We start from the raw sequence: 72,089 nt of genomic DNA on the forward strand, positions 1-72,089 counted from the left end.
TTTGATTTCCAAAAGGAAAATTTTAAAGTACTAAATCAATATTTATGGAATTTTTAATGTCAACAGTTGATAGCACATCATGAAATATGGGCCACTAAATAAAGGTACAAAGGATAAGAGCAAGCTACGATGGATGAAGCCAGGGTTAAAAAGGATGAGACTAAGTTACAAAACAATGAGACAATCAAATACAAATCAAAAGAACAGAGGCTTGGTGGAAAACAAACAGATAGTGGATAGAGAGTAGGTATGCAACCTAGGCAGGTTTATCAGGTTGATAGTTAACCCGAGCTCAACCCAAATTAAGAAACAATCAATCTAAGCGCAATCCAACTTGACCTCTAATCCGAAATATTCAACCCAACCTCAATCCAACCCCATTTCTCTAAACTCGTGTTGAGATCAAATTGGTCAGGTTGCATAATTTAAAATTTATCCATAATGTTATTTACAAAATCTTTAAAATTTTAAGATAACAAAAAAAATAAAAATAAACTTATATACTTTAAAAATATAATACAATTTGATGTCTTTTTTTAAAATCTAAAAAAATAAATATCATTATATAAAATAGTATAAATTATAAATATTATAAAAATGGCATTAAGACTAGGGTTGTGTGAATCTTCACTCTAACCTTATCTAAATTGAACTCGAGTAAGAAAAAATCTAATTTAACCTCAACCTGATTAATAAAAATGATTGCCAAATTCTGTCCGAATCTCTAGCCCAACCCGCCAAAGTTGACCCGTGTGAATGAGAGACTGGTGGAAACCAACGAGTCCCGAGGACAGCAATGAGACTCAAGATGCAGGATTGATGGTGTTTTTTCTTTGTGCGACTCCCTACTGTATCAGGATCCTTCCCTAAATTACTAACAGAGAAAAGAAGAGAAGAGAAGATACCTTTAACATCCGGGTCTTGACAAAGTTTTTGAACCAGTGTGGTCTTCCCACATCCTCCAGGTGCCGATACCACAATCACTGATGTATCATCCTTGAACAGCCGCTTTTTCACTTCTTTCAGAGGCACATCCAGTCCCACCATAAAATCAGGGGGGTCAGGGGCATTGCAAGGATCCAAGTATCCAATCTCACCAGAAACCCGACTACCTCCCGAACCCAAATACCCCATTTGACCAGAAACCCCACCAGTTCCATATCTGAATTGAGATTGCAGATGGGCCAAAATCTCCATGTTGGTCATAAATTGTTGCAGCGGCATATGGAACTGGAAGAAGCGAAGAAGAGACTCGTAAAAGGCAGTAAGCTTATTGGCGTATTTCCAGCGATTGGGCATCCACCAATTGAGCTTAGAGCATTTTTGAATAAGCTTCTCGCCTTCATCAAACAGTTGGATTAAGTTCTCACTTTCCTCCTTTGGACGATCCAACTCTGCGCTCAATTTTTTGATCTGACGGACGGTCGGCCCTATGAGTTTGATAATGGACTTGACTCGTTGTAAGATGTCACCGAACGCAGCTTGCTTCTTTCCTCCATCCACAAAGGGTTTTATCAATTCTCCTATAACTTTGTCCAGCACGACCCCTCCGACAGTTTCCAAAGCCATCAATCTCTAATCTCCAAAATCAGGAGTGTTCTCTCTGCTTGCCCAGAATACGTTGAAAACAAAAAGGGAATCAAGAATTGCGCTCAGCTGAAACGCGGTTTTAGGTTTCCAGAAACAAGACACCCCCAACCATAAAGATTAAAAATCCAAGTTTCCTTTCCTTGTCCTGGGTTTCTCACCACGCAAACAGATATTGAGATGGTGGATCATAGAAGACCCATTTGAAGCTTTGGTTTATTCTCGTTCTCAAGAAATCCAATTCCAAGTTTGGATTCAGGTTTGAAGGATTTGAAGGATTGAGTGAGGTAGACAAACCACTAGAGAATGAAATATTTAATTAAAGCAATAAAATAACACCCACATTTGTAATATATGTAATCTCACTTTGATAATTTTATCTTCTTCGTCTTGTTCACAACAACTACGAAAATTTCGTTAAATATAGGCGATATATATCGTGTATGGGAAGGCATAGAAACAATATCGGTGGGTGATATATTGAGGAGACGATATTTAAAAAAAAAAAAATCATCAAAAACCTTTGATAAAAATTAAAAATTTATTGAAGGGTATTTTTGTCCAAAATATTATATTTTATATTTTGAAATGAGGGAATTCATTCTTTTCTGAATTCGATTTTTAATGTTCATTTTAACCAAATAACACAAGATAGTAAATATTAAATTAGAATTTATGGACCTTTTGTAAAATAATGCTCCCTATGCTCAAAAATTGTATTGATTAATTCTTAAAATTTATATTATTAATCATATTTTTGTCTTGTATTTTGCTTTTTGTTAATAAAATCAGAAAAATTATTTTCTAAAAAGGTAATTTTATAATATGTGAATTGAATCTTTCTTTATATTAACATAATAAGATTATGTGACTTGAAGCATTATCTATATTAATATTAACAAAATCAAAAAATCATTTTTGTAAGATTATGGGAATTGAACCATTCTCTATATTAATGTTAGTACACTCAAAAACTATTTTTTAAAAATAAAAAATTAAATTAAAAAAAAAAAATTGTAAGATTATGTGAATTCATTCAATTTTCTTTTAGTTCATGAGTTAAATCTTTATATTAATATTAGTAAAGTTCGAATATTGTTTCATAGATTAATTTTGCAATCTCATTGAAATAATCAAATTTTGGGTTGTATATTAAATTTTTATTTACTAATGTTAAAATTAGTAAAGAAAATTATTTTATAAACTAATTTTGTTAGGTGAATTTTATTATTATTATTATTATTATTATTATTATTATTATTATCATTATTTTTATTATTTATTTCTATGTATATTTAAATTAATAAAATAACAAATATGTATATTTTGTAATTGCATACATCAAATCAATTTTTGTTTCCTTTTTTTTTTCCTTTTTCTTTTTTATTTTTCCTTTTCTTTGTATGATAAAGTTAGCAAAATCTAAAAAAAATCATTTCATCCATTATAAAAGTTGTGCAAATTAGATAGAAAATTAATTCATTTCATCAATTTTATTATTATTGTTGTTGTTGTTGTTGTAGTAGTTAGTTAGTTAGTTAGTTAACTCTAAAGTTCTCCTAAGCATATTTTAATAATAACAAATTATGGTTAAATGTATTAATAGTCTAAATCAAGTTAAGTTTCAAGTATTAATCCACAAAATCAAAAGAAAAGACAAGAGCACCTTGAGAATCCAAGGAAAACAAAGTTAAGGGTGCATAAAAACCATTTAAGCTTAGGAACTCAATGTAAGATGAATAATTTGGGTGCACTTAGGTTTTTTGCCTATTCATGCATTATTTTCATACTCCGTTTTCTTGAAATGAAGTTTTAAAGATTATATTTTATTTAAACTCGAGTACATATTCAAAAACCTTAGACAAAAATCTCTTAAATTGACCTATAGAGATACTCAAAGATGTTGCCTAAATATTAAAAGGTTTTCAAAAAGAAAAATATAAGTTTTGAGTTGAAAAAGATCCCGATCAAGGAGAGACTTGAATAGACTCAACCAGCAACCCTTTCCCAGTTGAGGTTCAGTTCAAGTTATAAAAAAATTTCTCTCATTTTTAAAGAGTTTGCATTCTCGATCAAGGCAACCCATTTCCTAGTTGAGGTCTAATCGAACCTCAAAAAAGACTAACGGTCACCTGTTATGCATTTATTAGTAAATGGCTAGTCAATCGATCGAACCAAAACTCGACCAATAAAGGCTAGTTTATGCTTTTTTAAAGGTGTCTGAGTTTTCAAATCTATAAATTTAGAGTTTCCTTTCATTTATTGTCATGAGAACACCCGCATTAAACTTTTTACCTACCAGTTACTCTCTTTCAAAGCTCTCTTTTTTTTTTTTTTGTGCATTAATCCTTCACTTACTAATCATCTTGTGCACTATTTGTGTTCACCTTGGCATCTTCTGTATTCAAGCTTTTATTGTGATAGGTTGAGTGTTTTTAAATTCTCATTTATTTAAGTAAGATTGAGTGTTAAGAGCTTCAGGGTGGTATGGAACATGAAGAGATTTGTATGTGCTCCTTATAGGCATTGAATCCAAGTATAAAGACTTGGAAGCTTGGGTTGAAAGCTTCGTTAGTGGAACTCTCACTCGAAAAGAGTTTAAGGAGAGTGGACATAGGCAGGAATTGTTGAACCACTATGAAAATTGAGTTTGTTCTCTCTAATCCTATCTATTTACTTTAAATTGTGTTATTGCTTATCTAATTAAGGGTGTTTTTGAAAAAGATTTTAAAACCCAATTTCCCCCCTCCCCCTGGGTGTTTTGCTTAATCAAATTAGTCTTATTTCACAATTAATATTAAAGTTAAACCTCTTACTAAAGATTTAACAATATAAGAGGATATGGCTAATTGGTCAAGCTCACCCCAATTGAAAGGTTTTACAACTAACCAACCTTCATTCTTTACAGGAACCAATTATCCTTATTGGAAAACAAAATTGACTTAGTTTTTACAAGCTATTAATCTTGACCTTAGTGATATCATTAAAGATGGTCCCAACATTCCTTCAAAACCAGTTAATAAAGTGATGTTCCAAATACTAAGCAAGAATGGGATGAACATGATAGAAGAAAAGTTTAATTGAATTCTAAAGCCATTTATTTTTTACATTGTATCATCGATAAAAATGAATATAATTGTATTTGTCAATATAAATTGGCTAAAGAGATTTAGAAATTACTTGAAGTAACTCATCAAGGAACTAATCAAGTAAAGGAATAAAAAATAAATATACTTGTTCATAGTTATGAGTTATTTGTTATGAAAGATAATGAATCAATTGTTGATATGTTCACTAGGTTCAATGATTACCCTTACCCGGTTAAGGTCTAGTCCAAGTTATAAAAAAAATCTCTCTTTTCCAAAGAGCTTGCATTTTCAATCAAGGCAACCTCTTTCCTAATTGAGGTCTAGTCGAGGCTCGGTCAAACCTCAAAAATGACCAATGGTCACTTACTATACATTTATTACCCAACAGCTAGTCAACCAATCAAACTAGAGCTTGACCAATCGAAGCTAGTTTGTGCTTATTTAAGGTGTCCAAGGTTGCAAATCTATAAATTGAGAGCTTTCTTTCATTTATTATCATGAAAACACTTGCATTAAACTTTTACCTAACAGTTTCTCTTATTCAAAGCTCTCATTCTTTTTGGTGCATTAATCATTCACTTGTTAATCATCTTAGTGCACCCTTTGTGTTCATCTTAGTTTCTTGTATATTTAAGCTTTTATTGTGATAGGTTGAGTGTTGGAGCTCCAAGTTGGTGTGGAACTTGAAGAGATTTTTGCATGCCCCTTGGAGGCATTAAGTTCAAGTGTAAAGACTTGGAAGCTTGGGTTGAAAGATTCAGTTTAGTGGAACTCTCACTCGAAAGGAGTTTAAGGAGAGTGAACATAGGCAATGTTAGGATAGAGTCCTTAAAAGCATGACAAGATGTAACATGTTTAGAATACATTATTCATTTAATGATATTCTAAGTTCACATTTATTTATCCTTAATCCATGCATTATACTTTATGAGCATTTTGGCTTAGCATCTCTTGCATTGTATATAACTTAGGTACATTAAGAGTTGTATGGAAAATCCAATCATGGGTTCCTTACAAGTAGATGATTTGTTCACAACTATTTCATGGACTTAGGCAATCCATTTAAGGATGTAGTGCACCACCTCCTAATTAAAGGAATGATTGGTCTTAGTCGTTGGGATGGGTTTCCCATGGTAAGTACACTAATGCGTATGGTTACACATTGGACAAGACCCATGGTGAATCATGACATAAGGCTATCAGGTAATCATGACTTCACCAAGCTGTTATAGTGTATAGTCTCTTAACCTTAAGAGAATATTGACCTTGTGCAGAAGTTTATAGTGGCTTTGACCCATGAGTGATATCATAAGCTAATCATATATTCTCTATGAATTGGGTCACTATTGATCGAAGCCAATAGCAATAGGTATTCTCAATAAAAGCATCATGATATCTCATAGACTTTAAGACAATGTGTCTAATCCTAAGAACGTGTGATCATGAAATTTGTGGGTCTGCAATAATTCCTTTAATGGAATTTGACATATGTTCTTAGTGAGTTGGAGTACGTCATTTGATCACATAAATGGAGGATATGTAACTCAAATATTGTAGATGTAATCTTGAAAGGTTGATAGATTTCACCTTGTTGGACTATAGACAATCAGTTCATAGCGAGATTGTATATAGTGGATAGCAAGTCATGGATCCGAGCACTTGGTGTCTCGTTGTAATATATATACATAAGGTACTAGATTGTAGTTGACTCTTTGTAGTGAGATGTTAAGTCAACTTTAGAATTGGATTCTGAGGGAGTCGATACATCTTATGGGTCCTAATGATCCCCACTTGAACTCATATTCCTTGATGACATTGTTTATGGGGGTTGGATGGGTTTTCAGTTTATTTTTATGCATAAAGGTGTTTTAGTGATTATGTAAAGTTGCACAGGGGTAAGTGAACATTATCTCCAGATTAGGGTAATTGATTAATTAGAGTTCCATTGGGTTAATTAGTCAATTAGCAATCTTTTAAAGCTAAATTAGGTGAGCCAAGCCCATGGTGGGCTCAAATCACTTAAACCTAGTATAAAGCCTATAAATACCTCTATAGGGGTTAGTGTTTCTATGTCTTACCACTCTCTCCCTGCAATCTAAAGAAATAACCCTAGCCTCCAACCTTGAGATCTCCACCATCTTAGTGCCTAGAGTCAAGGAGGAGTTATCAGGCAGAGAATCATGGTGTTTACAAGATTTACTATGAGTTTGGAGTATTCTACACTTATTAGAATCAATTCAAGAACATTCAAATCAAAGGTATGTGGCATTATTATTTAAATCTATGTTTTCTATGGCATCGATATTGTTTTTTGAATACCAAGTTTTCCACTACAATAGATTTAGGGAGCCTATGATAGATTTTCATGCACCCTAATGATCTAAGGCATGGGAATAGATCAATCCAAGGTTTCCCAACAACTGGTATTAAAACCCTAGGTTAGGTTCTTGCATGTTATATCCATTCTAAGGTGTGCTAACTCTATTTTGTATGGTATTTTTATTCATCTCATGGCCTAAAAGGATTAATGAATGTCATAAAAATTAAATAAATAAAAAAATCAACAGGACAAGACAAGGCAAATATGGAAAAATATCATAAACGTACCACCCTAATTAAATTTTTTTTTTTTTTTTGGATAAGAATAAGAATATGTTTAAATATTTAGGTTGGGATTGGGATGATGATGACCCATCCCAAACCCACCATGTTACCATCCTTATGCAATATTTACATATTTCACCAAAGCATGTACTTAAACATAACAAAGACAAAGGGTTAGCCGCTCCAAGACTGGTCAACCTATCCCCTAACCAAACTTCAAATTTTACTTTGATAGAACCAACATAACAATTTGGCCCTCTTTAATACCAGCCGACTCATTCCTCCATTTTATATTTTTTATAGTTTTTTTGGATAAATTAATTCAACTTTCATGCAAGCAAAAATAAAAGAGAATGTTGGTTATTTAAGTTGGGGGAGTTTCTTTTGGGAATTAAGCCTGGGAGAGTCTTATTATTAGAACTTTACTTTTCAACTCTTTTTTTTGGAAATGATCATCTCATGTTCTACGTTTACGTACTTTCACTTTCAAATTTGGTAGGCAACGGTTTGTACCTTGGATTTTTCCAATACTTAAATCTTATTTGGATTTCTTTTTTCCTTTTCTTTCTCAGATTCCTTTTTTTTTTTTTTTTTTTTGCTCCTTTTGTTCCTATTCTTTCCCAAATTTTATTTCTCTTTCATTTTCTTTATTGAAAGTTTAATAAATATATCATCTAAACACTATTTTGACACCAAATTCCTTTGAACACTACAACTTCTTGTAATGATATTGAAATTGTGGAAATGTAGGATGCATCAAATCCTATTAAAAGTACTACTCTCCACCTTCTATTAATAAGTCATTCCTAATTAGTTACAAGCACCTTCCTAGAACAGGCATCCAATTTTATTTATTCTAACTAATATTATTTATTTTATCTAAATATTAAAAACAAAGAAAAATAATGAACATATGCAAATAAAAAAAAATTTAAAAAAAAAATAGATTGTCCATGAAAATATTGAAGGAAAGGAAATTAAATTTATGATGGATGTACTTTCCTTAAACTTTCTCAACCTTTTTTCAAGGAAAATAAAGAGGAAAATTCTTTAGTATTTTGCTTCCTCTTTTGCTAAACATTTTTTTCTTACTTCATTTCATGGTATCCAAATGTGAGAAAATTATTTTCTCTTTTTTTCACTTTTTAACCTTTTTCAGGAACCAAACATACTCTTAGGACCTTGGATTTTCAACTGTTATTTTTTGGGTTAAAGTGGAGAAATTGATGATATTATTGTTTAATTTCAATGAACAAAACTCTTTTCATGTCCCTTATACCATAATCTTAAACTTAAATTAGGGGGAAAAAATAAACAAAAACATGTGTGATGGTCTACTAATACTAGTAATTGGTGCTTGAGCAAGTGTTTTCATTTTCCACCATCAAAATCAACATAGAGGTTTGACATGTTTTTTTGAATTGATGATTAATATACTTATAATTTCATATTACACTCATGAATAAATTATTTATAATTCATGTTTTATATAGGAATAAGTCGCACGAGTCCAATTTCATTAAGACTCCAACTTGGGCAAGTCGGGTGTCCAACACAAGTCTGATCCAACCTAAGTTGTAACACAAACTATTCAATCGAAACCCAACTCAATCTCATATTTTAAAAGCTTGGATTGAGTTCAAGAATGTGCTTAAATTAGTTTTGTTGATCACATTTATTAGGTTGCTTTGTGACTCAAATTTGAGTTAAGTAAAGTTGAATTATATTAAACCCATCCAAATGTTTCTTTGGAACGTCCTTTAATATATTTATAGGGAAAATTATATAATAGAGTGGACTAATAGTGATAATTACTAAGAAGGGTCACCCATTTTAATAAGTCTTATGAAGGATATGGAGAAAGGGCAAAAATTCCTCCAACAGTCATGTGTAAATAATGGTAAAAAAATGTCAAAAATACCCTTCGACAACCCCAAAAAAAAAGTTGTGGAGACCTCAACGTGAAGTGAAGAATTTGGAAAGTTTCTTCTCTCTATCGTATGTATCCTTGAAAAAACTATAGCAAGAAATCCAGTTATAAAACAACTTCATGCTCTTCCATCAAGCCTATATTTTCCGAAGCATGAGATGAATTATTATCATCCCATTTGAAACCAACATGGATGCCCTCATCATTTATTATCATTCAATTGAGAAATTTTTCATTTATTCTATAGACGGAAGATGCTTTTAGTGATCTTGGATTCAGTTTTTATTTTAAAGACTAGAAATCCCCTTTCATTATTTTTATAACAATATCATTTTCTAAAAAGAAAAAAAAAACTATTTAAGGTAAATGTATTTTCAGATAATTTAGTTTTTTTGTAATGAAATAATTAAAATTTTGCGTAAATATTTTCTTTTCATATTTGTTTTTTTTTTTTTTTTGCCTTGATATTGGTATTTTTTTTGCTATTTATTTTCATATTTTACATCTTTTAATTCATTGAGTGGACAATATTAATACAGTGATATTATATCTTGGATGCCAAGGAGATACAAAACATAGACTTAATATTGTTTTAAATTATAAGAATGATATAAATGTACTACTTTTACAATTATAAATTTTGAAGCCTTTATTTTAAAATTGTCATAGTAAAAACTCTATTTATTAATTAAAAAAATAATGAATTAGATTAAATAAAATAAAAAAAATTTAAAAAATATTTTCTCATTCTTAACATACACAATTTTTTTTGCTTTTATTTTTAAAATTTACATAACTATTACATTTTTTTCAAAGATTCCTTTTCTAAGAATTTTGATTTATCTTAGATTTCAATTAAAATATGCAATAATTTTATAAATTTTGTTTTGAAATTGTAGACATAAAAATTTTAGTGGATTAAATTACCACTAATTTGGCCTTCAAAATAAATAAATATCATAAGTTTCCTAAGAAAAAGGAAACTGATCTCTAGCTATAAAAAAAATAATAATAATAATAAGAAAAATATATTATTATTATTATTATATTGGTAAAACCTCAGAAGAGAAGTTGTTAAAATCAATGAACTAAATCCCTTGAATTAAATAACTAAAATTCGGGAATTCAAAATTCAAATTCCCTACCTTCACCTATAAATAGAAGTGACTTCTTTCAAAATAAATAAATAAATAAATTGAGGGAGGAGAAAAATTTAGAAATCAGAAAAAAAAAAAAAAATTTCAAAAATCAAAAAAATCATAAGGAGAAAATCCAAAGGCAACTTCGTATGGGAAAAGAGGTTTCACAAAAAAAAAAAATAGTTTCATCAAATCTCCCTGCAAGTTCGGTAAACGGTAAAAAGACTACACACGTGTTCTTTGCCATTCAACAAGTTCATTCGGAAAAAAACCATTTAGGCCCTCGATTGATCTTCAAATTTAAGGAAACTAGTTTGTCATCGTTCTTCAAGTTGTAGTGAAAATGAATGAATCAAAGGGAAAAGATTCTTTTATAAAGAATTTTTTTTTTTTTTTGAGATTGTACACCAATATTTTTAATTTAAATAAATATTTTGTTTACATTATTTTTGTTATTGTTTTGCTTACATTGTAGGGTTTTTTACGAAATTTATGCATACAAATTTGTGGCACATCTGGTTGGACCTCTCATCTCTATTGTTAGAAAAGTAATCATTACTACATTGATAGCATCCAAAAAAATTCAAGTGGTGCATGTCAACAAGGACAATGACAAGATCGTCATTACGCAATCGACACACAACACCACTATGGGCCCCATGACTCGTAGCAAAGCAAAATCAATATCTTCACCTTCAACAAAACAAACAAGTGAGTCTACTTGTTTGTTAAAACCGTAAGGACACGTGATGAGCACCAACCATGCATCATTTTGGCTTCTCCGGGGTAAAGAATAGTCCTTATAGCAAGGAAAAACTCCCTTTAGCACTAAAGGACTTTCGGGATAAGTCTCCTTGCTATGTTACTGATACCAACTCCAGCACCAGCTTACACTCCAAATCACCAATTGGAACATCAAAGGAGAAAAATTACTTCAATCGTTCCAACTCTTTTACTTCTCCCTTCTTAATGACTATGTCGGTAATGGCAACTAGCACTACATCTATAGAAGAACAATTAGCATAGATGGCTCGCGTCATCGCCAAACTCACCAAGACAATTGAGGAGAAGGATATGCAGATAGTCTCCCTCATAAACAACATTGAGGCACAAGTACAAAATATAGGTGAGTCAAGTCAAGGACTCAACCACCTTCCGAATGTTGCATCTCCTCCCGATGATGCACCACATGCATCTAAGGCAATGCAAGTCAAGGGACAAACAACAAAATCTACCTCAGTGGCGTCATTATCTGTCCAACAACTTCAAGACATGATAACTAACACTATTAGAGCGCAATACGATGGAGCCTCACATAGTCTACGTATGCCTGTGGGCTATCAACCTCCAAAGTTTCAATCATTTAACGGAAAGGGAAATCCAAAACAACATGTTCCCATTTCGTCGAAACTTGTAACAATGCAGGTACAAATGGTGACTTGTTAGTCAAATAATTTGTTCGTTCTCTTCGAGAGAATGCTTTCAATTGGTACATAGACCTTGCACTTGAGTGTATTGATAGTTAGGACCAAATGGAACACGAATTCCTCAATCGTTTCTATAACACCCGACGAATTGTAAGCATGATGGAGTTTACTAATACTAAGCAATGGTCAGACGAGCCGGTCATAGACTACATCAATCGTTGGTGTTCCTTAAGCCTAGACTGCAAAGATAGATTATCCGAGGTGTCAGCTGTGGAGATGTGCATACAAGGAATGCATTAGGTTTTTCTATACATCCTCCAAGGGATACGACCGCACACCTTTGAAGAGTTAGCTACTCAAGCACATGACATGGAGCTTAGCATAGCCAACCATGGTACTAAGAAGGATTTTATCATTGATCGGCAAAGAGAGAGACACGATAAGAAAACAAATGATAAAACCTCAATAAAACCCATCCAGGAGTCAATGATGGTAAATATGTCTCCTATCAAAATCTCAGCAAGAGATAAAAAGAATGAAGTAAAAGAGGTCAGACTAACTCAGGAAAATGAAAGGCGTTGGTTCACCTTGAAGGAATTAGAGGAAAAGAAGTATCATTTTCCTAACTTTGATGTGTCTAACATGTTGGAAGATCTACTCCAAAAAAAGGTTATTGAGCTACCTAAGTGCAAGCGTCCAAAATAAATGGGTCGTGTTAAAAGTCCAAACTATGCCATTACCATCGAATCATTAGTCACCCTATGGAGAAATATTTCATCTTAAAATATCTCATAATGAAACTTACAAAATAAGGAATAATTCATTTGGATTTAGATGAAGTAGTAGAGTCAAATCATGCTACAGTCACATTTGGGTCCTTCAATCCCGTTCCGTTACACGTTCCACCTAAGACACTAGGGGCATGCGTCAGTACTGTCCAACATGAGTTACCTAAGTCAAAGCAAACACAAATGTCACGGCAGAACACCCTTCTTCACATTTACTCTGATAATGAATCAATGTCGTATAGTGAAGAAGGTTGGACAATGGTGACACAAAGAAGACCTTGCAAGATGCAAGAATCTCATCCATACCCAAGTCTTCCTTAGAAGGAACAACGTAAGCAAAATATTCATCGACATGCAAAGAAGAAAGAAGAAAAGAAACCTAAAAGAAAACAAACAATTATACAAGTTGATGACCTCTTAGGACAGAAGCTTATCACCCCTGTCACCTTAGGAGAATACTTCACTCCAGATTTCTTCAATAGAGGGATGATAACATCAACTCATATGGTCTCTTGTCATGAAACTTCAATAGAAAATAGGCCAAGTGAAGATGAAAAAAATGCTCTTGATGTAGAGTCAAGCAAAACCAAGGAAGATGATAAGGTAATAGCAAACCTACAATGTTTACCCCCGTTCTTCAATATCCATGAAATGCTACAACTTCTTGAGGAAACACGAATTGCATTGATCCAGGCACTTGAGAATCCATCACTCTATGCCACAAAAATAAAGGAGACAAAATGATTTAAAGACAAAGGTCACAATTTTGCGACATGTTGTGCAGCTATCACTTTCACTAAAGACAATGAAGAGAGCATGACATTAAATTTTACCATAATTGTTCTCAAACCTCGACACTCCAATGATGATTCTTAAAGCATGAGCCTAAACTGCATATTGTTCCTATCCTACAAGAGCTTAAACTGTAGTAACAAAAAAAATGTCAAACTCATGTCAAAAAAAAAATCTTTCTTGACAAACTTCTTAAATCGTGAACAAACTCTTTGTATTAAAGAGGTCAAATCTAAACTAAAATCTCCAACTTCTCTAAATACAAGTGTTCTTTTCTTTCAACATAAGACATTCTCAAAAGGGAGATGTAACCTAGAAGCTAAATCCAAAAATGAAGCTTTAAAAGCCAAAATCAAATTCCAAACATTCTTCAACAAGTTGTGGAAGAACATCAAACACAAACAAAAGTGTCATTCATCCACCTTCAAAGCTAAAGAAGACAAAGTTGGGTTTTTCTAAACACTTAGGGAAATTATTGATAAGTTTGATTGAGATCAAATCATCATTAATCTTCGCTTAAATTTTGCTCCAAGAACATGTGTTTACCACCCTTGGATTAAAATCAAGTCCAAGCTTGACATATTCTTCAACAAGCTCATGGAAGAATATCAAACACAATACAAAAGTGTCATTCATCCACTTTTAAGGCTGAAGAAAATCAAGATGAATTCAAAGGACTTCTTAGAAGAAGATGAAAGAGAAGGTGAAACAATCACTACTTGAAAACTTCATCTATTATTAACAATAAGTTTAATGTTTGCATGTGAAGATATACATCTTTAAGCATTGATATCTTTACATTATTTTCTTGTGCATCTGAAGCTAGAGCTAGATTATATAAGTCTATGACCTTCACTCCTAAGCAAATATATCGTATAAATAATTGTAGTTTAGAATCTTTTCAAAAATATGTAGATCAATATGTTGCTTGTATTGCTAGTATAAAAGCTTGTTTAATCATAAATAAAGAAAATTTCCAAAAAAATAGTTCTCTATAACCAAAAAATAAGTATAATCCGTTGTAGTATTTTGTGCAATTCTGAAAATTGTTCAAAATCAGGTGGTTGAGGAGAATCTTCTAGGTCTGGCCTCAATTAGCTAGACTAATTTATTTTCTCTGGATAGTTGCTCTGAGGAAAATGCCCTCCTCATGTTAATCAGAGCCACACCATGGTTATTGAATTGGTGTTTAGAATAATTGTTAGCATTTTATATTTGTTTATAGTAAGTTCTTGGTGCATGTTAATACTTTGTGTTATAGCATGTTTAGAATTAGAAGCATTATAGTAAAAATAGATATTACTAAGACATGTGTGATAGTAGTGATAATTGTATGGATAATTTTTGTAGCAATATACAATAGATGTCTAACTAGTATACTCAAATAGAATTCTTGGATCTAGACATAAATGCACAAAAGAAGAAAATTATTGCATGAAAATTCCATCGAATTCAGAGCAATTTCAAGACTCAAGAAGAAAAATATTGCCATACTTTGCATAACGAAGATTTGCAATTTAACACTATTGTTGATCTACTTATCAACCTAAGCAAGAACAACAAAATAGGGCAAGAAAAAATATATAGAATCATATAGGAATTCTTAAATCATCATAGGAAAACCATTTCAAGTTTGAATTTTGACTTCATCAATGATCAATTGAGTCAAATTGAACTAGAGATCAAAAATCTTCAAAGATTTAGCTATTTGGAAAGTCTTCCTTCAAAACAAGAAATCAAGACTTTAATCAAACAGATTGACATTCTTTAGCCAAAAGCTATAGAACTTGAAATAAAAGAAACCTTACAAAAAATCCAAAAGAATGTGACTATACTTGGAGAATTTCAAGAAATTCTTCAAAAGCAATTAGAGGATCTTAAAGGATTGGTCAATGGAATCTAATTGATAGGCTATGGAAAATGATATAGCATATAAAAAGGCTTTAGATGAAGCGAAGAAGATTCATACCAATCCAATAGGGCTAAGTAAGCTAAATCCTCAAGGACAATTTGATAAGATAACCGTGAGACAACAAAATTTTGAAATAATTAAGTTACTTCGGTTAGCAAAAGAAGTAAGAAATTTGTGAAGAGAAATACAAAATATTTCTACATAGATAAGGCAATTAGAAAGAAAGAATGCAGTATCAAACAGTAATGGAACAAAAGTTGATATTATAGCCAAACTCAGCAATTTGAGTCTTAATAGTTCAACCAAGAATCCCTTAGCTCTTCCAAAAAGAGAAAAGGGGAAGTACTACTAAAATGGCACTTTCTACGATAGTATCTTCAATGGAAAAGAATAGTCATTTAAATAAAATAGTTTCTCGAAAAGAAAGTGAAGAAGTAAAAATTGAAGATGTCATAGACATCAATGCTCAGCTAACAAGTTTTAAGGAAAACAAGTTAGACATGATCAAAGCCATTGATCTCTATAATTCTTGGAATCTTTTCTCAAAAGTAAGGATTTTTAGACATTATAGTGAAAGATTGTTTATTCTTAAAATCAAGACTTTGTTTCATCCACTAAGAACTTGACTATAATCACTTGAATAATATATAGTTTAATTTCATTTAAAAATAACTTAACTAGGGTTAAATTTTTGTTTCATCAACGAACAACTTTTGATCAAGAAGTTTTCGATTGGAATTTCATCTAGACTTAAATACTAAATCGCAAAATCGATGAGAACAAAGTTGGATTTAAGACTTTAACCAATGACAGCTATTTGTGTTCTCATCTTTCACATAAAACAAAGAGAAAAATGGAGAATACAAAGGATGTTAAAAAGGCAAACAAGATGGAAGAACTTTACTCAGATAGAACTTTATGACTTTTGAAATTGGTGAAGCCCTTATTTTCCTTTTCCCAATAATCTCTTTATGGGGATTGACTTCATTTAAAAAAAATAAAAAAAATAAAAAGCAAAAAGGAAAAATTAATGAAAATGGATTAGGTATGAGAAAGATGTGACATTTTTTAAGGAAATAAAAGAAAGTAAAAGTTGTCTCAAATGGTCATGAGGGTCATTTTTGTCATTTTAATCCTTTTAACCAAACATCCCCATAACATTTGTATAACCAAGCATAAATATTCTGACTTCCTCCAAACATTGGCAGAAGAGTATGTATGAAATATATGTAGCTTCTCTTTTGGTATTAATACCCCTAGAGTAAGGCATTCCGGTTCCACAGAATTGGATCCATGCCTTTGAAGTGACATCCAAAACAACAATTTTCCTAGCTATTCACCAACCATATCTCAACTTTCCGAGTGACTTGAAAAGGCATAATTTACAGCTTCCACTTTCAATAAACAAAAGAAAAAAATGATATACATAATGGAATTACTGGGCTTTGCATTTCACCATATCGCTTGTAATGACAAAACTCTCTCTCACAATACCTCTATACCACCACAAATAACTAACAACCTCCTTACCACAAACAATAAGACAATTTGTAATAATCCAATTGCCTAAAATGTAGTTTTAATTGAACCTGGAGCTGTTCCTCCTCACCCACCATTTCTTTCTCGCTTTATCACCACTCCCTTCTTCGTTTCCCAGCTTCTGCAATATCACCTTTGTTTCCCGGAGCCTTGACCCGTAATCCTTCTTCCAAGCTTCAAACATCTGCTTCAACCGTCTGAGTTCCCGGTCTGGGTTGAGGCTTGCCTCAGTTTGACCGGATTTTACTTCCACCAGGAACTTGGCATCGTCCCCAAACACTTGACTCCGCTGCTCGAATTCTTCAGCCATCCGGCTTATGACCGTCAGGCCTGCACTCATTGGTCTCATCCCATTGCTCTCCTGGCCCCTGAAGTTGCTGCCTGTGTCCCAGCTGGAGTCCCTGTCATCGGTTAGATTGACCGACGCATCAGAGTTTCTCCTGGAATCATCCATGGCTAGGCTCTTCTTTGCAATGGAGAGGCTGGATTGTAGAGACCTCATTTGTTTCTGCCACACTTCTTCCATGGACTTCATTTTCAGCTCATATTCGGACCAGCGATTCTCATACTGTTGCAGGCGTTGGTGGAGGATGTCGTTCTCCTCTTCTTTCTCTCTCAGAGCAGCCTCAGCTTTCAGAACTCGGCGCTGTAGTTCAGCAAGGAATGATGACTTTACCAGCACTTCATCTGACTCTTTATCCTGTTGGAAAATTCGCAGTTGTTTGGCATGTCAGATGCTAAGAACATCCACACGGAAACTTTGAAATTCAGGACTAGGGAAGACCCCCCTCTCAAACAAATAAATATCACCATAATATAAAATGTTACTAGATATCTTATATTTAATCAAACAGGCCAGTTTTGGTCTGGTTGAGCATGAAGACAACTTCAAAACAAGCATGATGTTAAATACACCCATCTTTTCTTCCTCCACACGCCCACCTCTTTTTAATTTTTTTTATTGAGACAGGTGTAGAGAGAGAAAAGTTCGGTGCATTTAACAATACCCTAAAACTATTGGGGGATGTCTCATGGTTAAATGGCACAAGTGTCCTGTTTTCTCTCATCTTAGACAAGCCTGAACAAACAAAAAATGTAGAACAATTCCAATAATTCTAATTAATGAAAACTCTGATAATTCTTTTTTTTATAACCGTGGATGTCCGGGCCAGCTTACGCGCACCTCGACTAATCCCACGGGGCCCTGAAGTTAACGATCGGGTAAACTTCCAGTGACCCTGAGGGGACTCGAACTGGTGACCATTGGGGAGCAAACCCAAGGTCTGACCAACTGAGCTACCCCTCAGGGTTTATGAAAACTCTGATAATTCTAATGACATTCAAACTTTGGCACAAAATAAAACTCCAGTTTTTTTCTTCGTTTTTCTTTGCTATAATCTATGAACTATGTGCCATATGAACTTTTAAGTCACATGGAAAATCTCTAAATAAGCATAAATTTGAACTGGGAAAGATTTTTGTTTAAAATGGCTGCCCTAATTAATTGTTTTGACTTTGTCGATTATTTTTTAATTTCCAGATCATATGGTGATTTTGTAACTAGTTGTCTCTTTTATATAGTTAACCCTAAAAACTAGTTACTACAAATTAGGGTAATTTAGTCAATTATCCTACAACAAGTGTACAGCTTACCTATTTATGTATTACAAAAGTTAGTCAACCATCCTAGAACAAATGTACAGCTTACATATTTATATACCATATTTTCATTCATGGCATACAATTTTATGTACTATTTTCTCCTCCAATATATATCATTCCATGAAAAACGTAAGCACATAGAATGGTTGAGGGAAACAATAATTTATATTAGATGTAACAATCAGATAGTACCTTTCTGCCGCCAACAGTGAGTAACCCAAGATCTCCTGAGCACCTTCGGACTAACCAGCCACGAATAACTGCAAAATGCAAGACAATGTCATTTACAATATACCATAAATAGCCAAATATCATGATCTCAGAGCAGGCAAAGTACCTTAGCCTTACTCACACTCTTTGGATTTGGAAAGCAGAGCAAATAGTCCCAAACCTTACGCACTCATTATTTTTTAGATATTTTAAAAAGTAAATTTCTACATATTGTATTGAAGATTTTATTTAGGCATATTGGAAGCTAGGCTCTGGTTGATACCAAGGCCAGATTTCTTGTATGAACTCATATCACAAACATGAAAATGAGCAGAGAACTTCTATGCTTTACACGAATTAGTCCATCTACACGAACAATATAAATTTTTCACCTGATTGTATCACTATGGATGCATCATAAATGCTCATGAATTTTTTCCGGCCGATCCTGCTTCTAATCTGCTTTTGTATAACCACAGCAGCTCTGTGTCTCTGCAGTAAGATTGCAAATTCCTTTCTGGTTTTTTCACCACGAACAACTGCAAAATATAGAATTCATTATCTCAAGCTTTTTAAGAAAGAACTAGATTTCCTCATAAAAATATTGAGAAAAGTTGTTAAGTACAAGACAAAAAAGACAATACATGACTGAAGAGTCGCAATTCCTCCCCTAAGATCCCTGAGATGACAACGAGCTTGGTGACCTCTGAAGCAACTTTGAACACGTAAAATGCCATGGAGAGTGTGGTTTCTTGTATCCTCAAGGACACCAATCTGTATAATGACATGGAATAGGACTCGTGAATATCTGATTTATGTTATTCATTTTGATTGCTGCTAACAACCATGATCATGAACCAAGCTGGAAGAAACTAAAAATGAAATGTGAATATAAGACATTGAATCACCCAACAGATCCAATATATTGGATTTGGAAAGAAAAAACTCCTGATAGACTGATAATCCAAGCAGAAGTTTCATTTTGTAAGTACATTTCAACCCATAAGAACATGATGACTAATACGAAGTATTACTATGGGAATTCCTCTTTTTTTTTTTCTTGTCCTTGAAGCTCTAATAAAAGAGCTAAAGAAAGTAAAAAAAAGAAGGGAAACTCAAATTCTTAATTTTTTATATGAAAGATGACAGAAGAATAAATTTAAAGTGTGAGAAAAATTTAACGAGTATAAACTAACTTTTTATTTTCTCCTTCATTTTTTCTTTCCTTTTTCCTCTCTATTTGTTTCAAGAATAAACTAACTTTTTAGTTTCAAGATCCAAAAAAGAAGTCTCAAAGGACTTAGAGCATTTATTAACAAAGTGACATTGTTTTCCAGCCACAACTCATTAGGGTCAATCACCCTACTGAATGCGAGTTCAGATGATAATCACTTCATCTCACCTGTCCCGTTCGGAAAAACAATTTTGTGTAGCCAACTTGATACATCTCAGGCAGAATATTGAACTGATGAAGGATTGCAACTGAAACACTAAGTGGATCTTGAGATGCAACACCCTCCAGTAGAAGAAAACCATACCTGGTCAATTAACAACCAAACAAGGGAAAATAAAATAAAATAAAAACAGATTCTTAAGAAAAGAATACAAAATTTATAAGTGCAATACAACTAGATAATAAAACCTTGTCATCTATGTGTACCTTCTAGCAAACTTCTGATGAGACATCCGAGTTGGAAAGCCCGACCTCGATATTCTAACTACTTCTAGGACTCCACAACATCTTAGTTGCTGCAGTACAAGTCCTTGGTCATAGTTTCCAGGAGACTGAAAATTGTTGGGCTTAATGCAACGAATGAAATGTGGTGTTGTGGTCTCAAGACGCTGCATCAGTTGGAACAGTTGACCCTAAAAACCAACACAAGAAATGAGTAAGCAACATATCAAGGCACAGAAACCAACTCAATTACTGAGATATTTTTTGATAGTATAACTCTAATTTACAAACTACATGTTCTAGATTTTCCTCATTGCTTATCAAATACTTTGTCATGCTATTGCAGTCATTAGCATCAAATCCATAGTATTAAATATCTAATGATATGTAGATGTCTCCATCCATATCCCCTATGTCTGTATTATCAATAAATAGTTCCAGATTTATAACTATAAAAGATTTTGAAATATCTTTCAATATCAAAACTTGTCTGTAAGTCCAGATTTGTTTATAACCATTGACATATCTTAAACATTGATATTTTATTCCTAGCAAGAGATTGACCCCAGGCAATTTGGAAAAACAACAGTATCTCTGGCATGCACAAGTAACACATACATCTGCCAAGAACTTCTAACCAGTTGTGGGTTTCAAGGCTTTGATATATTGGCATTCCCCAACCGTATCCATACAGAGTAAAGTTAAATTTATCATATTCCAGAACTAGAAAAAGAAAATGTCAGTGATTTAGACAATCTGGATCAGAATCATCATATCTACTTCTACAAAATCTAGAAATAACAACCCTTTTCCTTTTTCTCTTTCAATGTATTTGGTTCTCTTGTGTATCAAAACATGCCTTTCTTTATATCCATTTTCCTCAGGTAAGGCAAATAGAACTATCATTTATTTTGGTTAAAAGATTTGATCATCAAACAAGCCAATATGATGCATCAAATTCATAATTCTTTATATCAAAGACAAATCTAAGAATTTAACTCTTTGATATATATACTCACCCTACAATAGAAGACATGAATGTTAAATGGGAAATGTTCACTTTTTATTACAAGAAAATATACTGTCCTATTGACTGTGCACAGGTGTAGCATCAAGACACTCATGGATAAAATTTCTCAAAATAAAAATAAAGAGAAATAAATGATTACAAGCACAAAAAGACACACATACATACCACTTGTATTCTTGATCAAGAATCAACAACTAATACACAAGTGTCAAAAAAATTATTTAAATTCATAAAAATAAATGACCCATGAAGATTTGTATTGGATTTCCATTTTGCTTTCTTGTTTTCTGTTTCTACTATAAATGGCGAAAAATTTAGAAGAATGAAGTTACTACAAAATCTTAAACACTGAGATGACCTTCAAGCAGAAAAGAAAATCTCAAAATACAGGTGGTTCCAGCACACACCACAAAATTGTGGAATATGATTCCAACTGCAAATTTCTGAAGTTATTGCACCTGCTTAGCCAAATCGTCCAAAGCCTATTTGCCCTACAAAGGTTCTTATCTCATTTGGTTTTGTAATAAACAACGTTTACATTTAAAAAAAGAAAAAAAACAAAAAAAAAAACAAAACAAAAACTAGGATTTCTTTAGATTGAATGTGTTAAATCTATGGAGCAACAACATTGCCAAGAGATGATTATGTCAATTTATTAAAATGAAAGCTGGGAACCCAACTTTTTAATTGTTAGTAATTTTAATTTTAAAATGAAAACCCTGTAGGGCCATAAGGGAAACATCAAAACCATATAAATTGGCAGAAAGACCCTGTATGGCAAATATTGTGCTCACCTATAAAGTTTGGGTACAAAGAAAAGGAACATGTAACCATTAAGGATCTCAAGATGTATGTTGGTGAAACTGAGATGCGAATGTACCTTAAATTTTGTTGCAACACTTAGCTTCTGGGAATCCGCTCCACCTGACTTATATAAAGGGCCAACAACAGGCTTCTCAGATTGAGTAAGCATATTGGATGCAAAGATTTGGGGCAGATGGCATGTGCAAGAAGATAGAAGTTGAATGGAATCCAAGTGTAACAAATCTCTGTTCTTCTCTAGAAACCCAGTGGTATCATACATGACCTGAATGGAGAAAGTGGAACAATCAAAATGTAAGGCAGCCAACCAGATACAAATTTTTTTACAAAAAAATAAAAATAAAAACACGTTATTTTCCCCTTTTTAGTGGAGAAGAAAAGCTAGTAGTATTGGCTGATTGAAACTCAAGACTATTTAGTAAATAGCATGATGGCACCAATTGGCACAGGAATGGATCCAATATTTTTTTTTTGATAGGTAGGAATCAATCTAATATTAGACAACAGCATAATATAAAAGTTCCTCTAAATCAGTAGGCAGTGCCTGTTCAGCCCCATCATATGTTTTATACTGGCATGTACAGATGTCCCCATTAGCATATGAAAAACAAGATCTTACTACCTACCTGACAAACACTTTGGATGCAGCATAAGAGGGGAGAATGATGTAAAAATTATTAAAACTAGAGTAAATACCTCTCCTGCATAATGACAGACACTAAAAGCTTTTCCTCGTTCTCCTCTGAAACAAGAATTAGAATTCAGATGCTGCTTAAGCTTGTTTGCAAAGGTCAAGTCTGTGCCATTAGGGAAGGTGGACTCCTCGTCTAACAGAGACAATAGACCTAATGGTTTCTGCATAAAAGAGAAGGTTAAAGGAAGTACATTACATATATTCCATGCGTCAAAAGGAAATGCCATTAGTTTTACGGTTAAAAGAAAGAATTAAAATTGTTTTTTGATTTCAACATCAAGATCAATGAGGCAGCTTTTTTATATCATTCTCTCACTTTCCACCAGAACCATGTCATATACCATAAGAAGAAGGAAAAGAATGGATACGGATACTTCAAAAACTAGCAAGGTAAAAAGTTGAATTCAAGAAAACTTGATCTCAACTCAGATACAGAAAAAGCTGGGCGAGCCATGCTTATGCCCAGTTCATAGAACAGTCACAGTCCAAACACCTTGACTTGAAATTGTTCATAAATCTGGATGTCAACTGTCCAAAGAACCATTTTAAGGAAAAATTGAGCCTAAATTGAACAAGAAAAAGGCTCAGGCAGCCATGCTAAAGTTCAGTTCAGAGAATAATTACAAACCAAAGACCTTGACTTGAAACAGCAGAACAAGATCACTCCTCAGAAGAGAAAAAGAACTTAGTAAAAGCTTTATTGCGCAAAACCATTAGGCTGTATCTAGCTGAAAGATTTGTAGGAGGGGTTTGGGGAAGAAAGGGATTTCAGAGTTCCTTTTTTTAAAATCACATTGTGTTTCTGACCTTGGAGGAATTTTAAAAGGGCAGGAGGGGGGGGGGACTTGAAATACTTAGATTTGAGAATTTCAAAATAATGTGGGCAATGTTATACCTAAGTCCCCATAACTGCATGTTTAAGAGATGGAGATAACATAATTATCTCCACCGCCAACATTGTCACCAATGCACGATCAAAATAATGCAGCCTCTAGGTTTGTTTAGCTGCAATAGTTCTAATCAGTAAGATAATACAGAAGCAATATGATGTAGTGTGCATAAATGGACACATCAATGACCTTTGTACCTTCTCAAAAAGATTTAGACAGTCTTGATTGTCCTCAAAATCAACTCTATTCCAGTCAATTCCATCTTGGATATATTCCTGAAAAAGAAATTTTGATATCAATATATTAAAACAAGGGTTGTCATATCTAGCAAAAGATAGTTCTTCACTAGATAGGAATAAGGAGATTAAAATGCACCAATCTAACCCAAGTTGGCACAGAAATGAAGAAGTTGACAAATGCCTAATACCATGATCAGATCAGAATTTACAAATGGAAAAACCAATATCAAAGACAGGATCCTATCATGACAAAAGCAACCAATTCTTCTTTTTTTTTTCCCTATATAATTGCATCCTTTTACTGCAATATGTAATGCATTATCTTGTGGCAAATGATTCTGAATTTTGCAAAAGCACTGTAAGGTGTACTCACAGTAGTTAGAAATACACAAATTTTCATAGAGATGGCCAAGTTCGATCCAGATCCACTAGCCTTCCCAAAATAAGTTCATTTTGACAGCAATTTTGCAAATGGCTTAAATTAGGAGTAACCAAATCGAACATGATTGTGAATAGGTGCAATTTAGATCTTTGCAAAAGAGCTGTCACTCATAATTGTAGAAATACAGAAATTTTGCATAGAACACTAAAATCGAACTGAATCCACCAGAAATGAATAGATCGGGTTAAAATGTCTTATATGACAGGTTATTGAGGTTTCCCAAATCCTTTTCCTTTTATGTATTAGTCTTCTTTCAAACTTTTAGTCTAGATGACTTAAAAACTAAAGAACCAACTTAATGAGTTTGGTTAAGGTGAACTTTTTCCTTTTTGTGAATTAGACAGCTTTCAAAACTTCATCTTGTAGATTCAAGAAGGAAAACAGAAAGAGGAAAAAACATGAGGAAAGACAATGTTTCACAATATCTCTAGTTTTCTTGAGTTGGTTTAGACTGTTCACTGTGGCTTAGATTTAGCATTAGAGTTAAAAGTTCTTATTGTTTTTCTTTGTAAAGAATTATAAACTAGCTAATTCCTCACTTCTATATCAACATTACAAACTTGATATCGCTGATGCTACATAAACAGAAATTGAACTTTTAAATAGCATTCAAATTAGCTTTTTTTTTCAAAATAAAATAAAGTAAAATATTAGTACATTTGCATTAAGATGGAATACCACAGGGTTCAAAGAGGTATATTTGAATTTTAGGTATTTTCTTCATTCATAGTTCTATCTACATTTTCTGTTTATAGCCAACCTCTGTGAGAGCTAAGAACAGAACTGAAAACCTGTATCCAAATATAGAAAATGATACCCGGACACTCCAATTTCACCCAACATACCCATGTCAACACAAAACAACAATAGTGTGGGAGAGGGATACTTGTAGATACTCCTATTTTGCTCCAGATTTGATTATTTTGAGTTTTTTTTTTTTTTTAAAATATGGATTAAAAAATGTGCTCTTTTAGTCAAGTACCATTAAGATCAGGGATATGTTATTTCTTGATTTTGACTAACTTCTCATTGATTCTTTCCTTTTATTATGTCATACCTAAGCACCATTCAAGATCCCTTTTTTTAGTCAAGCTCCCATATGCTAAAATTTGAAAGATGAAAGATGAAACACCTAGACACGCTCCTGTACCTGAACCTATGTAACATAGAGTAAAGAGAAGTCATAAGGGCACTTGCTTATTTTGTTATTTAGGTTCTTTGTGGACTAATACTTCATGGTCTTTAACAATAAGAATTTGAATAGCATAGGGGAGAAAACCTAACATCTGGAGGATAAGTGCTGGTTTTCTTTCCTAATATTTACATAAGTGGAGGGTAGCACCAAACAAGGATTAAAATGTCACGAATCGGTGATATATCACCAAAATATCGTGTATTGGATAATCTCCTCCGAAATCTCGAGCGTCCAATATTTCCTTAGTTTCACCTTTTTCGCCGATTTTTTGGCCATATATCAATATTTTTTTTTTATAACCGTAGATGTCTGGGCCAGCTAACGTGCACCTCGACTAATCCCACAAGGCCCTAAAGTTAACGACCGGGTAAACCTCCAATGGCCATATATCAATATTTTGTCGATTATCACCGATTTATCAGCAATTTTTATGCCACATCATCAATTTATTTTGAATTTTGACTTTCAAAATCTAGAATTGGGCTCTCAAAATGGAGCCCAAACATGCTATAGTAACTCCCCTTGCTTTGGGCCTAGCCCAAAGTGCTCACTGTGGCTCAATAGCTTGTAAGAGCTCTTTGACTTCAGTACCGGTGTTATATGTTGCTTCCTAGCCGATGTGGGACTGCATTAAAGGATGAAATGAAAAATAACTTGCATTTGTAGAGGGATGGGATTGAACCCATGAACTTAGGTATAAGAGTTAACAACTATGCCACTAAGCCAGCTTTGTTCTTAGTAATAATGTGTACATCTATTTCTATATATTTAAATTATAAATGAACATTATATATAAGACTCATAAATGTAAATATCCTATAATTATATATATATACATATTAAAATTCTATATACATAAATTAATATATATATATATTTATATATTATAAATTAATTTAAATTAATTAATTTTAATTATCATGTATTTTATATAATAATTACATAAAAAATAAATATAAATTTATAAATAAAATTATCAACATTTTAAGATTCAAAAATACTTATACATGTATCATTATTTCTTTTATTTTATTGAACACATTCAAATTAGATAAATCTCTACAAAATGTACTTTTAAATTCTATATATTATTATTGGATATCACAAACTATTTCATACATGTATTAATTTTTTTAACAAAGCAATCTCAAAATGTCCATTATTACTTACATTATTTTTTAGAATTTCTCTCTATATTTTCATGAGTTTTGATTAATTTTTGTCTAACCAATATTTTATGTAGAATATCCACTGATATTTCCCTATATAGTCATAAAATTGAGTTACTGACATATCTATAAAAACCGATATTTTCATCCTTGGCACCTACTGAAGGAAGGATAACAAAGGATAAAATGAAGGGGGATTGTTTAACATGGTTCAACCATGTCCGATGAAATTGATTCAGCAATAAAGGATTATCTCATTGAAGTTGAAGGCACGACAAGGACAAGAGAAAACAAAAGTTTAGGCCATGTTTGATAACTGTCTTTTAAAACAGTTTTTTGTTCTCCAAAGCAAAAAAAAAAAAAAAAACAGAAAAACACGTGGCAACCAAAAAACAATTTTCTGTTCTTTAAAAAAAAAAGGTGTTTTCAGATAACATCTTTTGGTTGTTTTCACTTGTTTTATGAAGGCTATTTTAAAATATAATTATGAAAACATGGAGAATAATTAAAATTTTTAAACATAAACATATTTAAAAACATAAAAAATAGGTTAAGAACATTTTAAGTTCCCAAACAGACTTTTGTTCTACAAAACATCAAAGAACAACTTTCAAAAATTGTTATTGAAACTTATTTTCAAAAACACTTCTCAAACAAAGCCTTAGCTTTATATGGCTTTAGGGAGGTTTTTGAGTTTGTGCTCTACAAGAAGATCATCACATTGACTACATGTTGCATTCAAATTACCTAGCATGGCCATGGATCAGGAACAAGCTTGGCATGGGGGTGTCATTCATAAGAAAGGAATTTCGATTGTAATGTCGGTGCACCAAGCTTGAGTCACTAGGGGCATTCTAGTTCACAATTATTTTACAAGAACAAACTGGATCAAAAGAGTAGAAAAACATGATGGTCTTTATTCAATGGAGGATATAGCTATAGGTAGAGCTGTATGGCAAGAAAGGAATCATGTGGCTAACTCCAAGTAGCTCAGATATAAGGCTTCATTATTGATAAATAAATACAGGATGTTTCTTGTGAGAGAACTTGTCATAGTTTGACAAAACATTACACGTTCAAGAGCAGACATTATGGCACACAAGCAAACAAGCCAGAACTAGATTCATACTACCAAGAACCTAAAGTTAACCAAATTGACATTTACATCTGGAACTTTACTACTTAGAAAGCAAATTGATCCAAAATCTTGTGCTCTTCAATATGCCTTATGATACCTGTAGTTTTCTGGTAATCATCACTATTGATAGACAATATTAAACACTCCCCACAACCATTGTTGTCTTCAGGTTGCTCTTTATGACAACATGTCATACTTGTTTTCTCATAACCAGCACTATTGATAGACAATATTAAACATTCCCCACAACTTCTGTTGTCGTCAGGTTATCATCCAACTGGAGGTTGTTCTTGGAAAGCTAATGGATTAAATATCTTGAGCTCTCCATAAGAGCATGTAATACTTTAGCAAATTTTTATAGATTGCCATTAGGCAATGTCTTCAGCATTCCAATGGCAATCCTAACTGGAGGACAGGTTATTCATCAATTCTGAAATTTCGAGACCGACAAGTTCTCTTTAATAATTAATAATTAGTTCTTAACTCCTCTTACCCAAACATCAGACTTACTCATCATTAGTTATCCTTATTTGTATTTCAGCTGATATAGAAGACGATTCACTCCTATGCAAGGATTGCATAGATGAAGTGAGATGGGCATTAGGATGTAAAAGATTTGATTATTCACACATATTTTAGTCTTAAGAGTGTTTTGAAGCAGGATGGATGAAATTTCTTCAAGAACAGATGCAAGTTGTATACTTACTAAAAATTTCCTGATTGTTTTTGCTTATAGCTGTGCAGCAGTGATGTTAGAATTTTCTTGCTTACCATATCTTATGTTTAATACTTGTCATGGCTCCAACAGTGTCAGCTTTAGGGCTGGTATAAGGTCATTACTTTATGGTAAATGCTATAAAATCTTTTCCCTAATAATTCTTTGGCAACCATCAATAAGTTGCTTTGTTTACATTTTTTAGTGGGTTCAGGCTCATTAAGTGGTTTAATAGAAACACCAAGGTTTCTCATGGAGATACATCAGCCATTTGGTCCTACAACAGGAATTTTAACTATAGAGCTTATGCTATTCTTGTTTACTCTATAGGACCATCCCAAAAGGTTATTTGAATAGAAACCTGATTAATCATAAATAACTGGGTTAAGAGGTTCATTTGGGTTGGTCTGGAATACATGGGTTGGGTTCTTTGTGTACCCTTGGTTCTCAGCCAAGCCAAATTACCTTCTACCCATGCATAAAATTTAAATAACTTATCAACTTTCTATTCAGAACTGAAGTAATCGGATCATCTAGAATCTGTTATATGTGAGTTTATATCACTATATTTGTTTATATTGATAAGAGAAGGAATATTGGACAGTTACCTCTTGCTCTAACTTGAATAAATGACGGTTAAAGTGCTGCTGCAACCTCTCATTTGCATAATTTATGCAGAACTGCTCAAAGCTATTTCTCTGGAAAAACAGAATATGTAACATGAATATTTATAAATTTAGGGGGACAATGGGGAATGGGGGGAATGAAAAATTATTTACAGCAGAAACTAAATAATATCATACATCGAATGATTCAAATCCATAGATATCAAGAATGCTAATGGATCTGCCAGTACGCCGTTTTCCTACAGCAAGTGACTTGTTGATTTGTTCGACCAGCCAGTCAAATAAACAAGCATAAATTGATTTCGCCAAAGCATCTCTTGTGTCAATGGCCTGGAAGACGAAAACAAGATTTGATAATAATCATAGGGGAAAATGTCTTACAAATATCCGTGGAATTTTATCCAAGTTACTCCAAATTCAAAAATTAGACACACGGAAAGAAAACTTAAAATTTTTATGAACTAAAATTAACTGCAGCGCAAGATTGGCAGGATTAGGATCCAAAGAAGAATTTTAGAATCCTTCTCTCTCTCTCTCTCTCTCTCTCTCTGTGGATAAGCAAATTAAAATATTATATAAAGAAGCACCTAACATAAATGGAGGCATAACCCAAATATGCAAAAATATAAAAATCCCACCATGAGGCACCAAAAAGAGAAGAATAAATACAAAAAGCCAACACAGCTTACTCACCCTCAAACAATCAATGAAAGCTAAATATGATGACTACTGTCACAACCAGCTCAAATGGGAAAGGCCTAAGTCTGTGACACAAAGCTCCTCCTTTCCATTTTCCACTGAATAAAAATGTTTTGAGGAAGCAGCATTTTGTATTCATCTCTTTCCACACATACACCAGAATACATACAAAGAAGCCATCCCCAACATTTTTTATCAAACCTGTAAGCAAATCCTATTTCTGATGTAGATAGAACCCAACTCCTGAAAAGCATAAGCCTCAGTTCTGGAGCATAAGCCTCATACTCCACTATTGAAATGAGAAATGTGAAGATTAGGAATACATGTTTATTTTTAAACGCTTTTGACGTAAGTTTTTGCCAACATTTAATCTATGTCTATAAGGATTAGGTACATGTATCACATCCAAACATGTGTCTGGATGTCAAATAAGTATACAGCTGAAATGGAAGTCCATACTCCCTTTTCCAAAACCTTCAGGTAATACACATTATCTATGTAAAACATGATCAACATGCATACTTAACTTGTTTTGAATATTCGTGTAAATGACAAACAAATTAAGGAAATACCCTAAGTGCCACAAACAGAGTCATCACTTTTTTTAATAGGCAAAAGTATAATATTATTAACGTCACCTAATCAAACAAGGGTTCAACAAAATACATAGGGAGTATACAAAGGTGCCAAATTGGCAAACAGATGTAGAGATTAACAAAAAACAACTCTCTCACATCAACAATACCTCAACCAATCAACAAAATCTAGAATGGACATAGAGACACCTTTCTAAAGACTTTCTAACCTAAAGCCAAGGAGAGCACATGAAAGAGTTATTGAGAGCTTGATCCAATTGTTCTTTATTGACAAAATCTCTACAATTTCTCTCCTTCCAAATGGTCTAGAATATGCATAAAGAGCTGCTCTTCACACCTTCATGCGCCTCTTCCCCCCAAAAGTCTCATCAACTTAATAACATTTCTCTAACAGTAGCAGGCATCACCCACTCAACTTTAAACAATGAGAATTTTTTTTTTCTTTTTTTTTGATAGATAAATAGGGAAATATATTAGAAAGGGCTGCCAAAAAAGCAGCCCAAGGTATACAAAAAGTATACAGCTACCACCAGCCTCCACCACAGTAAAACCAAGTTCATCACAATGAGAATAATAAGTTCCACAATATTCTCATTTCAGCACAATGAAGAAAGACATGATCAACTGATTCCTCCTCTACTTTACAAATATTGCATCTATCAATCAAAGTTCATCCTTTTCTTTAACGATCTAAAATCAAAATTCTCTCCCAAGCTGCTTCCCATACAAAGAATCCTACTTTTATTGGCACCCATGAATCATGTCTTCATCAATACAACATACCTAAACATGTAATGGATACTACGCATGTCTAAGATTCAGTCCATGCCTTTTCAAATGTTATGTTTTTGTTTGACAAAGGTACTTGCACGTATCCATGTAGCATGGAACCTAATGGACCTTCCTCTTTCTAGGAATTGAACAAAACAACTTGGTACAACTGTCTTTATATTGGGTACAATATTTGACATAAGCCTAAGTGATGCAAGTTAAGAGACATGAAAGCATACGCTCAGAGGTTAACCCTCAAATGGTGATCTTAACAGCTGAAGAGTTTTACCTTAAAGACAGACTCAAGGGTCAGGGCTACCAAATAATACAAGCTCTCAAGCTCCATTCAGTATTGGCTTACTAAATAATTTGAGAATCATGCTCCAATATTATCTCATATCACATAAATAATTTGAAATTGGATCCAACAAATGATGTTCACCTAATACCTTTATGATCAGCCTCATAAGGTTATTGGACAATCAATTTCATGCAATCTTTAAATAAAGAATAAGTTTCTTAAACTAATTATTAAAATAATTCAATCACATAAAATATGGAGTGGAAGGATATCAAAAAGAAGGATGCATAATGTGAAGGCTCAACAGACAGATTTGGTCCCCCATATTTTTTTGTTTTAGAGATTATTTACAATCTAAAATATGGAAACCAGGTTTCTTCATAAAATCAATCTTTACCTGCGATAGAGTTAGCTTTTGAATAATATTATCATTTCCAACTCTCATCTTGCGAGTAGATAAAGCTTGCTTTAGATCCCCAACATCACATCCAATCAACTTAGCAACATTGGTCAGACCTGAAAATTGATAATGTAACTTAAAGGATATCATCCAGAGTTCAAGAAAAGATAAATATAAAAATGAAATTAACAAAATAATAGATTGTTTTATATTTCAAAAGTACACTGTAACATATCATGTGAATGAGTAAAATGCAATTAGATAACATATATTAGCATTATCATCAAAAAGGAAGGATAGAAAAGAAAGCAAAAAGTAAATGGAAAAACAATTGCTCCAGAAGGAAAAATTTTAAGCCCAAAAGTGTCAATTACTCACGACCATGATGAAATCTTATCAGCACTTTTGAGAGCTGCATCCAGAGCTCTCAGTTTTTGTTAAAATCCACAAATTCTTTCATTTCAAACTATCGAAAATTTTTAAAATATTAACTGGAAACAAGATGTATCCCTTTTCAGCATCTTGCTTTAACCCACCAACAGATCAACGTATAAAGGATTGATGATTGGAAAACCCAGCATACAGACAATTGATTGATATATCTTCGATTTTCTGTGCAAAAAAAATGTCAATGAACCAGAAACTAGCTATCTATTGCAAGTTAGCAACCACATTGATTTGGAGTTGAAAATTTTCCCCAGTGAAGACAACCATCACAAAAAGATGCCATTGTTAGAACTTCAGATGTCCAGATGACTTTAACTGCACAGTACATAGTCTCTGTCTGATATGAACTAAATAGAGAATTGACAGGAGAAAGCTCATCAGATGAATTAGCAGCTATTTCTGCCAATCTAGTTGACATGACAGGATTTAGAGAACCACAAATACACCACATTCGATATATTACAACTCAAGACAAGTCTTCAACTAAAGTATTTTATTTCAATGCAATCACATAACAGAGTGGAAAAAACTTCCAGAGGAGTTCAAATGCAGCAAAGGCACAACCAAAGCCTCACCCCATCATTATAGCATGCTAAGTTCTAGATTTTCCCTAAATAAAATATATTCTTCCATAAACTTGATCAGTGGCATGTAGTCATTGCCAAAGATAGTCCCTCTCTAACTCATTACTTATTAATGATCCTTATATAGAATCCAGTTGATCCCCAAAACTTCAACCCATTTTCCTGAAGCAGATGATAGTACACCACCTTTCAAGATTCTCTTCCATAACCCATAGCAAAGGGATGAAACTGCTTATCGGGAACACCATCAGCTTTCCAATACTTCATAGCAGTTACTAATTACCACAAACTTCTATATACTCAGATTTCCTCCCCACATCTTTAGTGTGTATCCTTTCTTTCTCTTTTTTAGTAATGTTTCATCAATAAACAAAAAATATAAGAGACTCCAAATCATTTTTGGTCCATCACCAATTCTCCAAAGTTTAATCAGACAGCAGTTCATTAATAATCAATCAATCAGGTGCAAAGGCATTTTTCCAAGGCTTCCTTATCTTCAGCATTTTCCATTTTGCAAATTGGTAGCAGTCATAAATAATCTCAAACCTTCAGGGATCACATTTCAATTCATAAAGCCCACCATTACTAGTGATGTTTCTGGTTCTGCCATATTATCAGTTACAAAGGCTGAATCAATAGACCTCCATCATCACTCAGAAGACATAAGGTATTAGAACACCATCCTAATTCTGCACCCCATTTGATATAATGTAATAGCAGAAGATAAAAAATTATAAATTAAAATTAAAAAATTATAATAAAAATCACATGCCAGTAACATAAGATGGGTTTTAGCTTTGAGCCAGAGAATGAGTACAATTTAGATCAAAAAATTTAGAAAACAGAATGAAAGAACCAAAAATGATGGCACACATTTAGAAACACTGGAAGCAAAACTGCATCTATTTCTACACCAGATATAGAAGATCAACCAGATCACTCAGACAAACATTATTGAGACAATTGAATCATCTGTCCATAGACTTAAACGCAAAAGTTCAGAGTGATCAATGACCTCAAACTGTTCAATCTATGATTATATTTTGCATAGAAAGTAAGAAATGCTGCCAACTGTTAAACAAACAAACAATCTAACAACTATAAGAAGTACCATGCATCTTTGACACACTTGTGAAGTTGGCTTTTTTCAGTTATATCAGATTGTTATCTTAGTTATTATACTGGAAGTGGTCCTTTTAGTTACTACTTTCAAACCAGCATGAATGGCTTGCAAACACAAAAGGGCAAATAATGAACATTAACACCTAAAAATGGGATAACTTCCATCATTATTGGATGATTCAATTAACCTCTAGAAGATTGCTACCTTCATCTGCCACAGCTTCAACATGGTTTTCATTATCAGTCACAGTAAACGAGACATTTCCCATCCACAAAACTGCAGCAAGCATGGCAAATACACTCTCTTGGTCCTCTTTGCTGACATGAACAATATCCAAAGCTTCCTGAAAAAAAATTAAAATCAAGTACATGCACACATCACCACCCTTTATCCATATCATAGAGAAGAAAATAGGTACAAAAATGATTAATATTGGGTTTAGTCATCAAGAAGGGAAAAAATACCACAACAATGCGAAATTGCTCAGCATCATCAACCCCAGTAATTGAGTAGCAATTGCTCTGCTTCAAATACTTATACTCATATGCACTCTTCAAATCCAATTTCTCTGTGTTTCAAAAGATATAAAATTAAAATGAAAATATGGACAAGGAATGTATTATGACAAGCAAAACATAACATGAGAATATAAAAATAAATTCCAATAGGAGATTATCTCAAGACAACTAACATGGCAAAAGTTTATATGACTACTGTGTTTGTATCCAGTACAAATGTGAGATTTCCTTTCTATTGCATATAGGATGGAAAAATTAAATGTCTAGAAATTGATGATACGACATGCTATAGTTATTAAAAAAGATCATCTCAAAACATGCATTCTTTTTTCCAATGAAGGATGGAAGCTCCACATGTACAATGTTGATATGAAGTTTTTCCTGCAGGGGAGTGTCTTTAAGTTCCAAATAATGGGAACTACAGAGATAAAAAATTCCTTGCGCTCTTTGTATGAAAAGAAATTTTGGAGCAAAACAAAATCGAGCCTTCAATATAACTTCTTCTACTTGGATGCAAATAACAAATTTTATATGGATTTAGAGAATGTTGATAGCCACATTTCTGTTGAATTTCTTATCAAGGAGATGCTCTATCAAGTGGGAGGAATTAGAGCGTTGCCTAGATAATGACAGAACTCACATGCTACTACCCAAATAATTGGCACATTACCCACTCTGCCCCAACCACCAGCAGTATCAACTATCAACCCAGCACACCACAACATTAAATAATGAAAGGGATTATACAAACAGAAAGAAAAAAAAACATGAATTTTAGTGCAACATGCAAAACTACAAGATTGGTGTTTTGGCATCAGTCTCCACATACAAAACTTTAGCCAATTGATCATTTATTTCTTGCATTGCCAAATGACTTTTTTTGTGATAGGTATTTTTTTTTTTCTGTTTTCTTTTTTTGATCATATTGGGACTCAAGCTAGGCCTCAATGGGCTTTGCATTACCCAATGATTTTGAGCCTATGGAATAAGCTATTTGGCAATGCCAGGATAGATTGGATTTCACCCAAGAGTATGATAGATTTTGGGCTTCTTTTCTTCAACTTTTGAGGGCACTGCTTTGAATTATTTCAGAATTCAATCAGAATATGGTTTGTAAGTCAAAGAGTTGTAAGATGCTCTCGCTATGGACTCTCCACCTCCATTGGGGTTGATTAACTTAAACTTTAATGGATATGCTCTAGATAACCTAAGCCAATTGAGAATTGGAGATGTGAATAGGGATCACAATGATACAGCGCTGAGAGCTTTCTCTAAATTGGCAGGAATAGCAACGGCAACTAAGACAAAGATCTTAGCTCTTTTGCAAGCCAATGCTTTGGATCTTTCTAATTTTTTGGTGGAGAGAGACATTGTATGGTGATCTCATCGATGGCTGAGTTGGGGAGAGGTCCTTCGAGATATAATATGTGGCTCCTTCAAATCTTGGATTGTTCCTTCTCTTGGTCCCCTCATTCAACAAACAAGATTGTTGATCATTTAACTAAACACGGAGCTAAGTGGATAGTTTATTTAGTAGGATATTTTTAGCCCCTAGAGATTGTATATTGTTGCACATTTTGTATATGTTCTTGTCTTGTACTTAGTATAATTATTTTGTTGCTCTTGTTACCTCAGTATTTTGGAAGGATTTCTCATCCTTCCATTGTATCTAAAATTGATATCAATGACTAATTAGTTTTTTATTAAAAAAAATTAATAATTGAGCATATTATCTTCAACTCCCTTATTCAGTTATTAGATGTTTCTATGACTTTCCATGATATAGAAGAAAAACAACATAAAAATGAATAAAATAAGGAAAAAAAAATGAGAACCTCTAAGAGCTGGTGGAGCTCCAGCACAGAGTTGATAAAATATATGATATGACCTCTCTCCTTCTGCACATTGGACCACTCTAGACTGTTCATAAAAGAGACACAATTAACAACCCATTATGAGAAAATCAAACAGACCAAACAATAGATACAGATAAAGAAAGAATTACCTTTTCAAGTAAAACTGTATAGAATTATGATCCAATTTGACAGGAAAAACAACACAATCAAAAAACTGAAGTCAGCTTTAGTTCTACAAAAAGGAAAATAGTAAATAGGATTTCATAGTGGGACCTCAATAATACAAGGAAACCTTACAGGTTTGAATCTTGGCACCCGATATTTTCCCAGTTTCACTAAAGTGAATCTCAATCAGCTTTCCCTGAAAAATGTTCACTTAGATTACTAATACTACCACTTCCTATCAAAAAAAAATACTACCACTGGGGAAAAGCATAAAACACAAAACTTTAATTCTGAAAAGAATTGCTGGTGCCAATCTTCAACATAGAACTGTTAACATAAGGATAAATCAGGCTATTGAAAAAGAAAATGTAGCTTACAAAGCGACTTGAGTTGTCATTTCTGGATGTTTTTGCATTACCAAAGGCCTCCAAGATAGGATTTGTTTTCAATATCTCATATTCTATTCCGCTACCGCCACCAAGGGCAGCCAAATATTGCATTGCTATCTTTGCCGTCTCAGTTTTCCCTGCTCCACTTTCACCACTGGAAGAACAAAAGAATTGATTTAGATTTATCAAGGATTCAATACAATAGTTTTACTAACCAATTCAGGGTTCTCAACTTGATATAACCCGATTTTAAGACAGAAAATAAATATCTATCTTTATAGTTTTTATCAGAACTTACTGGAGTAACTCCCAATCAACCATATGTCTTCATGCTCTACATGATTTTACGTTATATTTTAAGAATTATATGAAATATGACAAAGGAGATTCTTATATCAGAATAGTAATAAATCAAGCGGAAGTTCAACTAATCTTTAGGGAGAGATGATCATTATTGATAAACAATCTAGAATCCTTCAAGATTGGTTGTTGTTACAAAGAAAAACTTTACAGAATCAGCCACTATCCATAGTAAATGTCAAGTTCAGGTGATATTGCGCCTATATTATGAAGAAAATTATAATGTTAAACATACAGTATCAATTGCATGACATAAAGGCGGTTTACAGCAGATTCCTAAACAATCAATAATTCTTCAATATTGGTCATTGTTACAAAGAAAAATTGTACAGAATCAGCCACTATCCCTAGTAACTGTCAATTTCAGGTGCAATTGTGCCTTTATTGCCAAGAAATTTATAAGGTCAAAAATGCAGTATCAATTGCATGACATAATGGCAGCTTTCAGCAAGCATTCACAAATTGCAACAAAGTAGAGTTTATTTTCAAGAATTTTAACCACTAGTATCCTCATTACCATTGCTCTTGTAGTACAAAGCAACTCCAATGCATTTTAACTCATATGTGAATATAAACATATGATAGTTTTCAACTACTAACTTGCTTAAAACACATAATCACTAGTTAGCACCTCTTGCCAAGATTCTAAATATAAGATACTCATATTGGCAGCAATGATAACAGCCTATAAAAAATTTAACAATTCAAACATATCCAAAAGTATAGCAGATTACTAGGAGAGAGAGAAAAAATCTAAGGGTCTATTTGAAAATGTTTTCTTATCAGCACTCCAGTATCCAACTGTTTAGAAACATGCCTTCTCAATAACTTGATGGGCGACAGGCCTATGAAAAACAAAAGATAACTGGGTGGGCCAAAGACCAAATTAGTGTAAGTATTTGAGAGAACAATATCAGAAAACACCCATTGATTTTAAAGTAAACATTCTCCCCACCAGAAATTGCAAGCTCAAGACAAATAGGAAGATAATTCAAAGGCTGACATTATTTATGGAAATTTTGTGAACAGAATGAAGCAGAACAAGAATGGAGAACAGGAAACAAAATTAGCTCAAGTCAGCAATAATATACTAACCTGATAATAATAGATTGATTTACTTCATCTGGAAGAAAAAAAATAAGCAGAATAAGAGTTTAGAACGCTAGAAACTCAATCTCATTAACAAAAACTTAAACAACCTCGTCTCATTTCACGGATGGCTGTGTCAGTGATGGCATAGACATGTGGGCTCTCAATTGATTTACGCTTATACGCATCAATATAATCATTTCCATACAACGGAACTTCCTTAAAGGGATTGATGGCAACCAGAACTGGTCCTGCTTTGGTCTACAACAAGCATATAAGAGGCACACCACCAATAAAAACATTAGAGAAACTGGCACATTTCAGAAGCAAATTAAAAAATATGTTTAGAAGAAAAATAAACACTTACATAAATCATATCTTGATTGTATCTATGTTGAAGATTGTACAACACCGATGGCTCATTTAAGTAACTAAGTTGCATAAGGTCATCTACACCGTCAAGTATATCGGGGTTTGCAGGTAACAGGCTGTCAGTATTCACCTTTAAAACCTAAAATTGAAAACCAGTGCAAAATAAAAAGGTAAACAACAGATTCATTGACATACAATCAATCATCCAAGTTTGCATTAGTTTACTTACTTTTCCCTCAGGCAGTGAAATAACAGTCTCAGTCCCTGAAGTAGACAATATCTTGCCCAGCTCCCAGTTTCCATTTGGAAGTAGAAACCAAGATTGAAGCTTCTGAAACAATAAACTTTTAACAAGTAGGTAATAAAATCAATAGATAGTGTCTTAGTCATTTCAATTAAAACCATCATCACTTTTCTATAATTTGGAAAAGGCATAAAAGTCATGAGTTAAAAGTATCTAAGCCACTGCTACAATTTACATCTCATATACCAATAACTGCAAGAAAGTGCCATTAGCAGAAGAGAAGTATATGTGTACACTGAACAGTGCAAGTACAAAACTTATCTCTAATGGTGAATTTCCAACTATTAATAAAATTCTGCTTCAAATGAAAAACCATGGGCAGAACTTTCAAACTCATCAAAAGAAAGAACAAGAAAAAATTTAGGGGTATGAAGTCCATCAAAACATGCTGCTACCAGATGGGGTATGTCAAAAGAAATGACTCTGGAAGCAATACCATAACAAAAATCACAGATCATGGAGCTCTAACTTGGTATCAAAAGGATGTTATCCTAAAGGTCAGGAGTACGAATAACAACTCACCATGAAGAAGCTCAAGGCACACTGGCAGACAGGATTGAACTAGGTGAGGTGAAGTAAAATTTGAAGAGCCTAAAAAGACAGAGGTATATAGAAATAAATAAATAAAAATTTAAAAACGCATATTTTTCATGAAATTATCCCTTCCCAAAGCACTTGAATCTTATGTGTTAATGGCAACAATGCATATAATACAAGAACTGATGGCACCTAGGATCAAAGGAAAGAGAAAAGGTAATGCAGCTCCAGTTGTAAAATTCATACATTGTCATTAACAGCAGAATAGGACCGCTATTATTCAATTCTTAGGATATGGCATTTGTGAATGTCATTTTAACATTGTCACAATCATGAGATGTAAGGTAAACCATTCAAATTTTTCAACCAAAATGTCTTAGTTTGTAAAGCTATGTCCTAATGATGTTCAATCTCTAAATATGTATGCAGTTAGAGAAATTCTCACTATATAATGAATGCCACGCTTGCATAGAATGTGACATCCTAGCCATCGTGAAAAAGTTCCTCAAACTTCAAAATTTAAAAGAAATTAACTTGTAAACATTTAATAGATGTTGTCAAATTTTGTTAGGGTAGAGGACTTTTCCACATTCAATGTTTACTTGCCTTCACTCACTAAGATATATACATTCAGTGGAGGATTTTCACTAAACTTTAAACCCAAGGTTTGAGCAAAGATCTACATATGACAATATTCTGATGCCAGTGGAGGCAAGAAGTTAGGGGATCCAATAGAGATATCAAGAAAACTTGATAAGTACCTTATATCGAAAGATCTTATAGAACTCAAGAAAAACATATGCAAACTTCTACACTTGTCAAAAAAAAACATATGCAAACTTCTATAGAATCATTTAATTGTGATGATGACTTCCCATGTCCACAATTCCCATGTTTTAAGGATGTCATCAAGGTTGTTTTCCACTGTGTTATTTTCCTCCATATAATATTCTTGGCAGTGGTATATTTTCATGTTCAAACCTTCCATTCCATGAAAAGAAAATTCACAGAAATAGGCACCAGTTTATTCAAATAAAACAGATATGAAGTTCTCTTAATATATCTATATAATATCTTGAGGTAGATATCTTAAAATCAGTTTATAAGCCTGATCAAGGCAATACTCAATACTAATGGTCCATGTTCAGTGACAATGAGTTGATATAACCTGTATGACATTGAAAGTGGTCACATATCATTGGCAATAAATAGCAAGAGAAAGAACAAATCTTGCTTGGGCAGAAAAGAAGAGATCGTACATCCCCTATATGGCTCCTCTCATGCCTCTTTGCAATATCGAAATTGCAAGGAAAAAGAGAAACATCTACAACCATTAAGCATAACTTTCCAAGGGTTCTGTGGAAAGCATTACAAGCCTATTTTAAAACTGTCATGTCAGATTACACACAGTTACAGGTGACTGACATACTTTAGGCTCTGCCACCTATTGCAGCTCATCTTCTCTCAAGTTATTCCAGACAACAAGCACATGTGTCAAACACCAAGAATATTGTAAGACTGTAAGTACAACACAAACACATTACAAAAAAAACTAATCCCTCCCAAAATCATGTTTAATATCCCTTGAAAGCACACTTGACCACATCAGTTTGCATATGCAATAGCCCCTCTCAGAATTAGTTAACTTGGGGGGAACACATTCTATTATTTGCTAGAGCATCATCAATACAGCTATTACAAACATAAAACCAAATTCTTTCCACACAAAATATTAAAAGTCATAGATCATTTTGTTTGCTATGAATCAAATGGCATTGTTTTCCACACAAACATGCATGCAAAGAATCTAAGAAACTTACACCAAAGTTTATGGGTAGTTTTCCACTTGCTTTGTAAAAATATAAGTATAGACCATTCTTCATACCAAATTAACCACTTCTTGTATTTCTTGCATCAATGGATTGCTCATTAGCAGAAAGCAGATATGGGCTTCCCATAGAATGCCAACAAGAGTTAATGCACAAAAAGCCTACTACTTTGAGTCACATATGCAGCAAGCTGAAAAAATACATTATGTTTTCATATGCTACTTCATTTATTCCCCCCTGTGACAATGCCAAAATGCAATTCTCACAGGCATTACAGCTCAAATAGATAAAAGGAAAGGGAACAAGTGCCCAAATACAAACTTGAATAAGATACAACTGATTGTTTAATATAATACGGTGAACATATGTCATAAACAAATGAAAAAGGCAAGAAAAATGCAGATACTGAACCAGTCAAACAAGAAATATAACGGACTCTTCTATGAAAGTTTAAAGCAATAAGAAGAAATTATTGACATTACAGCAGAGTAAAATTAAACCGGAGACCAAATACCTTCTTTGCAGCATAGGATGTGGTATCGGCCCACCTGAATTCAGATCGAGATGGTGCCACTGAACGCAAATGAGGAGCCACAAAACCCAAGTCTTCATCACCCACCGAAGGTCTTTCATCAATGGCTATGGTTTTCCTATCATAGGGTGTATCATCACTAGCCTGGTCCATCTCTCCAGCACCATCCTCAATTGCCCCAACCACCTCACCACTTAAATCACCGTTTTCAGGAATACTATCACAGATCACATCACTATTTTCTGTATTTACATCATCAGATTGTCCAGAGACACCAGAAGTAGGTGAACCTGTAAACCTAAAACCAACAGGCAGTGATTTGATGGACTGGAGGGAAGGTGGAGACCGTGACTCTGAGGCAAAGCTCTTCGGCATTTTCTCTGAAGAGTTTTGGGATCCTGGCGAACTAGTCTTGGATGATGCCATTTATGATAAAAGATTTAGATCAAAAAGCCTTGCTTTTCTCCTCCAAAAGGTTTGTCAAGCTTTAACAAGGCCCCACAAGGCAGCTTATCAGCTTAGCCTATTGGCGGGGACCATAATTTTCGATGCAGACTCTAGTGCTCTTCAGTCTTCAGTCACTATTAAGTACTTCAACATCAAAAACCGTTGCAATCATCAAACATCTCCTAAAAAATACAACTCCAATCCAAATTGATTCGGACAAAATGCACCAAACACTTCAAAACTTAAGCACTATACTGATCCAAAAACAATGATGTCGAAACGGCAGGAAAATCTTCTGACCCGAAATTACTCAATAAATCACTTTGCCACTATCAGATCTTACCCTTAACATAGAAAAACACAAAACAAACTGAATTTCAACCGATCTATCGCGAAATCCGATCCGTAATACTAAACCTGAAGCAACAATGCTTTAGTAAAAAGAGTCTTTTACCTTTCCGAAACTTGAAATTTTCAGAGAAATTCTTCGAAACTCCGGTCGATCTACACCGGAAAAGCCCTAGAAAACGGAAAATAAGAGAAAATCAACCAGAAAAACGACGTGTAATGTACGAGATTCGGCTTAAACCCTAGACATGACGAAAGGTTTAAGAAGAAGAAAGAAGCTGGCCTGGCGTCACAAAGGCGTCCAGCGTCCGAAGAAATGCCAAAAAAAAACAAACAGAAAATCTCAAGAAGAGAAAATCAAACAGAAAAAATGATGTTTACGGTGTGAGATTCGGATAAAACCCTAGAAATGACGAGAGGCTCACGAAGAAGAAAGAAGCCTCCCAGCCGCCACTACGATGCTTGCTTGGAGTCTGAGAAAATGAGAGAAAACCAAGCGGAAGAGAGAAAAAAACGAAATAGAATATCGGTGGAGTAGGGTCTGAGATGGGGCTAAAACCCTGGGAAGGAGAGATGTTTGTGGAGAGGGATGAAAGTGGGGGTCTGGTGTGGTGTCGCTATGATGTTTGGTGTATGAGAAAATGAGAGAAAATCAAATAGAAAATCCAAGGCGTGTGGAGACGAAGCAGCTTTTGCTTTCCTTTTTCCCTCTCCTTCACAGAATAAAAAAAAGAAGGATATTTTTTCCCCTTCGAATATATTGTGAATTAAATTCTTCGCGGCTGTTATTATCTTTCTTCTTTCTATACCTACCAAATTTTCAAATATTCCTTTTAAACGTTTTAGTATTTCGAATTCAAATGACCATTATACCCCTTTTTTAAAAAACAATTAATACGAGATGATGGTTGCCTTTCACACCATTTTCAAAAATAACTCCAAAATAAATAAATTATTTTAAAATATTTACATTTAAAATTCAAATGTATTATAAAAATAAGTGACAATTCTAAAATTAAATTTTCAAAAAATCAAATTTTTACAAATAAAAATCCAAACATGTATAAAATACGAATTCACAAATAGTTAAGAAAACTATTTTTTATATTAGATTTCTAAAAAAAAATCAATTTTAAAAAATTCTTCATGAAAATTAATTTTTAAGAATTATTTATAATTTTGCATTAAAAATAAAACGATCTTTAGGCTTATTTTACCTTGTATTAATAATTTGCATTAATTTTTTACTGAAATTTCTTGAATTATTTATTTTGAAATTCATCTTAAAATATTATTGAAAAAAAAACAATTTTCAACAGCCCATTATTTCGAAATTTTTGACTTTTGAGGAAGCCACTCACCGTCAGGGGCAATTCCGTCATTTCAAAATCCAAACCGTTTTAAATTTTTGGTTTGACAAAGAGAGGGAAGCGAGAATGAGGAGGGAGTCAAGCGTACGTTACCAGTTTGGACCATTTCAAAACTCGACCGTCCGATGGAGGATGAGGTCTAAGATGTAGTCGCGTGGAGGAGAAAAGATCACTAGCAACCTTTGTGGAAAGCCGGCCATGGGCGACCGTTGAACGGTGTCGTCTCAACGTTGCTTTTTGAATAGGTGTTTGGGACCAGGTGCATGGCGTCCCACAGTAACTTCCCTGGGCCAGCCAATCAAAATCCTTCGGAGTGTGCCACGTCATCATTGTCATTAAAATAAAATGTTTTACTTCACTAATTTCTTAAATTTTGACTTTATAAATTTTCAAGGAGGAGAGCCCGAAACTTTTGGGGATATAAATGATGTGGGTTTTTGCCTTTTTGGAGGGAATTAATTTTTTTTTTTTTAATATTTTCTATTTAATAGAAAAAATCTTGTAATAACCTAACCTAATTTAATAATATTATTACCTTTTCAAAATATTATTAATTTGCCTTAAAAACAAACAATAATTTGTTCATTTTTTATGTATATGTGGAAATAAGAATTATTTAATTTGTTGATTAGGTTTATCCAATAAAAAATATTCCATTTGTCAATTGGCTTTATCCATTTATCTTCATTGGAAAAATCAATAATACAAGATATAAATTTTTTATCAAATTAATAAAAATTTAAATACATAAGTATTCAATTTAGTATAATTAAAATTCATCTAAAAGTGGGTATTGAAGGATTAGACATGTTTTTTGGGATGTTTGATACACAGGACAAATAATGAAAATGAATATTTTGTTTTTATTCCTATTTTTTGGTGAATGAGAATAAATTTGGTGATTTCATTTATAATATTGGGATGAATTTAAGAATTTAAAATTTAAATGATTATTTGTTTTATATTCTAATGTTTTGTAATAATAAGAATAAGAATAATAAATAAATAAATTGACAGTAATACCTTACACAATTTTAAATAATTTTTTTCATTTATAAATAAATAAATAAATTTTGAGAGTTTTTTTGTTACTAAATAACAAGACTAAAAGAAAGTCTTGTTAAGGATAAAATAATAATTTTAAACTATTTTATATTTTCTTATGAGATGAATGAATTATAATATCACATACTTATAATGAATTGAAATTTCATTTATAAGTGTGATTTGATTTTTGTTGGGATCATTTTTTATTTCATTATTATCTTCACAAAATTTATCCAAACATAAAAACGAGCGAGGGAAGGAATGAGATGTCTATTTCCACTCCTCTTTGTACCAAACATCTCCTTAATGCTTAAAAGTTCTTCTATAAGAAAAATTAGGGGTCTAATAAAGAATAATTTTATACTTTTAAGAATAAAAAAAATAGAAAACACGTTTAACAACAAAAAATTTGTTTTTTTTAGAACAGAAAGTATAGTGTTTTCAAATAACATTTTTTTAGTTGTTTTGGATTGTTTTTACTTGTTTTTTTAAAGTTGTTTTGAAAAATAATTATACAAACATGTATAATTATTACAAATAAAACTTAGACATAAAAATTATTTTTAAAATATATTTAAAAATATTTCAATTTTTCACACAAATTTTTGTTTTACAAAATATCAAAAAAATAGTTTTCAAAAATGTTTTAAAAATTAATTATCAAACAAGGCTAGGGCTTTGACAAGATTTTAAAAATCATTTAAAAAAAAAAAGGTAAGATTTGAAAAGGTTGGGAAAAAATTTACATTCACTTTTTTTTTTTTTTCCAAATTTTAAAATTTTCATTCACACTTCCCTTTCCAAATAAATTACTTTAGAAAATCACTTGACCATTTCATTCAAACACTTCTCTATTTAAAAGTTGAAAATTAAAAAGTCATCATAATGTTGATATTATAAAAATCTTATTAGATAATATCTTCTTGTAGAAGTTTAAAAATGAGCTTTTATTACCAAAAAAAAAAAACTTTTTTAAAAAAACTTCAATGTCAAGTTTTTTTAAATTTGAAAACCTTTTTCAACAAAATTAATCAAACTAATATAAAAGCTTTTATTGAATTTAAAAAATGTTGTTGACCTATCAAAAGTCAATTCATTTTATGTTAGGTATTTATTAAAAACAAACATTTTTAGAATATAATTTTCTATTTAAATTTCTTATAAAAAGGGATACCATAAAAAAAATGCATTACCTTGTCACAAGCGTGCCTAGAGATTTTTTTTTTTTTTTAGAGTTTTTTGATAAAATATTTCCATAAAATAATAATTATGAAAGTAATTTGAAATTTACCACCTAATGTATACCCATTTGTAAAAAAATTTAATATAAATTTTAATTTTTAATTAAAAAATAACTTTAAAATTAAGTAATTAAGTTTAATCAATCTTTTTAAACAATTTATTATTTGAATAATCAGAAACAATCCTAAATTTTTTTAAGGGTTAATTTCATTCACCTTTCCTAAAACTTTTATTAAAAATAATTAATTTTATTCTCCTATCATTCTTACTTTTAATTTTCACTTAAGTATCCGATAAAATTTGAAACCTATGGGAGTAGATATATTTACCAAAAAATTTGGGGAAGGTGACCATATATTTCAAAAGGGAAAAGAAAAAAAATGTCAGGTTCAAGTCAAAATTAAAAAGTAGGACCACAAATTGGCCCCTAGATACCGGGACTTACGCCATGTCTCTTCACATTTATGCTTTAATCATGCCACAATAAAGTGGATGCCCTCATTCATGGATTTTTTGTCAGCCAGATATTTTCTTTAAATGTTAAAAAGTGTTGACTAATTACACAAAATCAAATCCCATTCCAAAATAATAAGAATAAATTATAAAAATCTGTTTATATTTAATATTTTCACTCGTGACTCAATTTTGGTCCTCAAACATTTAAAGTAGTCTTGACTTTACATTACTCTCTCTGGTTTTTAAATGGATTATTTTATCCAAAATTTTGCGATAATTTAGATTAACAGTCCATTATGAAAAGCATGCAAACTAATTTGATATTTTTTAATATATGATATAAAGATTTATGTTTAACTTGTGGATTTAACTTTAGTTCTTTATAAAGAATAATTAAAAAAAATTATTTAATATTAGGCTTACGAAAATTTAAAACTTTTAGACCCGACTCACTCCTCGTGGATGAATCTTGTGAAGGAATCATTAGGTTTACAGCACATTGCTTTCTTACCGATGTTTGTAAAATTTTTAAGGTTATGTTTGGTTCGAGAAAAATTGGGGAAAAATGTAAAGAAAAAAAATAAGAAAAGCAAAAGTGAAAAATATAAATAAAAAATAGATTTAAAATTAATAAATTATTTTTATTTATTACTTCAAATTCATTTTAATTAATTCAATCCATACATATGATAAATAATTTGAAAATATGTAAATTTGAAAGTAAATTTATTTATTTTATTTATTTTTTGATATATTTTATAGGACAACTAAATATAAATATATATATATAGATATTATTTTTTTCTTAACATTTTTCAGGAGCTAAACATAATTTTAGTATTAACATTTTTTCATTTCCTTAATGCTTTCGGACCAAACATGACCTTAACATTTGAATATCAAACCCAATTTTAAAATCTAACATTTCTTCAAAAGATGTGAATATTATTAATAAAAATATTTTTAAAATATAATTTAGAGACATAAAATTTCATCACATCAAGTAATGTTATATTGACGTTCTTAAAAAAATTATGAACTTGCATGATTGAGTAATGGAGTAATTTTTGAAAATTTATTAATTATTGTATAATATGTTTATTATAATAGTTAATTTTATAATAAATTTAGTTATGATTGTTCTGTTTGTTTTTTTCAAAGATAGTTTTGATCAAAATTTGACTAATTATTGCTGGATGATTGGACATCGACTTGGGATCAAATCTCACCATCCCCCAAGCCAATATTACTACATTTATTGAATTATATTGTGTGATTTTACTATATTAATGATTATTAGGGTTTTTATTTATTTATCTTCATTAGTGAACACTATGGACTGTCACTGATTTTGAATACGTAAAGATTAGCAATTAATTTTTTTTTTTTATATATATATTTTTATTATTTTGATTTTTTTTACATTCTTTGATAATATCATCTTATTTAATAGGGAAATCCTATTAATATCAATTTTTGGTTGATCTTTTTGTGATGTAAATATGATAACATAATAAGTAGCCAAAAACAAACAGAAAGAATGAGGGGCTTTTGATTTTGCCATTTTTATATCATCCTTAATGGAATGTATTTGAAATTTAAATAACTGGGTTAAGGGTAAATTTGAGATTTTTTTAAAACTCATGATGATTATGTTGTCCCATAGTACCTCAATTATCATATAAAATAAATTTAATTTAACATTTTTTCTTATTTTTAATTAATATATATATATATATATATATATATATATATATATATATATATAATAATAATAATAATAATAAAAATTATTTTTCAATAAAATAAGTTATAAAAATTATAATACTTTAATTATTTATAAAATATTTTATTTTAATGTAATTACAAAATTTAAAAATAATTTTAAAAAAATTGAAAAATTTTCAAAAAAAAAAAAAAGAAAGTTAAATGTCAATCCTACCTCGTTTAATTTTTTAATGGGATGAGAATGATAATTATTTTAAATAAATATGATGACGTTGGAATATGAGCGACCCGTTGTAAACTCAATCTGGTTACCATCTTTAATTTTGATTATTTTTTTCTAAAGCCATAAACTCTCTTTTAGACTTAATAAAAACTTTATAGGTAATTTTATAAAAATATTTTTTTGGCTTAAAAATAATTGAGATGAATAGTAAAGAAAATATTGTTTGTAGTAGGAGTCATTTGTTTTTATTTATACAAAAAATTAATTAATATTTAATAAAACATTCACTGCATAATATTTTCTTTTTAAGGTTATGATGTTGGTTTCTTGGTTTGTAGTTGAAGCCAAAAACAAAAAGATCCAAATGAGACCAAAAACATTTGGGAAATTCAAACTTCTAATTAAAGCTAAAAATTTAAAAATTAAAAAAAAAATTGAAAACAAGGTCTTGACCTAGCTTCAAATCAATCAAGTATACATTTCTAAATTTTTCTCTTTTTTTTTTTTTTCAAAAGTTGCATACAATGCAACTTATGAATATAAAATTAAAAAAATCATTAGAACATCAAAAGATACCATGATTGTTATTTTGTTTCTCTTTTTGAAATCTCTTTGCAATAATTTTCTAAGTGGACCAACAATTTCAAAATATTTTTAGCATGGAGGATGTAGCATGTGGGCTGTTGTATTAAAATTTTAGTTGGTAGACTTTAGAAATACCAAGACAAGCAAAACTTCAACAACACATGACCCCACAAAAATCATGAGAGACCAACTCAAAATCCCTGTATTTTTTTTAAAAAAAATATACAGAAAAATAACAAAAGTAATTTTGTCATCCTTATAAAGTCAGCAAATTGGACTTTATTCTCCATAAGATGCCACTTCTCCATCTTTAATTGTTAGCTTCACCCACTCATTCTCAATTTATTAAATGAACATTTTAAAGCTAAGTGTTCAAATACTTTACATCTACTTAAGTTATGAATGGCAATCAAGGAGTATAATTTAGCTTAGTGCCATCAAGTTTATAAGATGGTTTTAAGACTCTTGATTTTGTAGCTGAAGTTAGACGATGATGGAAGTAATATTTTATTGATGTTAGGTATGAGGGATTGCTTAATCATACACAAATTGCAGGTGCCATATATTTGTACTATAAATCACCCGTGTGCAAACATGACACTATGATTGGTTCATTGGTTCATATACATATGACCATGTCTAATTACTTTATGCACACGTGACATCATTTCATTTGTTATGCTATCTAAAATATGTTATGGTTAATGATAAAGCTAGAAACTAATTATTTCAAAAAACATATAGAAATGGATTTTGACTCCTAGAGAGATTTTGTTACCTGAAGTTCATCGATTTTCTTCACTTCCCTTTCCTTTCCATTATGCTATTTTCTCAAATTAGGACCCCTCATCGTTAACTTGGTTGACCTCCCCTTTGGGCTTTTTTAACTTCTATAGCTAGTTTAAGGCTATGTTTGATTTGCGAAAAATATTAAGGAAAGAAAAAAATGTTAAGAAAAATGATTTTCTCATGTTCGGTTTCGACATGAAAAATAGGAACGAAAATCAAATATAATTAAAATTAGATAGAAATTTATATATTTTAAAATTATTTAACTTTTACATAGAATATGAAAAATAAGATAAATAAGTTTGAGGTAGCATATAAAATAATTTATTGATTTAAAATCTGTTTTTTATTTTTCTTCTACTTTTATTTTATAGTTTTTTTCCCTGCATTTTCCCTCATATTTTATGGGAACCAAACATAGCCTAAAAAATAATTCTTAAAAAATAGTAATTTGGAAAAAAAAATCTTAGAATATGGTAGTTACAAAACTATTGATAAATCTACGACACTTTTTACCACTTTGAAAAGTGTTTTTTGAAGAAACACCTTCCATATTTTTCATACCTTCTATAATTCCATAAAATTGAATTTATACTAAATGTGTCTCTTCAAAAGACATTTTTCCATCATTTTTTTTATTAATCATACATGTTAAAAAAAATTGAATTTATACTAAAGAAATATATTTTCCACAATACCATAAAATCAATTTTATACTAAAAGTGTTTCTTAAAGAGACATCTTCCATAATTTTCATATAAGTCATATAGTGAAAAAAAAATTGAATTTATATTGAAGACATCTCTACAATTCCACAAAATTGAATTTATACTATATGTATCTTTTGAATAAACACCTTTCACAAATTTTATATTAGTCACCTATCGAAAAAATTAAATTTATACTAATGAAAATCTTTTACTTTAAATTTAATTTTGTAGAATTGTAGAAGATGTCTTTTGAAGAGACACCTTTAGTATAAATTTAATTATTTCAATGGATGATTGATATGAGAATTGTTGAAGATATCTCTTCAAGAGACACTTTTAATTTAAATTTAATTTTATGAAATTATAGAAATTATTTATTATGGAGACATCTTTAATATAAATTCAATTTTATTTACTATACAATTGATATGAAAATTGTGAAAAACATCTTTTTAAGAGACACTTTTAATATATATTTGATTTCGTAGAATAGTAAAAGGTGTCTCTTAAAGAGACATTTTTAATGTAAATTCAAATTTTTTGAACGTGTGTCATTGATATAAAAATTGTAGAAGGTGGTGTTTCTTGAATATACAACTTCAATGTAAATTCAAATTTTTTGAACATGTATCATTGATATAAAAATAATAGAAGATGTCTTTTAAAGGGACACTTTCAAAGTCATAAAAAATGTGGTAGATTTGAAAATATTTTTCTATGTAATGTATTTAAAAAATAATAATTTTAAATTCACGGTACAATTATAAAAAATCCCTCCCTACCCTTCTCAAAAAGTCCAATATACACGCCCTAAAAAGTAGTTGGATCTTAATTAGCTCATAATTGAACCAAAATTATATCTCTTTATAGCACCAAAGTAACATAATAGAGGAGTGCTTGAAAAAAGAAATATCATCATTCATTAAAATATAACTTATCTAGATGCCATATGGGTATTTTTTTATAATTGATTAAAGAGAAGAAAAGGAAGGTGGTCTGTTGCTTTATTTGGTACCACTACTACAACAAAGTCCAATCTTGATAGATTACAAGATTAATTGAAGAATAACTCCTTTTCAGCTGTCACTGACTCTTCCTCTTCAAGTGGACCTATGCAAAAGGTTGCTGTGCCTTCTTTAATTCCAAGCTACCACATGCAGGCTGGTCGCTGCTAAGTAGCCTTTCTTTTTTACTAGGACCATGTTGCATGATTCTCATTTGAATATATCCGAGAGGATGCCCCATGACATCTTCCATGAAAAGAGTTGCTAGAAAAGGGGAAAAGGAAAAAGTAAGTTGATTGCAATTAAAATTAAATCACTTATCAAATCACTTATGTTTATAATGGAGGTTTTGATTTGAGTGATGGGGTTTGTTTGGTGTTGTGATTGAAAATAATTTAGTTTTATTTTAATAATTAAATTTTTACATCACTTTCAACTCAGATGTGACTATTTTTTCCTTTCACATTGGTTCTTTGCTATAAACCCAAGATTACTATAGTTTCAAATGTATTTATAGGGTTAGAAGAAACCGACTATATCTGCAATGTTAAAAACTTTTTTTCCTAATTAATATGAAATATCACAATCACCTTTTATATAGGTACGATATTCTTATTTTATCTATTTATCATTTACGATCAACTCATATTTCATTTATGATTTTTCATTTAAAAAAAATGAAAAACAATTTGATTTAAGTTTTCTATTAGACTTATAATTTATGTATCTAAATTGAAATAATAAAATAGGATTTTAATAAAACTAAGGTGGTGTTTATTTTTTGGTTGAATATAAAAAATTAAAATATTTAATATTTTCTATTAAGTTAAAAGTAACATGTCGATATCAATCAATATAATTGTAATAAACTTGTTATCAATAAGTTCGATTTAGTAATAATGTTAGTCAATATCAATAGATAATTTTTAATTTAATATAAAAAGTTAAATATTTTGATTTTTCTATTTAACTAAAAAACAAATAATACCTAAATTAAATTATTTAGAAAATATGTATATAAATGCTAGGATTAAATCTCGCGAAAGCATCATTTTTTGTTCCCCTTAAAAGTTAGATTTTTATGAATTCTATGCAAATTTCTCTAAAATGATTTGATCCCATGTGTAGAATTTGAAAGATATTGAAAATTCAAAAATAATAATGGGCAAAGATCAGTCAAACCAATTATTGGTCAAACCACATCTTTCTTAAGATTGATTTGATAATAACTCACACACAAATACAAAGTAATGTTTGTCTCCACTTCCTTTGTTTTCTATCAAGGGTTTTGTCTCATTGCTTTCAGTGCCATGAGATAATCTAAATTTGATTTGGATTTAAAATAATATCTCCATCGTTCCTATCTTTAACCATAACAATAATTATTATCACACCGACTTAATAAAATAATAACTATCATTGACATATAAAATATTCAACCCAAACATTACCTAATTGATTAGGAATTGAAAATTTAAGGAAATTTTCATTTTTAACCATCCTTATTTATAAAGTCTAAAAATTCGTTTTATAGTAATTTTAGAAAACACTTCCAATATTTTTAACTTTTAAAAAGTTTTAACATTTAAATATTAAAAATATCAGGAACGTTTTCTAAAATTATCGTTAAACATACGGTAAGAGTGTGTTTGACAGTGATTATAAAAAGTGTTGTTAACATTTCTAACATTTGAAAATATTTTCTAAAATTAGTGTCAAACACTGTAAATATAAGGGTACATTCTTAATATTAAACATTTTCATTTGGAAGATTTACTCAATATGCCATTGTTGCTTCACATTTTTCTCTTTCCCTATCATGACCCCACCTTTTTCTTTTCTAAAAAGTAAAAAATAAAAATAATAGCTTTGCACATGAAAATTAACTATATGCCATGAACAAATAAAAATAATGATTATGATCCTTTTGAAATTATTTTTAATTATAAACGAGTTTATAATTTTTGAAAACATAAAAACATTATCATGAATTTGTCAATTCTAAAATTAACATTGTTCATCAACAAAATCAACATTGTTCATCAACAAAATCAACTTAATAATTTAAAGTGACTTAATAACTTGATTTAAATTATTAAGTAAATTAAGTATATTTGATCAAATAACTTAATGATATAATTTAAAATAAAAAATAACTTTAAGTAATAAGTAAAAACAATTAATTTATTATTTAGTTCATATTTTCATTTTACATTTTTACCCTCATTTACCCTAATTACTTCTGTTAACCCAAGGGTTCTACTAATCGGGTTTTGATGATAACAAACCATGGTTAAGTGACTAATTGGTTTAATGTTTAAGAATCTCAGGTATAAACTCGAAAATTCATCAAAGGACCAAATGGATACAAGATCGAGATGCTTGGAAGACTTGAGATCATAGGAAATGAATGTAAGATGATAGCATGAGTGCACTTAGGATGTTCATACCTTTTCATGCATCTTAGAAAACTTGGTTTATTATTTAAAACTTGATTTTCTTTAAAACCCGAGTTTTATCAAATATACGTTAGGCAAATTGATTCAAAATTGGCATATTAACTCACCTAAAGACCTTGCCTAAGTGTTAGAAAAGAAAGGAATCAAAAAATAGGTTTTTCGGGGCCAAAAAGGCTCAACCAGTCGAGGCTAAGGCCAACCAGTCAACCGGTTGAGGAACCGGTCGACCGGCTGAGGTCGTCTGGTCGAGGACCGATCGAGGAAGGTTAAAAACCTTCTCTCTCTCCCAGTAGCCTTCTCTTCCCGGTCGAGGTGATTCCTTTACCGGTCGAGGTCCGGTCGAGGACTGGTCGAGGTCCGGTTGAGGCAACGGTAACCTGTCATGCATTAAATGCTCCAACGGCTAGTGAACCGGTCGACCCCTAGCTCGACCGGACGAGGTTGCCTTTTGCTGTTTTTGACTCCTGAGCTTAGAAACCTATAAATTGAGAGCTCCACTTCATTTATGACTAAGAGAACCTTTACAATCAATTGTCTACCTACCTGTTCTTGATCAAAAAGCTCTCATTTCTTTCTTAGTGCATTAAACCATCACTTGACACTCTTGTAAATCATCCTAGCTTTCTCTTATACTTGAGCCATCCTTAAGCTAGGTTAAGAGTTTCATCTTTGTGTAAACCGAGTGTGAAAACCTTCAAGTGGTTCAAATCTTGAAGAGATTGTGTAACAGCCCATTGGAGCCGGAATCCAAGTGTAAGAAGATTGAAAATTTGATTGAAGCTTCAAGTTAGTGGAACCCTCATTCGGTTAGGAGATTGAGGAGAGTGGACGTAGGTAAGGGAGTGCCGAACCACTATAAACCCGAGTTTGAATTCTCTAACTTTATTTCTTTCCTTTATTTATTTTGTGCATATATTATTGTGTGGAAAAAGATTTTGAAAAACCCAATTCACCTCCCCTTTTGGGTATTTTCCTTAATTATTCATAGCCTTTGTTTTATCAACTTCCATAATCTCCTTTACTACTTCACAATCTCAACTGTTACTCGTCCTCCTTTGTACTAATTGTAATTTATGAAGATAAATATGTTAATTTGATGATTTAGAATAAATTTTAAATTAATTTCATCAAACAACCTTAATATTTAAAGAAGAATTAAGTAATAAGTTTTAAGTCAATAATTTAATTTAAATTCAATTTAAGTCATTAAGTAATAAATAATATTTATTACCATTACCCTGTGAATGACTAAAAAATTTAAATTTAAACTCTTTAATTTTAACCTAAAAACTTAAGTTAGTGAGATATTACACTAAATTTTTTTTTCTAAGATAGTGAATAGGTATCATACCAAATCATGAATAAATTCGACCCATTAAAGGTCTAGACATTTTTTAGACCGTGTGATATTATTCAGAAATGGTATCCAAAAGTTATTTTGAATCCTTCTTATATGTATCATTTTTTTCCCTTCATTCCGAAGAACTCAAATAAACCCTCGTCCTCTTGAAACCCAAACAAGGATTGGGTTGAAACCAAAATGGATTGCAAGTGAACACAAACACATAAGGCTACGAAGAATGAAGTGATATGACCAACATGAATGCCCCATGTGTGCGTAGTACCCGTGACAGCAAAAGTAAGCTTAGAGAAAGCTGTTTTGGATGGTAGACCAAACTGCCTTCAATAATTAAAGCGTCTTCAAGATTCATGAGCCATAGTGCGTGCCCTTTCTGGTTTTTGGAAGGAGACCAGAGGAGTTTGCCTGTCTTTGAACACATCTCACAATCACTATGTCTTTTATTTATTGTTATTATATTATGGTAAAGGGCACTATACGTTTTGGTTGGCCAATAAAAAGTGTCATTGATAAAAAGTTCTACCTTTTTTCTACCTTCATATACTTCTTTTTCAGCTAGATTTCCCTTTTTTTTTTTAATTAATTATCTAGATTTTATCATTCAAATTAAGAATTAAGATATAGGTTTCATATTATATCCGTTTGATATATTAAATAATAATAATTTATTTTTTGAATTGGGCACTTTGAAGAGAACTTATATGCACCTCTTTTTTAAGGTTCGAATTTTGTCAAATACCCATTTGGTACTTTCGATCTATGTTTAGTTCCCAAAAAATATTAAAGTTATGTTTGGTTCTAGGAAGATATTAAGGAAAGAAAAAAAAAATCAAACAAAATGCTTTTCTCATGTTTGGTTGTTTTATAAAAAATATAAAAAAAATCAAATACAATAAAAACTAATAAAAAACTTATATATTTTTAAATTATTTAATCTTTACACGAGTTAAAATAAGTAAATGAGTTTGAAATAGTAAATAAAAATAATTTATTAACTTTAAATCTATATTTTATTTTTCTTCTGCTTTTTTCCTCTATTTTCTTTCATTTATATTTTCCCTCAACTTTTTTAGGAATTAAACATAGCCTAAAGAAATAAAAAAAAATTAAGGAAAAAGATTTTTTTATATTTGGTTTCAACATGAAAAATAGGAAAGGAAATTAATAAAATATAATGAAAATAATATAAAAATTTATATAATTTTAAATTAATTAATCTTTTCATTGAAAAAGAAAAATAAATGAAATGAATTTAAAGTGTATATAAAACAATTTATTAATTTTTAATCTATTTCTTTTTATTTTCCTTATGCTTTTCCTTTCTATTTTTTATGTCCATCGCATTTTCTCTCATATTTTTCAGAAACCAAACATATATAGCTTAAAATTTTTCATTATTATTATTATTGAACAAAAACTTTGAAAAGAAGCTACACAAGACCTTTATTCAATGGTGTAGATTTTGTTATATACACCCAAAAGTGAGATTACAAGTTACCCATTCAATGACTTAGGATTTTCTAATATTATTATTAATACTTTTGAACAAGAGACCTTGATGAGAAACAACATGGGCAATGGGGCCATAGTACTCTAGCTGTTTTACTTAGAAATGGCAAAAGCCTGGGTTAGGTCCCCTGGGGTTCCGACCTTTTGACCTTTCGAAAAGTGAGGGATTACAACTTTAGGTAAAAGCTATTCCTCAATGGGTAAGGTCTCCTCGTCACCCACATTATTGGACTTGAACCCAATCTATTACTAAATTTGTGGCTACTCCTCTCATGTGCTATAACTCTCTCCACTCGTTCTTTCCATTAGCAACCCTTCACCAAATTTCTTTCACTTTCTTAGTGACATGGAAGTTTTGGCTACCTATATGCTTCTTTAATTTAGTAGAGCTTTCTTTCAAAACACCATACCAACCCTATGTTTAGTTTCAAAAAATTTGCAAAAAATTGTAGAAAAAGTAAAAGGAAGTAGAACATGAAAGAAAAAAATAAAATAAAATTGATAAACTATTTTTATATCAAATTATTAGGATTAAATAATTTAAATATGTATTATTTTTTAACTAATTATAATTATATTTAATTTTCTTTTATATTTTCTATATTAAAATTAAACATGAAAAAAAAAAATCAATTTTTAGCATTTTTTTTCTTTCATTGGTACTTACCTAAATCAACCATAGACAGGAAATAAAAAAGGATGAAAAATATAAAACATATTAAACTCCATATTCTAAGAAAATTATATAAAAACTGTATAAAAATATCAAACAATAAAAGAGCATACACTTACATTGAGATCATGAAATAAAGTCAACATTAAAAATATAACTATTTTGATCAATTCCTATACGTTGTGATAAAAAAAAATTATTTGCATTTTTCTTTGTTTTATATGAAATTTTGTATGATTTTATAGTAATGCAACTAATTTTTAAACTTTGATTTTATAGAGGTTTGACTCAATCTTGGACCACATCTGCTATCTTCAAGTTTATTCTAAGCCAAGGTTTCAATATCTTGAAGGATTCAAACCAAGCATTATAGCTTTGGACACCCTTGTTTAGTCCTCCTCTTAATAATGTTGGCTAAGCACCATCTATTAATCAACACAACATAAAAAGACAACAAAGGATAGGGTCGAGTCACTTAGACCGATTCCTCTTCAACAGTCAAGTTAGTTGATGAAATAGACTAATTAGTTTGTCATTGTGTGTACCTTAGTTTTGGTGAGGTTTTGATTGAAGCCAAAATATGTGCTCTAGGGGCATATATAGAGAATGAATTATGCAATATAAAAGCTCAACTCACCTAACTTAACTCAAATTGTTGCTAAGACCCCAATCATGGATCTTATATATATTTTAAGTTAAATTTCAAGTTTAAAGATGAGAAAGATGCAAGTTGTAAAGAGTCGGTTTCAACCACGGTAGAGAAGGAGACAAATAGGCTTAAAAGAAGATTTCATTGTTGTGAAGTATGATGAGAGCTTCAACAAATGCAAATGAAATAACGCATAACACGAGGGATAAGAAATGAAAGTTATGGGGAGAGTTGTGGGATAAGCAAATGTTAGGATACCCTTGGATCATAGGTGCATGATCTCCAATCCTATAGGGATGTTAGATCTACGTAATAGAAGTGATAAATAAGACAAAACTATAGATCGAAGGATTTTAAAATTATACATTTGATCTAAATGTTCCTAGATGAGTTCCAATCAAAGAAGAGGATTGTACGAATCTTGAAAACCTTGCAATTTTTTGCCTGATAATGCTCTCCTTGATCTTGACACTTTAGAAGGGTGGGATTCTCACTTGGGAATGGAGGCTAAGTTCTCTCCTTTTGGAAGATAGAATGGTTGAAGTGTCTAATCTTAAATCCCTAATGGGGTTTATATAGACTTTCTTATAGGCTTAAGTGACTTGGACCCATCTTGGGCTCGGGTCACTTAATCTAATCCACTGGGTCCTAATTGGTTAACTAGTCATATTGGGCTTAAATTAAGTGATTAGCCCTATCCAAAAAAATCATTCATAAGTTTTTGTGTAATTTTATGTATTTACTAAAATGTTCTTATTCACACATATGAATTAGGAATCCTAAACCCTCGACAAAAGTATTACCATGGAATATGAGCTCAATTAGGGACCATTGAGATCCATAGAAAAATGTTGACTACCTTAAAATATAATTTTAAAATTGATTTAATATCCCATTATAGAGAATCAATTGCACTCTAGTATCTTATGATTTTAAAATGATATATAAATATATTAAAATTCTTGAGTTTGTAACCTACTATCCATTGCATATAGACTCTCAAGGAATTGGTGTTTGTAATCTAATGAGGTAGATGTTATAATCTTATCAAGATTACCTTTATAATCATTGAGTCTCAAATTCTCCTATTATGTGTCAACTGACATACTCTAACTCTAACTCACAAAGTTCATATGTCAAATTTCACTTAAGGAATTATTGTGACCATAGATTTTATGGTTACATGTCCTTAACATCACCCAAAAGAATATGTTGTCTCAAACCCATGAGATGGTACCTAACTTAGGTATACTTATTGTTTTCAGCTTCCATTAACAGTGACCCCAATCCATAGGGAATATATAACCACCTTAGGGTCTCATTTATAGGTTAAAGTCATTGATGTTTTTAGCATAAGCTCACTATTCTCTTAAGGTTGAAAGCCTACACAACATAGTAACTTGGTGAATTATAACTAACCAATAGCTAATGCCATGATTCAACATAAGTCTTGTCTAATGTGTAACCATGCACACCAGTGCACTCACAATGGGAAACCATGGAATATGGGGTTAGGCCATTGCGCTAATGCTTTGTCAGTTCCATAGGTTAGGTTTCCTATTAGTTGTTCGAAGCTAGATCATGCCTTGAAGTGATGATAATGTAGCTCTAGTTTTATTTAATACTCTGCAACATGGTGGGTCCCTTGGAAGGCATGGTGATTATTAGTAATTGGTTCTCTTATGCCTCTCTTACTGTGGGGACACATGGCAACTGATGTGCATGTACTTACAACTTGGATTCTCAATTCTAACAAATGAATTATAACATTTCTTGTTGGATTAACGAATTATTGGGCTGAGTTGGATTTGAACTAGTGCAAATAATTGCCAATGAATTTACATTTTATTATTCCCATTACTTAGGCATTGACCTAAAAAGAATCAACTCTAGGCTTATTGATAATCCATGATCAACTTCCTTTCTTCCTACGCCCTGAGAAAGTCCAATCCCCGTTATCTTCTTGAAAGAGAGATGCCATGATTCACTAGATGACGGGGACATAGTTTTCTGATTGCCATCATGCTAAGATGATATAGTATTAATAGTTTTTTAAAATTGTTAATATAATGTCATGGTATGACTGGATTTGATGGATCTTTCCTTTTTTCATGATTCTATAAAATTTTTTTATTCATCATTTCAAATTTCTTCTACAAAAGGATTATTTTTTGGAAAAAAAATTGAAGTATTTTCAATTATTTTTTAAAGTATTTTAAGTAATAATTGAAAATTTAAATGATAGTTTGGAAACCTTTTTACTATATATAAATATGAGTGCATAGTACGTTGATAGAGAACAAATGGACAAACTGCTTATCATATTTGAGTCCCAAACAGCATTTTATTCTTGTGAATAATTAAAAACTATTTTTTAAGATATATTTTAAAAAACGTTTTGAGAAACACTCTAAATTCTCCTTATTGTATTGCAGGAGATTCTTAAAGACAACAGCTCATGGGCCATGGATGAGACATATCCAGATCACCATAGGCCCTTGGAATGAACCATAGAAGTGGGACATAATCCTCAGTTCGCATACATTCTCATCCCATGGGCTTCCTACGATACTGCTTTTTAAGTGCCTTCCTCAGCTTTCCTTGTTTCTTTGACCCATCTGTTGGTGCATGGCCAATGATTTCCTTTTTGGCTAGCTTCCTTTGAGTGAATATGGTAAACGTATCTTGAAGGAAGCTAGCTCGTCGGAAAGGACATCGTTGAGCATGCACCAACACCATCTTTGTTTTTATTGTTTTTTTTTTAAGATTACGACTCTCTATCATGAAGTCGGAAATAATTCTCATAATAATAATAATAATAATCATTATTCTAAAAATTAAGACATAAATAGAAAATTTCAAAAATGAGTTCTGAGGTTTTCAAAATCAAGTCTGAAGCATCTTCTTCAATATTTAATATATCGTCAATTCGTTTCAATATCCACGTCCTCATGTTATTAAGATCACACTAAATCTCAATCTCTGTCAAAATCCAAATATGGGTCAAAGCCCAAATCATACTAGGTGTGAAAATCCAAATCTATTCAAAGCCCAAATCATACCAGGAGGCCCAAACGATATCAAGTGATTGAAGTCTTAAAGGATTAAGTCACTGTAAGTTAGGGCTCAAGCAAAGTCAAGGCCCAAACCAAGTTAATTCCTTTACTAAGGCTCCAGTCACCTTCAAACCAAATCAATTCAATGTCCAAATCATGTTAAGATCCTAATTCAAATCAAGTCATGGTCAAACATTAAAGAAAGCAATACGGATCAACATCAAACAATAAGGTGCTCACAGGCAATACATGCATGTGTCTAACAAACATGAGGAACTTTTGTTTTGTTTTGTTTTATTTATAAATTTCGTATGGAATTGCTAATGTATTAATCACTAATATCTACACTTTTCATAATATTTTCATTTTTATAAGCAAGTTTCCAAATAAATAAATAAATAAATAAAAGGAGTACAATGAAAAAGGAAAATTATCAAAAGCGGTCTCCCATGGGTAATAATTCCTCTCAAAGATCGCTACTGCATTTACAAGTTCTTATCAAGTCCTCGAATAATGATTTGAAAGGTTGATTATTTTATAGTATATTAATAGTGTAACATGTTCAATACACACCAAGGTGGATGATTGTTTGAGTGATGTTGTTTCGTCGGACTTTTGATAAGAGTACGATAATTTTAAAAAAATATTCTTAAATTATCGTAGTAGAAAAAATAATTCCAAATTTATAACAATTTTTGCTAGATAAGAGAGAAGGAGAGCTATTTTTTTTGTCAACTTGGAAATCGTCTTTTGAAAAGACGATTTCCACCAAAACAAATATAAAAAAAATTTAATCCCTCAAAAATCGTCTTTTGAAAAGACTATTTCCACCCTAACAAACATATAAAAAAAAATAACCACTTAGAAATTGTCTTTTGAGAAAATGATTTCCACCAAAACAAATATATATATAAAAAATTAATCACTCATAAATCATCTTTTGAGAAGACGATTTCCACCAAAACAAATATATATATATATAAAATTAACCACTCAAAAATCGTCTTTTGAAAAGACGATTTCCGATTTCCCAAAAAAAAAAAAAAAAAAAAAAATTACTACCCCAGGAAATCATCTCTTCACCACCCAAATTTCAAAGTTTTATATTTTTTAATAACTTTAATTATCTCCATATTATAAAAAAATTCTATTTAATATAAAAATATATTATAAATCCATTTTAAATTAAAAAAATTAATTATACTCATATAATTATTATAAATATATATTATAAAATTAATTAATTTAATTTACTAAATTTAATATAAGATAAATAATATTTATCTATTGTTTTTTTACTTTGCAATTAAAAAAAACTATTATCAATTTATATGAAAAAATGAGTTTTAAAAAAAATTTTTGTTATTAATTTATTCAATAATTATTTACAAAACAAATAATTTTGTTTTGTTTTAATTTTTAAATTAATTATATTATATAAATTTTAAGGTTAAAAATATTAATATTTTAAGTTAAAATTTCATGTGTTGTCATAACTCTTATAACCTATTATACTTCATTACACAAATTTGAAAACTGTTTGCTACCCTCTCATAGCCAGCCCATAGGTATATGAGAATTTTACCTATTGCATGTGTTGTCATTTCCGCCCATTTAATACTCCATCAATTTGACAGTTATATTCACCTACATGCTACACTTATCCTATATTTTTCCAACTTTTCATACACTATAAATTACCTTCTTCATTCTCATTTTCATCTTCAAACTTCTTCACTCTCATTTTCCCTATCTTCCCCACTTGAAACTCAATTTTTCACTTATCAGTTTTTCACCTTCCATCACTTCTATCTATATCCATCGTTCTTTATTAAAATTTAAATTAAAATATTAAAATTAAAATTTAAAAATAAAATAAAGTATTAGTAAAATATTATATACATTTAAATATCTATTTTAAAAGAGAAAAAAATATTATATACATTTAAATATCCATTTTAAAAAAGAAAAGAAATATATAATTGTAAAATGTTAGAATATATAATAAAATAAAATAAATAAATTTAGTAATGGCTGTTAGTGTTAAATTATTTTTTTGCATATAATATTATTTAAAAAATATTAAAATATAAGAAATATAACTAGAACATGTGAGAAATTCATATGATACATTCAATTCAATATTAACACTTGCAAGATGAACTGAATCTGTAAAAGACTAGGTATAGTCTACTAACCTCCAGCCATTGATTCAAGTTGCTGTAATCGGTTTCCAAACTTTGATGATCTCCTATGGATGGTGTATTACTGAAGAAAGAAAAACAATAGATCACGAGTTCGGGACCATATGTGAAATATATATGCGTGGCTTCCCATCATACCACGTTTCTGCAGATTTGCCACACCTTCCTTTAATGCAGCGGAAAAAGTGCGATTATGGTGGAGGACGTGGGTGTGACCACTTCAGAATCACCCTTTCATTGTGGTGAACGTGGAGACGACATGGGTGGTGATAACATTCTCCCACTTGGTTCACACCTTTAACTTAATGTCCTATCTTAATCCATCAATTATCCCTATTAAGTAACAAATACATGAATCATGGTGATAAGTCCTCTATATAACGAGTGTTATCTTCCATGTATTACAGTGCATTCATTTCTTAACATTTTACTTTATGTGGCAATATTAATATTACTTAATGAATAAACCCTATGTTCATTCTTGGTCCAATGAAGTTGAATTTTCTCAAAATTAAATAAAGGTGCACATCAATATGAGAAAACATCATAATAAGAGTTTGTACAATAAAAACTACATAAGGGAACTAAGTCCCATGTTCATTACATGATCCTTGAATTTCAATGGTGGCATGCCCTTAGTCAAAGGATCAGCAATCATCAATTCAGTGCTAATGTGCTCAATGACCACTTTCTTTTCTTTAACACGTTCTCTTATGGCTAGATACTTAATGTCGATGTGCTTGCTTCGACTTCCACTTTTATTGTTCTTTGCCATAAAGACTGCAGCTAAATTGTCACAATATATACTCAATGGCCTAGATATTGAATCCATAAATCTAAGTCTAGAAATGAAACTATTAAGCCATACACCATGTGAAGTAGCCTCAAAACAAGATATGAACTCAGCTTCCATAGTAGAAGTAGCAGTCATGGTCTGCTTAACGCTCTTCCAAGATATAGCTCCACCGGCCAATATAAAAATGTATCCAGATGTTGATTTATGTGAATCAACGCAGCCAGCAAAGTTTGAATCTGAGTAGCCAACTACCTTTAAATTGCTTGTTCGTCTGTACATAAGCTTGTAATCTTTGGTTCCTTGAAGATATCTCATCACTTTCTTTGCAGCTTTCCAGTGGTCTATACCTGGGTTACTCTGATATCGTCCTAACATTCCAACAAAAAATGCAATGTTAGGCCTTGTGCAGACCTAAGCATACATCAAACTTCCGACTGCAGAAGCATATGGAATGTTCTTCATCTGTTCCCTCTCAAGATCATTTTTCGGGCATTGGTTCGGATTGAACCTATCACCCTTCACTATAGGGGAAACACTAGGTGAACAATTCTTCATCCGAAATCTCTCTAAAACTTTATTGATATAGGTTTCTTGAGACAAACCTAAGATACCTTTAAATCTGTCTCTATGGATCTTAATGCCAATGACATAAGATGCCTCACCCATATCCTTCATGTCAAATTTTTTAGAAAGGAATTGTTTCACCTCATGAAGTAAACCCTTATCATTGGTTGCAAGTAAGATGCCATCCACGTATAAAACAAGAAAACAAACTTTACTCCCACTAACCTTAAGGTATATGCATTGATCCATAACATTTTCAACAAAACCAAATGAAGAAATTATGTTATGGAATTTTAAATACCATTGGCGGGATGCTTGTTTCAAACCGTATATGGATTTCTTAAGCTTACAAACCAATTGCTCACCATCACTAGAGGGGAATCCTTCAGGTTGTTTCATGTAAACCTCCTCCTCTAGCTCTCCATTAAGAAATGTTGTTTTCACATCCATTTGTTGCAATTCTAAATCAAAGTAGGCTACTAATGCCAATATAATGCGCAATGAATCATTTTTAGATACAAGAGAAAAGGTTTCCGTGTAATCGATTCCTTCTTTTTGAGTGAACCCCTTTGCAACAAGTCTGGCCTTGTATCTCTCAAGGTTGCCTGATGAGTCTTTCTTTGTCTTAAAAACCCATTTACAACCAATGGTTTTTACACCATTAGGCAACTCAACAAGGTCCCAAACATTGTTGCACCTCATGGAACTCATCTCATCCTTCATGACATTGTACCATAATTCTGATTCTTTGCAACTCATGGCTTGTGAAAATGATTCTGGATCATTTTCGGCTCCTATATTATAGTCAGATTCTTGTAGATACACTACATAATCACTAGGAATTGCTGACCTCTTAGTTCGAGCAGACCTTCTTAAGGTTGCACCAATATCTTCCGAGGAAGTATGAGGTTCAACTTGTTGTTCAGAAGTGTTAGGCAAATCCTGATCAATTTGGTTTATAGGAATGTTGTCAACAACTTGTGGAACTTCAATGACTGGTTGAACTTCATCGATTGTTCGTTCAACACCCGTTTGTACTTGAGGAGTGTTATGAACAATAAACAATCTATCGCTTGAAGTGGAAGGTCGAGACTCTGTATGATCAATATCAGAAACTATGTTTCTAAATTGATTGCTCCCACCGACCAAGTCATATTCAAGAAATTTAGCATTTCTTGATTCCACAATCCTAGTGTTGTGAGATGGACAATAAAATCTGTACCTCTTGGACTTTTCAGCATATCCAATGAAATACCCACTAATAGTCCTTCGGTCCAGTTTCTTCTCTTGTGGATTATAAATTCTCACTTCAGACGAGCATCCCTAAACGCGCATATGTCGCAAACTCGATTTCCAACCTTTCAATAACTCAAATGGCGTTTTTGGGACAGCCTTGGTTGGAACTCGGTTTAATATATACACAATCGTCTTAAGTGCTTCAGTCCACAAGAATTTAGGAAGTTTTGAGCTACAAAGCATACTCCTCACCATGTCCAATAAAGTTCAGTTTCTTCTTTCTGCTACACCATTTTGGTCTGGAGAACCAGGCATGGTGTATTAGGCAACAATCCCATGCTCTTGAAGAAACTTCGCAAATGGCCTAGGTGATTGTCTATCTTCCAAGTATCTACCATAATATTTATTCAAGTTTCAAATTAGCTCAATAAATTTCAAAAATGGGCCCAAATTAACAAATATAACCCAATAAAAAGTATCTCACATGTAATAAGCCCTAATATAAAATTTTTAAATTAATAGCCAAAATATAAGCTGAATTAATCAAACCCAAAACATGATAAATTAAAATAAATCTCATTAGGCTTAAATTTAGTATCTCATAATCCAAGCCCAATTTTAATGTATACCACAATTGTCTCATGTCTAAATTGACCAAGCCCACATCAAATATTCAAGTCATCCAACAAACCTCACTCACATTGTAAGCCCAAAATTCATATCAATTAACAAGCTCATATTACTAACACACGTGACCAAAAGAAATAATATCTTAAGCCCAATCTAATAATCCCAAACAAATATCCAATTAACAAGCCCACATTAATAATATATATAGCCAAAGGTAATAGTGTACTAAGCCCAATCCAATGAGCCCAAACACATAACAAATTAACAATAGACCCAAGTCCAAATAAACAGTATGCAATTAATATAATCTAAATATCCCAAATTAATCATCAAATGCAATATACCCACAAACCCAAATTAACAAATTTCAAATTAATTCACCAACAATTTCTCAAAAATTCTTCCACAATAAAATCACAAAAAATATTCCAATAATTTCTCAAAAATTCACATATTAATAAATTATGACATATACCACAATTTTATAATTTTTCAACAATTTCAATAATTTTTAATAATCAAACATGATTATTTTTTCATGATAAAATCACAAAAAAATATTCCAACAATTTCTCAAAAATTCACATATCAATAAATTATAACATATATCACAATTTTATAATTTTCCAACAATTCCAATAATTTCCAATAATCAAACATGATTATTTTTTCATAATAAAATCACCAAAAATGTTCCAACAATTTCTCAAAATTTAGCATATCAATAAATGATAACATATACCACAATTTTATAATTTTCCAACTATTCCACAAATTTTAACAACCTGAAAACAATTACTTATTAACCAAACAAATTTTCCCAAAATCACAAAAAGTCCAAAAAAATTCCCAATCATCCAATAAAATTCCTACATCACAAAAATTACCTATTTAACTCAAAATGACAAGATCTACAATTTTTTTCCAAGGAAAAACACATTTAATTAAAGTTTTAAGGTTAAGTTCCCCTATCACAGATCTATGAATCCAACCGTTAAAATCAAGATCGGCCACCGTAGAATTGTTCCTCTTGTCGTGTAGGTCACCTCCTCAAAATTTCAAGTGAAACGGATGATGATCGACCGTCCAAAGTTCTAGCGAAATACATCTTTCATAGTCGCCGCAAACCCTCTCTTATGTCACTTATCCCCTTTTCTCTTTTTTTTTTTTAAAACCCATTTTATTTTGTTTTTTAATCCACCAACCACCACAAGCCCACGTCCGAATATCCAAAAACCCATTGAATTAATTTTTTGTTATTCCATTTGCTTTGTTTCATTTCCAATTCATTTCATTTTTCAAATTTTTTCTTTTTTTTTAACAACACGTAAATTAATTTATTAAACACCAACCAAAAAATTTAATGTTTCTCAAATTTATTATTAAGCAATTTAATTTTTTTATTAATTAGTTCAAATTAATTTTAATTAATTCAAATTTCACTTTTCATTTTCGTTTTTCGTTTTCGAAAATTTTCAATTTCCACAATCCTAAGAAATTTTCTACTATAAAGCTAATATGATATAAAATTTTTAACTCGCCTAATTGACCAACAAAATATTTTGATTTTTTTTCTTCACCTTTTAAATTACCACACCAATCTCATTTTATATATATATATATATATATATATATATATATATATTATTAAAAGAAATCCTAAAATACTACACACGTCCTTTTCTCTTAATAAATTAAAACCATTAATCTTAAACTCACCTTTCGTAATTATAAATTAAACTCAGCTTATGATTTTCCAACTCACAAAAAATACTACCGTATTAGGAATTTAATTTACTACAAGTTTGCTCTTCAAAAATTATAATTTGAGTATAATTACCTGAAGTATTTTTACTTTGAAATTCACTTAAAATGTGATATAATTAACTATTAGCAAAAATTTAATTTCATAAAAATATTAAATACATAAAATAATTTTTTCGACAACCAAGCAGTTGAAATTTGTTAATAATCCTTAACCCGTTAATTTTACTAATATTTATTTACCAACAAAAATTTAAGTAATATTCTAAAACTTAATTCCATAAATTAATTAATAATTTAATTTATAAAAATCAATTTCTCAACCCTTTGGTATAACTTTTATTTAATTTACTTCATTTGTCAAATTATTCAATCACATCAAAATTTCAAAAGCTAAATTCATAAAATTCACATTTAATTAATTTACCCCTTTTGTATATATATATATATATATATAATTCACATATCATAATTTACTCTTAATTTAATTTCAATTCAACTGTGTTTAATGTTTCATAATTCTATAAAGTTTAATTCCAATTATAAAAATTAAATTGATTCGTTATAAAATTAAATTCATTTTCTTTTTAATTATCCATTATAACAATTTGATATAATATAAATTTTTACCAAGTTTTTCTTACTACGATTTTTTTTATAATTACTCGATAATAATTAAATTAATTCCCATAATGTATTTAATATTCAAATTTTCAAAACCTAATTTAAATTATTTGATGGCTAAATTTTTCTCCAAATCTAAATTTAATTTCTAAAATTCCCACTCCTTACATCTGATGTGACAAAATTTTCAAACTATTAACTTTTGACCAACTTTTCCAAAATCTCTCCCAATTAGATATTAACACATGGATCTTCACCACTCTTTTTGACTATTTGACCCACAATTTTATGAAAGACTTTATGCTCCTAGAATCTAATGTGTCCTTAAAAACCCGGGTATTACTTCATCTCCTCCTAAAAAAAAATTTGTCCTTGAAATTCAACTGTCACTAGCTTAATAATTGTCCCTTGTGAATTTTTGAAAGCCTTTGAATCCATTCTAACTCCAATTTTCGTATAATTTATTAGATAAGATCATAATATAGTCCAAACATTTGCTAATCTCTTATTGCATTCGAATTTCAAGGAACTGAGATTTCACTATGTAATCTTTATAGTTGCAGTCCTACGTTGACCTTGAGTTATTTTCTAGATACTCTTTAGGATTTTATTCATTGCGATTATTCTTCGTAATCCTATAATATTGCATTTTCCTTCGTACACCTCAAATATTTTAATGTATCACTCTTTATCTTATTTTATCTCCTAAAGCTAATCTATTTCTAAGTGAATTTTTTTTTGAACACGTGCATGTTTTGTCATTAAGTTCATACCATAATCACCATTCCTCACTTCCACGATTAAGAAATTATACCTTGCATTTATTAGTCTTTGATTTCTTTCATTTGTTTTTGTTTACCCCAATTTGAAATTTCCAATCTTATCTCAAACCATAATTAAGAGTCTTCTATTTCTCAAAGCCTTTTGTTATTACTATAATTATTCAACATACATTTGAAATCAATTCAATTAAATCTACTATTAACTTCGTCTAGCAAATTATTATTTTAATTCCCTTAAACAAGTTTATAGTTTCCTCTACTCATTGCCTTTGTTTTCCCCTTTAGCAAGATACATGTTTTCTACTCAACCTATTATAATAAGAGCAGTCTTTAGATAAGATTTATCACTGATATTTATAAAGTTTATTTGTTTTCTTTTTGTTTTTCATGATCATTGTGTTCCTAGAGCCTCAAGATCACATGCAAGATAATGCTTCTACTTATCTTCCAATTGCTCACAAGAAGAGGTCCTGCATGGAACGTGCATCCTCGATGAAAGAAACTGCTGTTGAGATGGATAACACTGCTGAATCTGTGAGGGAAAGAAGTTCCAAAGCTCCTTTGAAATTATTGCTCTATTTAGAAAATCTTCTGAATCCTACATAGATCTTAAGATCCAGAGAAGGGCCTTTTCATGTATTCTTCTCAATGGGTAAAGTCTCAGCAAAGTTTGGGTTGTTACAATCTATTTAGTGGAAGACTTAGAAGTTTTGGGTGATTTTGTAATGGTGATAATTCCATAGCATCAGTCAGAAGGGGATATGTACATGCGCTTCAGTTCCATCTAGAGAAGAGTGGAAATGTTAGAGTATTGAAAAGACGAAGTAACAAAAACATTATCTGTACCCATAGTTGATCACTTTTCCAGTTGGGCGCGCATCCATTGTAGAGAGAACAATTGAAAATTTCCAAGTTCCAGCCACACTCTCTTATTGACTCCATCATTGTAATTGCCAACACTAGTAGTGTAGTCCCAACCGTGCTCCTGGGCTCCGCCTTTGCATGACCACCTTTTCCCTCTCTTGGAAAAGCCGAACAACCCCGTTTCTAAAAACCTTAGAACCATGCTCACCAATCGCTTTTCATGTCCTCATCTTACATGCCTACTGGGTTTAGTGACAAGTCCATATCTACAACTATGTGTATAAGGAGACTGACAACAGTTCTTTTGGGAGAATGTGTTCTCTATAATAAGTCCAGTGGAAACGGGAAAATAGAGTTTGTTGAAACCCTTGCTTGTTGCGTGTTCAACACTAAAGAAACCTTTATGAGAATTGTTATGAGCAATGGGACCTGGTTAAAGAGGTCACTCGGGATCCTATTGGCTCCTTTATTGCAAGCCAAATAGACCACAAAATTGGCTTCATAAAGATAATGGTGCATTTGATTTACAGTTCATAGAATTTTGCTTTTTCGAAAAGGAGACTTTTCGATTTTATCATCTCAGGCCAACTTATGGAGACCGATGTGTAGATATGGAGTTCATTTGGTGAAATCTCTAGTTATGCCACTCTCAATTAAAGAAAAATTTGTAAAGGGTGGCGTCCATGGCCATTTTGGGAGTTGAAACGGACCACATTTCTCCATTGACACTTCTCACACAACATACTTGGGCAAAGATTAGAAGTTGAATGAGGCAAATGTATAC

General features: G+C 31.4%; 2 protein-coding genes across 7 annotated transcripts in view; both read right to left on the reverse strand.

The window, feature by feature from the left end:
- Nucleotides 1-1,979, reverse strand: part of LOC100258423 (CC-NBS-LRR class disease resistance protein-like) — a 5,089-nt gene extending 3,110 nt beyond the window's left edge. The window contains exon 1 of the mRNA XM_002276554.4: nt 906-1,979. Coding sequence (XP_002276590.1) covers nt 906-1,569 — 664 coding nt within the window. The 5' untranslated portion in view covers nt 1,570-1,979. The remainder of the gene's footprint in view (nt 1-905) is intronic.
- A 14,594-nt stretch (nt 1,980-16,573) lies between these two features.
- Nucleotides 16,574-43,738, reverse strand: LOC100254832 (myosin-1). 6 transcript variants are annotated; one of them, XM_010657729.3, is made up of 25 exons: nt 43,363-43,738; nt 43,088-43,153; nt 42,169-42,777; nt 39,214-39,315; nt 38,980-39,123; nt 38,723-38,873; nt 38,619-38,646; nt 37,152-37,317; nt 36,907-36,970; nt 36,759-36,772; nt 36,589-36,673; nt 34,700-34,803; nt 34,440-34,578; nt 32,079-32,197; nt 29,492-29,644; nt 29,297-29,386; nt 23,988-24,065; nt 22,903-23,061; nt 22,265-22,471; nt 20,340-20,545; nt 20,082-20,217; nt 19,324-19,453; nt 19,072-19,218; nt 18,662-18,729; nt 16,574-17,507 (listed from the first exon to the last, which is right to left on the reverse strand). In XM_010657729.3, exons 3-25 carry the CDS (start codon nt 42,610-42,612, stop codon nt 16,848-16,850), a joined length of 3,594 nt encoding a protein of 1,197 aa, XP_010656031.1. In that variant the 5' UTR covers nt 42,613-42,777; nt 43,088-43,153; nt 43,363-43,738; the 3' UTR covers nt 16,574-16,847. The 6 variants fall into 6 exon arrangements, with proteins under 6 accessions (XP_010656031.1, XP_010656030.1, XP_002273898.1 ...); XM_010657728.3 differs by having other exon boundaries at nt 42,169-42,977; XM_002273862.5 differs by having other exon boundaries at nt 43,088-43,738.
- Between the last annotated feature and the right edge of the window lie 28,351 nt (nt 43,739-72,089).

The sequence above is a fragment of the Vitis vinifera genome, chromosome 10 (assembly GCF_030704535.1).
Source record: "Vitis vinifera cultivar Pinot Noir 40024 chromosome 10, ASM3070453v1".
In the NCBI taxonomy this organism is placed as follows: domain Eukaryota; kingdom Viridiplantae; phylum Streptophyta; class Magnoliopsida; order Vitales; family Vitaceae; genus Vitis; species Vitis vinifera.

What these genes read in the sequence shown, in the direction of transcription:
- LOC100254832 (XM_010657729.3), bottom strand. Translation starts at nt 42,612, where the DNA reads ATGGCATCATCCAAGACTAGTTCGCCAGGATCCCAAAACTCTTCAGAG. An exon ending in ATGACAACTCAAGTCGCTTT is followed by an intron (nt 36,971 to 37,151) that starts GTAAGCTACATT and finishes AACATTTTTCAG; the next exon opens with GGAAAGCTGATTGAGATTCA. An exon ending in GTCTAAATCTTTTTGAGAAG is followed by an intron (nt 23,062 to 23,987) that starts GTACAAAGGTCA and finishes TCTTTTATGCAG; the next exon opens with AAACCATTAGGTCTATTGTC.